General features: G+C 30.8%; 2 protein-coding genes across 2 annotated transcripts; both read left to right on the top strand.

Annotated features, from left to right (window-relative positions):
* Positions 1 to 38,995: 38,995 nt before the first annotated feature.
* On the top strand, positions 38,996 to 44,107 carry LOC114181640 (receptor-like protein EIX2). Its single transcript, XM_028068148.1, has 2 exons — positions 38,996 to 42,033; positions 43,978 to 44,107. The coding sequence occupies exon 1, from the start codon at positions 39,109 to 39,111 to the stop codon at positions 42,016 to 42,018; it is 2,910 nt and encodes a 969-aa protein (XP_027923949.1). The 5' UTR covers positions 38,996 to 39,108; the 3' UTR covers positions 42,019 to 42,033; positions 43,978 to 44,107.
* A 5,043-nt stretch (positions 44,108 to 49,150) lies between these two features.
* Positions 49,151 to 51,272, top strand: LOC114181588 (7-deoxyloganetin glucosyltransferase-like). Its single transcript, XM_028068082.1, has 2 exons — positions 49,151 to 49,785; positions 50,222 to 51,272. Exons 1-2 carry the CDS (start codon positions 49,263 to 49,265, stop codon positions 51,154 to 51,156), a joined length of 1,458 nt encoding a protein of 485 aa, XP_027923883.1. The 5' UTR covers positions 49,151 to 49,262; the 3' UTR covers positions 51,157 to 51,272.
* The last annotated feature ends 20,817 nt before the right edge of the window (positions 51,273 to 72,089 follow it).

The raw sequence follows: 72,089 nt of genomic DNA, 5'->3' as shown, positions 1-72,089 counted from the left end.
CACATTTATTGCTTGGCCTAAAGCATTGATCATGCCATACTTTAGCCCACCAAAGGTATTATGACATCATGTTTTTAGTAGTTCAATCTTACAATTTATAAAACTTTTAACGTCAAACCTTTCTAAATCTTTATTTCAGTCCACTCATCCTGAAAAACAGTCGGTCTGACGTCCACGTGTTATACGTGAAGATGATGAAATGGCAGAAGCAGAAGATGATCCTCTAGGAAAGCTGCTTCTGAAATTACACAAGTTGAAAAGAGGACCAATAGAGCTAGAGTGGGAGTTAAGAGTATTTGGCCTCCATTGTCATGTCCCATTGTACATAAACCTGAATGATGCACTAGAGATCATTACAGGAGACAAGATGTTAAATATTTCAGTCATACAACTATGGTGCATGTAAGATTTTTATTATTATATTTCATATTTAAAGTAAGGAATTGGTACATTTTAATATTATACCTAACTGTCTTCTTGTAGGTACATGGACAAAGTCATTGTGGACCAAGGTCGATCTTCCGTCTATGGATTCATTGAACCTTAAACAATTCAACCTTCGGGAAACTCACCTGACCAAATCAAACTTCATTTGCAAACATGGATGGTTGAGTCAAATAGAGAGATCTACTTTGCACCATACATTGATTCGTAAGTGTTTTTGCTAATAATATTTTGTGAAGTATTATTAATTATTTTGGCTAAGTACTTGTGATTGATGGTAGGTATCATTGGCAACTTTGTCTCATCATTCCAAGACAATGCCTAGTTGTATGGTTTTGTTCATGCCATAGGAAGATTCCACCAGCTTTTAAAAACATGTTACAAGAGTAAGTATTATTTTTTCTCAATCCTAACTTATGTATCTACTTAGTTATAAAAACTTACATATGTTTTATGTTTCCAAAATTTCATTAGAATTGTGGGTAAGCCTATAGGCCAACAACTTAAAGTCATATATCCAAAGGTTAGAACTCATTCATTTTAAAGTTATTAATTTTTGTATGTCAACTTATGACTTTAATGTGTTTATTTTATTTGTAATGTTCAGTGTAACAAGCAAGAAGATTTATGGGAATGTGGATATTATGTCATGTCTTGGATAAGAACAATCATTTGAGTTGCAGTTAAAGATGAATGGATAGAGGTAATTATATATATCTTTCACACATTATAAATCATATCAAACTTTAAAGAATGATATTCATACATAATGAAATTGTATTACTTTTTCAACGATTCAATAATCCATCACCTCTGCCAGATGACATTATCCACATACTAAGACAGGAATGGGCAGCATATCTATTGGAGAGATGGAGTTGATACCACATGAATTAGAACTCCTTTCAAAAACTTTATTGTACAAGAATTTCATGTTGAAATTTTTAGTTTGTTGTTATTTATATTAGTTTAGAATATATGTTGAAACTTAAGTTCTATTATATATAATTGTAACTCCAGAATTGTGCTGAAAGTATTATGAAATTGTTCTGGGAATTTTTTGTTTTTCAGGTGTATGGATGTTGTAAAAATAGTCAAATTTTTTTTTAAAAAATGGAGCAGTTTGACGTCTGGTGTGCCCTGACAGACGTTATTTAACGTCTGACCGTACCAGGGTCGACGTTATTTAACGTCTGACGGGCTCTGACAGACGTTAAACTGCTCAGGTTTTTCTCTTATTTCATCGCGAAAATTGACGTCTGCTGATACTGGTCCCGACGTTGGATAACGTCGGACTCTTAAAAGACCGACGTCAAGTGACGTCTGCTATTTTTCTGACGTTATTTTGACGTCACCCGATACGACGTCGGTGTTTGGACAGACGTCAAAGGTCGAAAATGTCGGACGTTAAAAAGCTTTTTTGTGTTAGTGAATACATTAAAATTATACTAAATTGACACAACTTTAATTAAAATTAAAAAAATAATTACAACAAAAGGAAGTCATACCATGATGTACGACTTCAAAATTACACAATTTTGATAATTTTGAAGTCAAAATTACACCACATTGAAAGCATATAAAAAAGAGTATGAAAAACATGGTAACATGAAACCAACTCATAATTCAAGGTCACACACAAACTCTTCTACATCAAGAATTTAAATTTTAAACTTCAGTCCTTAATTTGATATATATTTTTTAGAACTCCACAATTATATATTTAGAAGATTTATCTTTCAAATAATAACTATCTTTCTTTTAAATTTGATCTTAAAATGTTTGAAAGTTAAATGATAATTTTCTTATGACTTATTTGGAATTAATATGAAACATTAAAACATTTCTACTTCATTTCTATTCCCTTTTATTACAATTGTATTCTACATGTTATAATGCATTTATATTCTCGCCATTTATTCTTTATATTTCGATCCTTATCAATCTTATGTTATTATTTCTTTTTTAATCTTGTGTTGTTTGAATTTACATCAAGCTAAACATAAATTACTTCATGTTTTGAAACATATATAAGATTCAACTTTCTTCCAAAAATTTATGAAAGCTTAAAGGGATATTCATGTGTTCCTTGAAATTTATTTAGGGACAAATGAACCTAGGAGTAGACAATGTAGAATGCACATCTTTTAGGGTTCATAATTGAGAATTGAATGAAGCAGACCTTTGAGTCATAATTCCATTAATTTATCCCATCATATCAATGCATGGAAAACCTACATATATTCGCAATGTGATCTTAAATCAATGAGTTTAATCTGACTTTTAAACTGAGAAGTACTATTCCTCAAAATTATTATGATCCTTCTTTTGTTTTTTTTTTACTGATTTCAAAATTGAAATAAGCTTATTTTTTATATCTTCAAATAAAACTCATTTTTAGTTTTTTAGTTTAAAAATGTTTTGGTCTTGTTACTTAAATGTCGTCATAATCAATATTAAAAAAACATGTAATAATTTGTTTGATGATAAAATTAATTAAAATAAGTTATCAAGTTAACGATTTTCAATCATTACTTTATATATTTACTTGGAATCCCTTTTACCCGTTTTCAATTTAGAATTATATATAATTTTTTTTGTCTTAAAATGATATTATTAGAATTTATTCAATTATTTAAAATTTATTTAAACAATACAAGTTTATTTATTTAGATTGTACCATTTTTGTGAAAAAGGAAACATATTTCAAATCATTATTCCTTTAAAATATATAATTTTAAAATGTATTTCCTCTTTTTTAGGAAAATGATTTATTAAAAATAAATTTAAATATTAGAAATGATATATATTAATTATAGCAATCTTCCTTAATTAAAGTTTACATAGGGAATTGTGAAGTAAAGTGATGATAAAGTTTTGAAATATGATAAATTTTGCTTGAGATGAGGTAAAAATGCAATTATTTTTTATATTTTTTTAATGTTAGAATAGAAACTTTTGCTTGACGTGGACTGATTTAAGTTCAAAAGAAAATATTTATTATAGACTAGGAATAGACCTACTTGGAAGTTTATCCTAAAATACAATTTCACTTTTTTCAAACAACAAGACTCAAATTATATAATTCTTAGATGCCATGCAAGGAAATCATTTAGGATTAAGATCTCACAAATATATCTTTTTTAATTGTTTTTAAACTAGTCACAATTAATTACATGAAATAGATAAATGAATTTAAAATTATTACATGTTATCCTTCTATTAAAAATTTGAGGAATGGGGTAATAAATAATAATAATAATAAAAGTGATAAAATACATAATTAAGTCATAATTGTTTTACAAAAGGTTACAACTTTTGATCATTTGAACTCTAGAAAAACAAATGGGTCGATAAAGTTGTAGTAAAATCACACTTCTGAACTTTTCAAAATTGTTGTGATTATTATAAAAATATGAAAAAGAAAAAAAAAGAAGTGTTACTTAATACGTGCTTAGTGGTGTCAACTCTTTAGTGTGGTCAAACCATGCCGACCATAGACAATTGCCATTAAACCAATATATTAGGTTTGGGTTTTCATCATTACACAAAAGGAATCATAATAAAGAAAAGAGAAGAAAAATCAAATAAAAAGCAAATTTTAAGTATTTGGTGCAAGAAGATTTCACAATCACACACCACTATATAAGCTAAGAAAAGAATTGGCAGGTGTGAAGTCTTAGTTATGATAATCAGTTTTATCAGTTTAATTAGGGTGGGTTTAGCTTCCTAATCCACTTTCCATTTCATAATTTACATTTGATTATGATTCATTTGAATAACTTGGTTTTGCTAATTGAATATTCACCCTTGGTCTCAAAAAATTGACACAACTCGCTTTTCGAACATTCTCGTGAAGCGAAAAACATGCGCACATACAATGCATAGTTTACACATTCCAAACCCTAATCAAACGTGAAAGAACCAAAATGCATACCATTAATTAATTAAGAGACTTTTGCTAATGTTTTTATGTAATTCGGATTAGGTTGGACTCAAAAATAATAATAAAAAGGTTATTTATATTGGGTTTATTGGTCCTTTTAAGCAGTTGGATAGTTAAGTTGACTAATTAAAGGAATAATTTACTTAAACATTTATAAAATAAATAAAAAAACACCAATGTATGTAAATAATTCAAGAAGACCAAATATAAGTAGTTGGGATATTTTTTTCATGGTAGGATTAGATCATTTACACTCTAATACTTTTTTATGTTAAATTAAATTCTATTTACCACTTCTTTTTTTTATGAGTGAAACTAGGGTCAATCTTTTAAATAAAATAAATAATTTTTTGTTATAAATAATGTGAGTAATACTTTACAACTACATATGGTGCTTCACCACTATGTCTCAACATGATAATAAAAAACAAAAGGTATCATTAATATATATATATATATATATATATATATATATATATATATATATATATATATATTGCAATATGTTAAGCCAAGTTGCAGGTGACAATAACCTCTTCTAGTTTCAGAAAATTAAGTTCCAACACTTGGGTGATGATATGTTGACATTCATCAAATAGAAATTATTCACTTAACAATTCAAAATGATAATATTTTAATCAAATTTATTTTTATTTTAATTTAAAATTTCAGTTTACGTTGTTATATTATTTAATTGAATTGTAAATTATGTAAAAGGATTATTTTTCTCAAAATTCGTGAGAAATGACTTTTTATAACTGGAACAGCGATCCATTCCCGTGATGAATGATTGTTCCTTTTCCGTTCTAAAATAGCATGTGACAAAAGTTATTGGTTTAAATGGTTGGAAATTGAACCATATATCAAATAAGGACATTTTATATTAAGTCATTAAAAGTATATTGATTAATTGCAAAGTTGAAATGTACTTGAATTTATCCATTATCTGGGGCTGATTTATAAATTCAAAAATTTCTAGTATTTTTTACCTCAAGTGTGTTTCTGAACTTTTTGCTACTATTTTTAAATTTCTTTTTAAGAATTCAAGAAAAATTGAAGAGAAAAATAAATATTTAAATTGTTATTAACTTTGACTTTAATATAAGGGTTAATTATGTTTTTTATCATTCAAGTTTCAGTGAAATTTAAAATTAGTCTTTTGACCAATTTAGTCATTCATCTTTAAAAATGCGTGAATTTAGTCATTTTAACCAAATTTTATTAAGTTTATCTGACGTTTCAAGCGCATTTCATGATAGTATTTGAATTGTTTATACCGTTTGACACATTTTCGTTTAAATGTTAACTCAAATATTATAATATAATATGTTTAAAATGTCAAATAAACCTAACAAAATTTGGTAAAAAAAGACTAAATTCACGCATTTATAAAAATGAAGGACTAAATTGATATAAAGTTTGAAAAAGAGACTATAATGTTCTCTATTTTTCTTTTAGTTTCATTAAATGAAATCTATTATATTCATATAATGATATTATTAACTATTTTGAAATGGAATATATACTGATATATTTAATGCACGTCACGCCATTAATAAACGATAATAAAATTGGTTTACCTTTTAAAGAATTGATGAGGAGAAAACTAACATTTTTTCAGAGAGTTAAAAAAAAAAAAAAAACTAAATTTTAGAAAGACTTAAAAATGTATTTCATCAAGTGAAATCATAAAAGAAAAGGGTTGGTATGTTGTTAAAATCTTAAAGGGTTCACAAGGAAAAAACTAAACTAAGAAAATAAAACACAGTAGAGATTATTATAACTTTATAAGTTAGCAGTAGTAGATGAAGATGATAAAAGTACTGAAACAATTAATACTGATGTTGTTCCTGGGTTGGGAAATCAACAAAACAATGATAGTAACATGCTACCATACACAATCTTCCAATTAAATGACACAAAATGGTGTCAGAATAAGTTGTGTTGTTTTGACAAAGTGAAGATGATGAACATCACAATTCAGAACTAATGGCAAATTGAAGTCACTCACGTCCTTATTAGAAGTTATAACTAAACAAAGTAAATGGCAAATAGTGCTTTGGGGAAATTGGTCTGCATTATAGAGGAATATGTAGGATTGTGATGTTGACTTTGTTTTGCAATTTCTTACGTGGTTTTGCAATGGAAACCTCACAGGGGTAATAATTTTTTGAGAAGAAAATAACATCGTGGTCCTGTGCTTTGACCTTAATTATAGGATGTTCCATTAACATTCTCATAATTATCCAATAATAATAACAACATTAAGCCTTAAATATATGTTTTTAGGGTTTACAAGATAGGTGTGTGTATGTTTTTCTATATATGAAAAAAGTTTATATAATTTTTTTATTTTCCTAAAATTTAAAGCTACTTTTTTAATTCTTATAAAAGTGGGTTTTTTTTAATTCGTTCAAAATCTGAAATTATTATTTTGATCATTGAAATTTAATTTGAGGTATATATAATATCTATTATGGGATTAAACAATTTAAAAGTATAAAATGTTAGCAATATTGATCCTTTTGTAGGTGTCACTTCAACTTTTCTTTAAATATATAAACAGGTAATGAGGATTCCATATTAATAAAGATAAATAAAATATTAACTTTTTAAAATTTTCTTTTTTAGAATTAAAAGGAAAAATCGCTAACTTATAAAAATTGCTAATTTAAATGTGAAACTAGATATTAATAGATAATTTGATAACATTATGATAGCAGATGATACAATAGGTCTAATAAACCATAAATTTTTTGATTACGGGTAACACAATAAGCTGAACGAATAAAAAATCTTATTAGGATAGATTCTAATCTGTCTCTGATACTATTTTAAAATGTGAATGTTAAACCTAATACAACCTCACAAAATCAACTTATAAAATAAACAAATAAAAGTGTAAACAAGAGGTAAAATCTCTAATTGTATATAATATATTTTTTATAGATATTTTTTATACTATATATATAATATGTTTTTTATGGATACTTTTTGGACAAAAGTTGAAAAAGAGAAGGAAAAGATTTGCTGATAGTGTATGTATGGTTGGTTTCTTGGCGGATAGCAAAATCTGTGTCAATGGAGTTTGGTCCCCACATTGCAATTTGGTAGGATGCAAGATTGAATTGTTCCTTTTCAAAACTTGTTCACTCGTGACACTCCAAACCAATCACACGTCATACGTGGCACAACATTTGTGTTTTGAAAATAATTTATTTTTACTAATACTTATAAAATTTTAATAGAATTAAAAAAATATTAGAATTAATTTTTCTTTAAAATTTTAGTCCAATTTAGTCTCACAACGTTAGAATTGTGTGAATTTTGTTTTTTTAACTCATTTTTTTTAAAAATTTATTTGATGTTTTAAACATGTTTTATGATGCATTTGAGTTGTTTACAACATTTGGTACATTTCCAATTCAATATTAACTGAGAAATGCGTTTAAAATATCAAATAAACTTAGCAAAATTTAGTTAAAATGACTAAATTCACATAGTTCTAAAGTTAAAAGACTAAATTGGACCAAAGTTTCTAAGAATGACTTATTCAAATTTTTTACTGAAAGTCCAAAAACATATATAACTCATCTTAATTAGGGATGTCAAAATAGATCAGTTCGACCTGTTTTGACCTGCCGCACCCTTAGCCCGCCACAACGAAACGGGTTGGATATTGCAACCCGCCCCGCCACTTTGTTTTTTCATTTTCATTTTTTTAAATGTTCTTTTAACTTTTTAAAATTTTTTGTTTATAAATATATATATATATATATATATATATTTATATAATATAAGAATTTATTTATTTTTAATTTTTAAACATAAGAAAGATAAAAAAAAAACGGGTTGACAGGCTAGGGCGGACTGACACACTTTTGACCCACCAGTTTGACGGATTAGGCGGATCAGATCACAACGGATTGACGGATTGAAAACTTCAACTCAACCCGCCATTTTCTTAGCAAGCTGGTGGGTCCGCTTTGACATGTCTAATCTTAATACACATCTTTTTATTACAGATTTTATGAGAAAATGATTGCGAGTTTCCTTTTTATGTTAAATAATATTTTTTAATTTATTTCTTATTTTGTTTTCATTAGTATTATAATTATTTATTTTATTGTGTAAGGATGAGGTGTTGGATATATGATCTCGTGGGAAAAAAATTTCATGAAATGTTTTTCTCTCTTAAATTAATAGTTAATAATTCTACTATTTTTTAATGTATTTATAATTATTTGAAAATGTTGTAATTTATTTTTTCATTTTACTTGTTTTAAAGTAAAAATATATAAGGATACATATGAGTTTTCATGTTTTATCTCTATATGTACACTTTACCTTTGATTTTCTTACTTGAATAATGGATCATGTTCTATAAGTAGACTTCTGTTGAGTGTTCAAATGTAATATTTTATGATTCATCTCTTCGAAGTCTATATAGGTTTCATCTTTCTAACGATTCATCTAAAGGCACTCCATTTTCTACTAAAAATACATATAATGAAAATACTTTTTTATTGTATAATGATTAAAAATAAAAATGACCATTTTCTAAAATAATACATTTTAATATTAAAAACTAATGGTACCACAAATTTATCTTTTTAATTAATTATTAAAACAATTTTTTAATAATAATTAAAATAATTATGGACACATTATTTATAATTGAAATTGGTTTAATTGTAACAAGGCCTATCCTTTTATAAATAGTAATCAAACTGATTATTGTAAAATTTTGGAAAAAAAAATTATCATAATTATTTTACTGTTCTTTGAAAAGATAATTTACACTGTAATTATGTATATTACAATTAAAAAACATACATTATACAAGTATTATATTATTTCCCGTTAAAAATGATAATTTGTAAGATAAATATGTTTTATTCTTTAAAAAGTTACTTTTACCGTTTATGATTTCTCTAATTTTAAAATGAGACACTTTTAATGTTTTAAGTAGTTTTAGGATTTTCAAAGCATTTTACATTACAGATAGACAAAACTTTGAATTGTATTTAAAGAATATATATATATATATATATATATATATATATATATATACACGTAAAAATTGAACAATAAAATAACTTTGTAGTTATAATTTAACTTAAAATAAATTAATTTTTATACAAATTTATATTTTCAATTACAATAATTGATTAGGTTACAAATTAAAATTTTAATATTGATCAAATTAACTATAGTTATTTTTTAATTAAAATTAAATTAATTATGATACCTTTTATCTGTAATTATATTGCAAGTTTGAAAATTAATCCGTATCATGATTGCTCAATTATTAATGAAAAAAATAATTTTTTCATAATCAATTAAATTACAAATAAAAATGATAATATGTAAATAATTTTATTTTCAATTAAAAACAATAAATTGTTGGGTAAAATATGCCTTTGGTTCATATAAAGTTATTTTCTGTATAATGTTATAACAATTTTACTTTTGGCTAACCAAGTACTTAACCTTTCATAGATATTGTTTAAAGGAACAAAATTGGAATATTTTAAAATTAAAAAGAATAAAAATGGATAAAAAAAATCATAAATGGCTAAATTGAATAAAAACATTAGAACTAAAACAATATTTTTATTATAATTTGTATCATAGTTAACTCCATTTCTATTTAAAGTTAATTTTTTTCATTTTAATTTCAATTAAAAAATATCATAATTAAATGTATTGATGTTAAAATATAACCGCTTAGAGGAAAAAATAACTTGTACACAAAATTAATTACACAAGGAAAACATATTTGATTTTTGTAATGTAAACAAATTTATAATAGAAACATATGTAAATTCACACCCTATAACACAACACATATATTTTTATTGAGTATTTTTTACAATATAAAATGTATTTTCATCAAATATATCTTCTGAAAAAGATGTACTTGTTGGAATCTCATTGTCGGTCCAATTAAACTAAATCGTTTGAATAACTATTCTAACTGGACGAGAAAAATAACTCTATTTCAAATTGGAGTGGTTGGGCCCAATTAAGTAAAACATCTATTGTTGATTCTTTTTGCACCCCATGCTTTCCCATGCACCTCTATAAGGTGTCGAAATTTTTATTATAATCCTGTACTCAAATTCCTAGGTTGTATAATTTAAAAATATAAAATATATTTTTAGATTAGACAATTTAAAAATATAAAATGTATTTTTAGATTATGTAATTTAAAATGTATTTTTGAATTACATAACTCAAAATGTTTTCAACTCTTAAATAATTAAGTATTTTTTTATTCTTATATTTTTTTATCAGTAAAATAAATAAATAATACAGGGCACTTAGAGTGTCTTAATCCTTACACAAAAACTTACAAAAACAAGTACATACTAAAAACTCTCAAAGCTAGACATATAGATACAACACAAAATACAAAAACTCTCGCATGTTATCAATAACTACACACTCTAAAATAAATGTCTTCTTTTGATTTGTACCTCCATACCTCCATGAATTCCTTCTTTTCTATACCTATATATATACATGGTGAAAAAAATATGAAGGTGATAAAAGAAATATGTGAAAAAAAATATGAAGGTGATAAAATAAATACCTCCATATGCCGAATCTTAATTTAATACATAAAAGTTATTTATCCAAAATTTTACACAAATGTTAAAGGGAGAAAAAATTAAAATAAATAGTTTTATAAATTAAAACTAATTAAAAAATTGAAATAATATTTAATCACCCAAATAATATTTTTAATTAAAAAAATAATTATAAATACTATTTTAATATACTAAATTTTAAAGTTATAATTAGAAATTAAAATATAATGAATAAATGTTAATAATCATCTTAATATAAATTTAAAAAGAAAAACAACAAACTAGTTTTTGTGCTATTCTAGCAATATATTTTCGCGGTTTTTCCAACAAAGCATTCATCACTCAAGGAAAAGAAGAGAAGAGCATGGAGTTTAACAAAGTAAACGAAGAGAACGCGTCACAATTAGAACGAATGTTAAGCGAAGAGGAAAGGTTGGATGCCCGATTATTTTTAATGTTCTTTAGGGTTATTTTGCCTAAAGAATTTCATGTGCTGTGTAAGGACGCAAGCATAGAGAAATGACCAACACTAATTAAAAGCACTACAAGATTCCAGGATTTTATTGTACTAAGCAAATAAAAACGATAAAAAGGCAGTAGTACATAAACCATGATTTGTACATTTGCTTTTATTTTTGTTTTTGAAGTATATTGTACAATGCAACTATGATTGTTTGCGTTTTAGGATATGACTGTTTCTATTTTAAGATTTTTTTCTACTGTGCCAATGAGATTTCTCGATTTATCTGTTTTTCTTTCTTTTTTCATTTTGATGTTAAAATTAGAAGAAACCTAAGGCCAAAGTCAAAATGCCTATTGGTGTTAGATATGTGTAAATGTTGTTTGTGCTTCTGTTATTTGTTTCATAAATGATATTTTAAAACCAAAATTTGACACACTTTTTACACCGTGTTGTTTTTAAAACACGTTTTTTATTTTTTTAAGTGCTGACGATATGTTTTTTTTTTTTTTTATATGATGACTGTTTTATTTTTGTTTTGTAAATTGAAGACAGGAGAGAAAAAACCTAGCACCGGCACAATTCTCATTCTTCTCTCCTCTTGAATGAAGCAGACCTCCATTCGACTCTTCCATCGATGCAATTCTAATTCATCCCGCTATTGTCAACACAAATAAGGGAGAATACAAAATCACAACTTCTACCAAATTGCAAAGTCCGGATATAAATGAGTAAATGTTGTTTGCATTTTGATGTTTTGAAGTGTACTATATAATGAAACTAAAATATTTTGCGTTTTAAGATTTTTGCTACTTTGCCAATGACATTTCTCGATTTCTCTGTTATTTTTTTATTTTGATGTTAAAATTACCAGACACTTAAGGCCAAAGTCAAAATGCCTCTTGGTGTTGGAAATGTGTAAATGCTGCTTATGCTTTTGTTATTTGTTTCGAGAATGATATTTTAACACTAAAATTTGATATAATTTTGACATTGTGTACGTGTCTTTTTTAAAATCCATTTTTCATTTTTTGTAAGTGCTGACGACGTGTTCACGTCTTTCTACGGTGGCTGTTTCATTTTCATTTCACAGAATTGAAAGAAGTAGAGAAAAAAGCTAGCATTGGCGAAGTTCTCATCCTTCTCTCCTCTTTAAATGAGACAAACCTCCATTCGACACTTCCATTGACACAATTCTAATTTGTCTCGCCATTGTCATGTACGGACTTTGCAATTTTTAGAAGTTGTCATTCTGTCATTCTTCTTTATTTATGTTGATATTGGTAGGATGAATTAGAATTGCGCCAGTGGAAGGGTTGAATGAAGGGCTGCTTCGTTCAAATAGGAGATAAGAATGAGAATTGTGCAAATGATCGGTTTTTTCTATCCTTCCTTAAATTTACAAAATGAAAATGAAATAGCCACCGTGAAAAAAAAATAGACACGTTGTTAATACTTTAAAAAAATGAAAAATAGGTTTTAAAACAAACACATACACATTGTCAAAAATTGTCAAATTTTTGTGTTAAAATATCATTTTCGTTAAGAGAACACAAAATCTTTGTTAATTGTCAAGATTCAAGAAAAGGAAAAAATATGTGTTAGAAAGAAATCTTAGAGCATTCATTTTCTCCTTAGCTAAAAAGCACGTCTCTCGAGCTGCCTGATCATCTACAAATACATAAAGCTGACTTTACAATATTGTTCGCAGCCCCGCATAAGGCGTAAACTTTCTCGACATCCATTAATTTCCACTCCAATTCTTTTTTTAAGTGATAACAATATGTCAATTAGTTTTCATGGTGTCTATTTCATTATCGTTTTGCAAATGGAAAGAAACAAAGAAAAACATATCATTTGCGAAATTTTTGTTCTTGTGTCATTTTATAACGAAACATACCTTAATTCGATCCTTCCATTGGTGCAATTCTAATTTGTCCATCCATTGTCATGTACAAACTATGAAATTTATTAGAAGTTTTCATTATGCAATTCTCCCTTGTTGTGTTGGCAACGCTGTATGCCCCAACCGAAGGGTTTAATGGACGGTTGCTTTGTTCAAAGAGGAGATAAGTATGTGATAGGCGGTAAAGGTTGTAACATCCCTTTTTTTTAATAAACTGTATTATTTATTTTAAATAAAGCAATTAGAAAATCTTATGTTTTTACTAATGTTTCATATTTTATTTAAATGTAGTTTAAACATTAAAAATATATTTTATCATGATGTAGTTTTTACTTATTGAAAATATAAAAAAAAACAACAAAACTAATAGATATACATATATACATACATATATATATATATATATATATATATAAATACTAGGTAAAAATATTTAATTAAATAGGTGTGTGTAAAATATATATATATATATGAATTTTCTAAAAGAGATAAAAATATATATAAAAAAAAAGTAAAAGGAGAAGAAGGGATAAAAAGATAAGAAGAAAAGATAAAAAAAAAAAGGATAAGATGAAGAGATAAACATTATCTCTTCATTAATGTTAGTAATGATGTGTATAGCACATGCTTAGCTTAGCTTATGTACATATATACATATTGAATAATGAAGGTTACGGGAGAAGTGAAAAAAAGTGAGAAAGAAAGAAAGGAGAGAGAAAGAAAAGAGAAAGAGAAAGAAAGAAAGAAGAGAGAGAAAGAGAAAGAGAAAGAAGAGAGGGAAAGAGAAAATAAGAGCAAAGATTCAAAGAGATCCTAGTCCTCTTCAAATATTATTAGTGTGCTCTTCAATCAATAAGCTTTTATATATTAATCTTGATAAGCTCATGGGTTTTTATATTAATCTTTTATTTATTTTGACTCATATATTATTCTATTTACTTTCATTTAACTAATTTTCATTTATTATCCTCTTATATTTATTTTATTTCATCTCCAATTATACACTGATCCTGTTTATTTATTTATTTAATTTAATCTCCAAATATGTATTGATCCTGCTTATTTATTTTATTTAATCTTTAGTTACGCACTGATCCTATTTATTTATTTATTTTATTTTATTTATCTCCAGTTACGCACTGGTCCTATTTATTTTATTTTATTTTATTTTATTTATCTCCAGTTACGCACTGGTCCTATTTATTTATTTTATTTTATTTACCTCTAGTTATGTACTAGTCCTATTTATTTATTTTATTTTATTTATCTTCAGTTACGCACTGATCCTATTTATTTATTTATTTTATTTATCTCCAGTTACGCACTGGTCCTATTTATTTATTTGATTAGATTTATCCCCAGTTACGCACTGGTCCTATTTATTTATTTTATTTTATTTACCTCCAGTTATGCACTGGTCCTATCTATTTATTTTATTTTATTTATCTCCAGTTATGCACTGATCCTATTTATTTATTTTATTTTATTTATCTCCAGTTGCGCACTGATCCTGTTTATTTATTTTATTTTATCTCCAGTTATGCACTGGTCCCATTTATTTATTTCAATTAATATATCTCCAGTTACGCACTGGTCTCGTTTAATTTATATTTTTGTTATTTTATTTATTTATAATGTTATAATCCTTATCTAATTATTTATTTAAAGTTCTTGCTTTGATTCTTATTTTATCATTATTTTATGATTAAAAAAAATGTGAAGTGAAAGTAAATATTATTTTATTCAGTGAGCTTGAATATAAAAAAATTACATGTACATTTTATTTTATTTTATGTTCTTTGTGTATAGTTTATACAATGACATGATTTGATAGTCATCACATTTTATGACCCTTGAAAATATCCAAGAGTATGTCAGTTGAGTGAGAGTTAAGTTGGTTTCAATAAGTTGAGATTAAACCAGTGTCAAAGTGTTTGTATTTGGGAAGTCACAGTTTGGTACACTGCGGGATGAAAGGCAGGGACCATGGTGGGGTCTAAGGAAGTTTTACCAAGTAGGTAAATATCTGGATAGTTCATAATAGCGCACTGGACTAGGATATTCATAGGCCAAACTTGGGACTATCCGATACCTGCTCGGCATCGCCAAGGTTAGGTAGTGAGTATATATCTCTTTTGTGAGCTGATGAATGGCTAATATTCTCGAGAAAGAAATAATTATGATTGTACCAATATTTTATGAGAAATACTCAACTACCTAATCACTTCCCAAAGTAACTTTTGATGTTCATATTGGATCATCAGAAGTGGAATATGGATCTATATGTCTGGTAAAACAAGATCAAGTTTTGTGGTTGTAGGTCCAAATCTAGGCCCCCGGTGTCTGTATTGTTTGTTGAGTTTATTAAGATTGATATTTAAGGCTTATAAAGACCTCACTCCTTTCATATTTTTCTTTCATATGTACCTACTGCATGAACAGAAGATGAACCTGCTCAGTGAGAGTTATTCGGGATATTGTTGGTGGATCTTCTGAAGATTAACTCATGGATAATTTCTATTAATATCTTTAGGAGATATTAAAAATATAGATAAATCTTCTATTTTGATGTAAGACTCTTAATATTATACAAATATATATTTTTGTAATATTTCATGAACAATTACAGAGATGTAAACCATATATATGAATATGATGTTATGTTATTATTAATGTTCTCTCAAGGATAATCTTATAAACAAAAATTAATTCCATATCTTTTTATTAGATAATAATTATTTAGTATAATAGTCGGGGTGTCACATTTAGTGGTATCAGAGCAGTTCCTTCTGTCAAGACCTTGGGTATGGTGTCTTCCATGTTTGTAGTCTCTACTAGTAAGAAGAGGTGCAAGTTGTTTGTTCTTACATTTTTCTTGTAAAGGAGAAATGCAAGATAAGTAGACTAATAAAAGTAAGTAATAACAACAATTAATACTTGTAGTAAGGATAAATTTTAACAATAGTTAAAAAAAAAAATCTAAAGAAAACTAAGGAAATTGTTCATTCTTTCAGGAAAAGATGGATAACGGACCAAACATTACCAATGAGTTGTTGGAAAGAATGACAATTGTCCTGGAAAATATGAGCCAAAAACAAAATGTTGAACCCATGGAAAATCAAGGATTAGAAACCTTTTGCAGGAATAATCCACAAAAATTTAAAGGGGGATTTAATCCTGAAGGTGCTCAGTCATGGATAGCAGAAATTGAGAAAATTTTCATCGCAATGACGTGTGCAGATGCAAATAGAGTCACATTTGCTACATTTATGCTCGTTGAAGAAGCTGAAAACTAGTAGAGATTTACAAAACAACAATTGGAGGATGAAGGGAGACAAATTACTTGGGAAGCCTTCAAACAAAAGTTTCTGGAAAAATATTTTCCAGAGGATCTTCGGAGGAGGAAAGAAGTTGAATTCCTTAATCTTCGTCAAGGAATCATGTCTGTAGGAGAATATGCAGCAAAGTTTGACGAGTTGTCAAAGTTTTGTCCTTACTTTCATGATAAAGTTGATGAACGTTCCCGTTGTTCCAAGTTTGAAAGTGGACTAAGACCTGATATTAAACAAGCAGTTGGTTATTTAGAGATTTCTTCCTTTCCCACTCTTGTAAACCGTTGTAGGATTTATGAGGATGATACTAAGGCAAGACAAACTCAATGGAGGCAAGGAGGGCCTTTGAGGCACAAAAGAAATGATTTTAATAATAAGAAACCCTACCAACGTCCATCTCATACTTCGTGGAATTCTTCAGGAAAAAGACATTCCGCTGCTGCCAATAATTCAGGCATAACCAACCTTATCAAATGTTTCCACTGTGGAGGACCTCATCTGTCAAGAAATTGCACCACAAGGACTATAACTTTCAATTGTGGGAAGTTGGGTCATTATCGTAATGAATGCAAAGAGTTAATTAAGGAGCAAGGAAGTGGGGGAAGCAACAACAAAGGAAATAATCAACTTGGAAGACCAAAGACAACTGGAGAGTCTTCACGATGAATGGTACTGAAGTTGTTCAATCTGAAGATCTAATCTAAGGTAAATGCATCATAAATGGTCACCTCGTTAATGTACTATATGATTCAGGTGCTACTCATTCTTTCATATCACATGAATGTGTCAAACATTTAAAGTTACCTGTCTCTTTATTACCATATGATTTAACTGTGTCTACTCCTACCAATGTTCCAGTCACGACTTCACTTGCATGTACAAATTGCAATATTTCTATAGGGAATAGAAAATTTTCTGTAAATCTTATATGTCTACCCTTGTCTCATTTGGATATTGTTCTTGGAATGGACTGGTTATCTTCCAACCATGTTCTCCTAAACTGTCACGATAAGACTTTAATTTTTGAATCACACATAGGTGAAGTTTTTGACTTAAAAGAATTAAAAGAGAGTACTACCAACCACAATGAAATCCCAAAAGGATCTCAAGTATACATGATCTTAACTTCTTTAAAAGTCAAGGAAATTTCAGACATTATTAAGTTTCCTGTTGTTTGTGAGTATCTTGATGTTTTCCCTGAGGATGTTCCTGGGTTACCTCCACAAAGAGAAATAGAATTCACTATAAACTTGGTACCAGGATCAAGACCTGTGTCTATAGCCCCTTATAGGATGTCACCTCTAGAGTTAGCAGAGTTGAAAAAACAAATAGAAGAATTGTTGGATAAACAATTCATCAGACCTAGTGTTTCTCCCTGGGGTGCGCCAGTATTGTTAGTTAAGAAAAGGGATGACACTATGAGGTTGTGTGTGGATTATCGTCAGCTTAACAAAATCACCATTAAGAACAAATACCCTTTACCAAGGATTGATGATTTGATGGATCAATTGAGAGGTGATGTGGTATATTCCAAAATTGACTTAAAATCTGGTTATCATTAGATTCGAGTCAAGGCGGAAGATATTCAAAAGACAACTTTTAGGACAAGATACGGTCATTATGAGTACTTGGTAATGCCTTTTGGTGTGACCAATGCTCCTGCCATTTTTATGGATTATATGAACCGTATTTTTCATGAATTTTTGGATAAATTTGTGGTTGTTTTCATTGACGACATTTTAATTTATTCCAAAAATCATGAAGAACATGAGAGGCATTTGAGGATTGTGTTACAAATTCTAAGAGAGAGACAATTGTATGGAAAATGGTCAAAATGTGAATTCTGGTTGAGAGAAGTTCAATTTTTAGGTCATGTGATATCACAAAATGGCATTGCAGTTGACCCCTCAAAGGTTCAAGCGGTATTGCTTTGGGAACAACCAAAGAATATCACAGAAATATGTAATTTCTTAGGATTAGCAGGCTACTATAGAAAATTCATTGAAGGATTTTCTAAATTAGCATTGCCTTTGACTAAGTTAACACGTAAGGGAAAACCTTTCGAATGGAATGAAGCATGTGAGTTTAGTTTTCAAGAATTGAAGAAAAAATTAACATCTGCACCTGTTTTAATCCTTCCTGACCCTAAAAAAAATTGAGGTATATTGTGATGCATGTGGACAAGGATTAGGATGTGTGTTGATGCAAGAAAGAAAAGTTGCAGCTTATGCTTCACGGCAACTCAAGCAACATGAGCTTAATTATCCTACACATGATTTGGAATTAGCTGCAGTGGTGCTTGCATTGAAAGTATGGAGACATTACTTGTATGGAGCAAGGTTTGAAGTTTTCAGTGACCATAAAAGTTTAAAATACCTTTTTGATCAGAAAGAACTAAATATGAGACAACGTAGATGGATGGAATTTCTTAAGGATTATGACTTTGAGCTGCAATATCACTCTGGGAAAGCAAATGTTGTTGCTGATGCTTTGAGTCGAAAGTCTATACATGCATCCATGATGATGGTGAAGGAATTGGATTTGATAGAATCATTCAGAGACTTGAACTTAGCTGTAAAACTTAGACCCAATAGCATATGCTTAGGAATGTTAAAAATATCAAGTGAATTCTTAGAAGAAATAAAGAGAGCTCAAGAAAGAGATCGATTTTTGCAAGAAAAGTTGATAGCAAAAGTTGAAGGAAAGGAATCTGAATTCCACAAGGATTCAAATGGAATCATCAAGTTTAGAGATAGAATTTGCATACCTGCAAAAGAAGAGTTGAGAAAGTTGATAATGGAGGAAGCTCATAAGAGTAGCTTAAGTATTCATCCGGGTACTACAAAGATGTATCAAGACTTGAAGAAAATGTTTTGGTGGTCTGGGATGAAGAAAGAAGTGGTGGAGTTTGTTGCACGTTGTCTAGTGTGTCAGAAAACAAAAGTTGAACATAGAAAGCCTTATGGGGAACTACAGTCCTTAAATGTCCCAGAACGGAAATGGGAAAGCATATCCATGGATTTTGTGACAGGTTTACCAAAGACTGTGTCAGGTCATGATGCAATTTGGGTCATTGTGGATAGGTTAACAAAATCTGCTCACTTTCTACCTATTAATATTAGATTTTCTTTAGAAAAGTTAACTCATTTGTACATAAAAGAAATTATCAAGCTACATGGAGTACCTTCTAGTATAATTTCTGATAGAAATGTCCCAGAACGGAAATGGGAAAGCATATCCATGGATTTTGTGACAGGTTTACCAAAGACTGTGTCAGGTCATGATGCAATTTGGGTCATTGTGGATAGGTTAACAAAATCTGCTCACTTTCTACCTATTAATATTAGATTTTCTTTAGAAAAGTTAACTCATTTGTACATAAAAGAAATTATCAAGCTACATGGAGTACCTTCTAGTATAATTTCTGATAGAGACCCTCGTTTCACATCTAGATTTTGGGATAGCTTACAAAAAGCTTTGGAAACAAAAGTTAGGCTTAGTTCAGCTTATCACCCTCAAACTGATGGACAATCAGAAAGGACTTTCCAATCTTTAGAAGACTTGTTGAGAGCCTGTGTTTTAGAACAAACTGAAAGTTGGGAGAAATTTCTACCACTTATAGAGTTCACTTATAACAACAGTTTCCACTCAAGCATAGGAATGGCCCCATATGAGGCTTTATATGGGAGAAGATGTAGAACCCCGTTGTGTTGGTATGAGAATGGAAATTCCTTAGTTTTGGGTCCAGAGGTAATTCAACAAGCAACTGAGAAGATTAAAATGATCAGGGAAAAGATAAAAACTTCTCAAGATAGGCAGAAAAGTTACTATGACAAACGAAGAAAACCCCTTGAGTTTGAAGAAGGAGATCATGTTTTCTTGAAAGTTACACCTGTAACTGGGGTTGGTAGAGCTCTCAAATCTAGAAAACTTACACCCAAATTCATAGGTCCTTATCAAATTCTTAAAAGAATTGGTTCTGTCGCATACCAAATTGCTTTACCTCCAAACCTTTCAAAACTTCACAATGTTTTTCATGTGTCTCAACTTCGTAAAATATATTCATGACCCTTTTCATGTGATAGAACCTGATGTAGTACAAATACGAGAAAACCTTACTTATGATATGCTTCCTGTAAGGATTGGAGATCGAAGGATTAAACAACTTCGGGGAAAGGACATACCTTTGGTAAAGGTATTGTGGAGTCAACAAGATGAAGGTGATGCAACTTGGGAATTAGAAAGTAATATGAGAGAGATGTATCCCCATCTTTTTGCAACCACGTGAATTTCGGGGACGAAATTCCTAAAAGGAGGGGAGGAATGTAACATCCCTTTTTTTTAATAAACTATATTATTTATTTTAAATAAAGCAATTAGAAAATCTTATATTTTTACTAATGTTTCATATTTTATCTAAATGTAGTTTAAACATTAAAAATATATTTTATCATGATGTAGTTTTTACTTATTGAAAATATAAAAAAAACAAAACTAATAATATATATATATATATATATATATATATATATATATATATATATATGAATTTTCTAAAAGAGATAAAAATATATATAAAAAAAAAGTAAAAGGAGAAGAAGGGATAAGAAGATAAGAAGAAAAGAAGAAAAGATAAAAAAAAGGATAAGATGAAGAGATAAACATTATCTCTTCATTAATGTTAGTAATGATGTGTATAGCACATGCTTAGCTTAGCTTATGTATATATATATACATATGGAATAATGAAGGTTACGGGAGAAGTGAGAAAAAAGTGAGAAAGAAAGAAAGGAGAGAGAAAGAAAAGAGAAAGAGAAAGAAAGAAAGAAGAGAGAGAAAGAGAAAGAGAAAGAAGAGAGGGAAAGAGAAAATAAGAACAAAGATTCAAAGAGATCCTAGTCCTCTTCAAATATTATTAGTGTGCTCTTTAATCAATAAGGTAAGGGGAGTGAGGTTAAATTTTTATATATAAATCTTGATAAGCTCATGGGTTTTATATTAATCTTTTATTTATTTTGACTCATATATTATTCTATTTACTTTCATTTAACTTATTTTTATTTATTATCCTCTTATATTTATTTTATTTCATCTCCAATTATACACTGATCCTGTTTATTTGTTTATTTTATTTAATCTCCAAATATGTATTGATCCTGTTTATTTATTTTATTTAATCTTTAGTTATGCATTGATCCTATTTATTTATTTATTTTATTTTATTTATCTCCAGTTACGCACTGGTTCTATTTATTTATTTTATTTTATTTATCTCCAGTTACGCACTGGTCCTATTCATTTATTTTATTTTATTTACCTCCAATTATGTACTGGTCCTATTTATTTATTTTATTTTATTTATCTCCAGTTACGCACTGATCCTATTTATTTATTTATTTTATTTATCTCCAGTTACGCACTGGTCCTATTTATTTATTTGATTTGATTTATCTCCAGTTACGCACTGGTCCTATTTATTCATTTTATTTTATTTATCTCCAGTTACGCACTGATCCTATTTATTTATTTTATTTTATTTACCTCCAGTTATGCACTGGTCCTATTTATTTATTTTATTTTATTTATCTCCAGTTATGCACTGATCCTATTTATTTATTTTATTTTATTTATCTCCAGTTGCACACTGATCCTGTTTATTTATTTTTATTTTATCTCCAGTTATGCACTGGTCCCATTTATTTATTTCAATTAATATATCTCCAGTTACGCACTGGTCCCGTTTAATTTATATTTTTGTTATTTTATTTATTTATAATGTTATAATCCTTATCTAATTATTTATTTAAAGTTCTTGCTTTGATTCTTATTTTATCATTATTTTATGATTAAAAAAAATGTGAAGTGAAAGTAAATATTATTTTATTCAGTGAGCTTGAATATAAGAAAATTACATGTACATATGTTCTTTGTGTATAGTTTATACAATGACATGATTTGATAGTCATCACATTTTATGACCCTTGAAAATATCCAAGAGTATGTCAGTTGAGTGAGAGTTAAGTTGGTTTCAATAAGTTGAGATTAAACTGATGGGAAAACAATAACAAACAATATACCAGAGAATGCAGCGGATATAATTTCCCCTAACTTGCAAGAATCTATGAGGAGCAATAATCAAAGAGCAGCAATAATAAACCACCAAAAGCACAAATAAAGGCACCAAGATTTTTAACGTGGAAAACCCCTCAAATCAAGGGTAAAAACCACGAGTCGTCCAGACCAAAGAAATAGCTTCACTATGATCAACAAGAGTACAAAAGAGTCTTAATCAATAGCACAAATTAGTGCCAACACCCAACCAAATAACAAAGCAACAAAGCTTTCAAATAGAGAAGAACAAGAGAGGAAAACCTCTACAAATCACTGCTGCAGTGCGAAATTAATATCTCCCAACTCAGACCTCGTATCAAAGATCCGACCGGTCAGAATGAAGAGCAATGAGTTCCGAACCTGCTGTAAAAATTTCAGCCCGATCCAACGGTGAACGAATCCGCAGCGCCGAATTTACTGCGACAGCTCTATGAAAAACGTGAACAAAATTTTCCCTCTACCTCTCCCTCTATGTGTTAGGGCTTTCAGTGTATTCTTACTCTATTGTTCTGCCTCTCTCTTTATTTTATAGCCTCCTCTCCACTAGGTTTAAGTGAGACATGAGCTTCTCAAATTTTGGGCCTTTTCTCCACATAGGAAGGGAGCCCAATACCCAACAAATCTCCCCCTCACAACTATGTGGAGATAACCGCCAAACCGGCGATCTCACAACAAACTTCAAACTTTCCTCTTGGCAATGCTTTAGTCATCATATCAGCACCATTATCATCTGTATGAACTTTTTCCAACTCCAACAACCTAGCATCCAAAGCATCACGTATCCAATGATACCTCACATCAATATGTTTGGATCTAGAATGAAAAGTTGGATTCTTACCAAGATGGATAGCACTTTGGCTATCAACAAACAATGAATAGTTATCTTGCCTAAAACCAAGCTCCTGCAAGAATTTCTTCAACCATAACACCTCCTTGCATGCTTCAGTAATAGCAATGAACTCTGCTTCTGTAGTAGACAACGCTACACACCTTTGTAGTCTTGATTGCCAAGCCACAGCTCCCCCTGCAAACTTTATCAAATAGCCCGAAGTGGACTTTCTGGAATCAATATCCCCAGCCATATCTGAGTCTGAGTAACCCATCAAAGTAGGTTTATCACCTCCAAAACAAAGCTTCATATCAACTGTACCATGAAGATACCTCAAAATCCATTTCACAGCATTCCAATGCTCTCTACCTGGGTTTGACAAAAATCGACTAACTGTACCAACAGCATGTGCAATATCTGGTCTTGTACACACCATCGCATACATCAAACTGCCCACCGCAGATGCATAAGGAACTCTACTCATATTGGTCTTCTCAACTTCATTTGAAGGACTCTGTTTAACACTCAGTTTAAAATGAGTAGCAAGAGGAGTACTCACAGCTTTAGCATTTTCCATCTGGAATCTCTGCAACACCTTCCTAATGTATTGCTCTTGTGATAGATAAATCTTCTTTTCTCTCCTATCACGTGAGATATGTATGCCAAGAATCCTTTTAGCAGCTCCCAAGTCTTTCATGGCAAAAAACTCGCCAAGTGTCTTCTTTAACCTGTCAATTCTGGAAATATCTTTCCCAACAATAAGCATGTCATCAACATATAATAACAGGATAATAAAGTCATCATTAGAAAACCTTTTAACAAAGACACAATGATCAGAAGTAGTCTTCATGTAGCCCTGCTCACACATAAAAGACTCAAACTTCTTATACCACTGCCTTGGAGCCTGCTTCAAACCGTATAGACTCTTCCTTAGTCTACACACGTAATCTTCCTTGCCTTTAACAAGAAAACCATCAGGTTGCTTCATGTATATCTCTTCCTCCAAATTACCATGAAGGAAAGCTGTCTTCACATCCATCTGCTCAACCTCCAAATCAAGAGTAGCAGCTAAACTTAGCACAGTTCTGATGGATGACATTTTCACCACAGGTGAGAAAATCTCATTGAAATCAACACCCTTTTTCTGTCTGAAACCTTTCACCACTAATCTGGCCTTGTACCTTGGAAGTGTAGAATTTGAATCTTGTTTCACCCTGAAAATCCACCTAGTTTCCAATGCCCTTTTGCCCTTAGGCAATTTCACCAAGTCGTAAGTGTGATTATCATGCAAAGATTTCATCTCATCTTGCATTGCATCCAGCCACTGTTTCTTCTCTTCACTATCCAAAGCCTCTTCAAAACACTCAGGTTCTCCACCGTCAGTCAAGGTTATGTACTCATCACAGGAATACCTTGTAGAAGGTTGTTTTTGTCTATTAGACCTCCTGAGTTGGACTTGAGGTGATTCAGGTATATCACCAAGATCGTCATCATCATCATGTTCCTCTTGAGCATCATCAATTGGAACCTCTACTCCACTTCCAAACTGTTGATCATCAACATCACCATGTTGCTCATTGTCTTGAGCTTCCGTTTCAACATTCTCCAAATTGTGAGCGGGCAACCTCATCGGATTACCATCAGTGAGATTACTGTCTTTCTCGGGTGTGGTCTTCTTCACCTTATCAATGTCTTCAATGGTCTGATCTTCCATGAATTGTACATCACGGCTTCTAACAAGCTTCTTCTCAACAGGATCATAAAACCTGTAGCCAAATTCATCCTCACCATAGCCAATAAAGATACATTGCCTTGTCTTTTTATCTAACTTGGATCTTTCATCCTTAGGAACATGAACAAATGCCCTGCAACCAAAGACACGCAAATGATCATAGCTAACATTCTTACCAAACCAAATTTTGTCTGGCACCTCAGTATTCAAAGCAACTGCGGGACTGAGATTAATAACATGCACAGCTGCAAGCAATGCCTCTCCCCAAAAGTGCTTAGGCAACTTTGCTTCTGAAAGCATACATGTAACCCTTTCAGCCAAGGTCCTGTTCATCCTCTCCGCTAGACCATTCAACTGAGGAGTTTTAGGAGGAGTCTTCTCGTGTCTAATACCATGCTGCCTGCAATAAACATCAAAAGGTCCACGGTACTCACCACCATTATCACTACGGATGCATTTCAGCTTCTTACCTGATTGCCTCTCAACCATAACATGAAATTCCTTGAACTTTTCAAGTACTTGACCTTTCCGCTGAAGAGCATAGACCCATAGCTTCCTGGAACAATCATCAATAAAAGTAACAAAGTAAAGTGCACCACTAAATGACTTTACCTTTAATGGGCCACAAACGTCAGAATGCACCAATTCAAGCAATTCTGACTTCCTTGAGGGAGGATGCTTCTTAAAAGATACTCTGGTTTGTTTACCAGCCATGCAATGAGAACATTTCTCCAATTCTGCATTTCTCAATCCCATAAGCACATCCTTTTTAGCTAAGCAGTTAAGCCCTTTCTCACTTATATGACCAAGCCTCCGGTGCCACAAAGATGCCTCCATATACATAGCATTCACACTGTCTTTAGCAACCAAAGCTTTAGTCCAATACAATTTAGATTGTCTCTCCCCTCTGGCCATAACCAAGTTACCTTTAGTGAGCTTCCATTTACTAGAACCAAAGTGATTGTCATAACCACAATCATCAAGCAACTGCACAGAGATTAAATTAAAACGAACATCTGGAGCATGTTTGACTCCTTTAAGCAACAACTGCACTCCCATGTTGGTTTGCAGGCAAACATCACCAACACCAATCACTTTAGACTCACCATCATTACCCATCTTCAACACTCCAAAATCACCAGAAGTGTAAGATGTGAAGAACTCCTTCCTAGGTGTAACATGCAGTGTAGCACCACTATCAATAATCCACATGCTCTCATCAGATACAAGATTAACAGACTCAAAGTTACGAAGAAGAACAAGATCACCATCTGTAGCAGTAGTGACACGATCATCATCATCATGATCATTCTCTCTCTGTTTGCCCTTCTTGTCTTTGTTCTCCTTTTTCCACTTAAAACAATATTTCTGAATGTGCCCAGTTTTATGACAAAAATGACACTCTAAATTCTTGTATCTTGACTTGGACTTGCTCCTACTCTTCTCTCTACCACCTTTATGTTCCTTTTTCTGACTTCTCCCCCTAGCTTCTGTAACAAGCATCTCAGACTGAGATGAAGAACCATGTGCCTTCCTTCTCATCTCTTCATTAAGAGCACCGCTCTTTGCCATCTGAAAAGAAACAACACCATTCGAGGCAGAGTTTGTAATTGAAACCCGAAATACCTCCCAAGACTCTGGTAGAGTATTAAGCAACCATAATCCCATAACTTCGTCATCAAACTTTATGCTCATTCCTGACAATTGATCTAGGAGCCCTTGAAACTCATTTAAGTGATCAGAAATAGAAGAATTCTCCATGTACCTCAAATTCATCAAGCAATTTAACAAATACAATTTATTATTGCCCGACTTAGAAGCATACAAAGACTCAATCTTCTCCCACAAAGCTCTGGCATGTGTCTCATTAGCAATATGATTATAAACATTATCTTCAACATATTGCCGAATAAAACCACATACCTGTTGGTGCTCAAAGTCCCATTCTTCTTCAGACATAGAATCTGGCTTCTGTGTAGCAAAGACCGGAAGATGCAATTTCTTGACAAATAATAAATCTTTCATCTTGCCCTTCCACAAATGATAATTTGTACCATTCAAAGTAATCATCTTTGCATTTGCCTCCATCATTCAAGCAAGTAAATATAGCCCAACCAAGAGCTCTGATGCCACTCTGATGGGAAAACAATAACAAACAATATACCAGAGAATGCAGCGGATATAATTTCCCCTAACTTGCAAGAATCTATGAGGAGCAATAATCAAAGAGCAGCAATAATAAACCACCAAAAGCACAAATAAAGGCACCAAGATTTTTAACGTGGAAAACCCCTCAAATCAAGGGTAAAAACCACGAGTCGTCCAGACCAAAGAAATAGCTTCACTATGATCAACAAGAGTACAAAAGAGTCTTAATCAATAGCACAAATTAGTGCCAACACCCAACCAAATAACAAAGCAACAAAGCTTTCAAATAGAGAAGAACAAGAGAGGAAAACCTCTACAAATCACTGCTGCAGTGCGAAATTAATATCTCCCAACTCAGACCTCGTATCAAAGATCCGACCGGTCAGAATGAAGAGCAATGAGTTCCGAACCTGCTGTAAAAATTTCAGCCCGATCCAACGGTGAACGAATCCGCAGCGCCGAATTTACTGCGACAGCTCTATGAAAAACGTGAACAAAATTTTCCCTCTACCTCTCCCTCTATGTGTTAGGGCTTTCAGTGTATTCTTACTCTATTGTTCTGCCTCTCTCTTTATTTTATAGCCTCCTCTCCACTAGGTTTAAGTGAGACATGGGCTTCTCAAATTTTGGGCCTTTTCTCCACATAGGAAGGGAGCCCAATACCCAACATAAACCAGTGTCAAAGTGTTTGTATTTGGGAAGTCACAGTTTGGTACACTGCGGGATGAAAGGCAGGGACCATGGTGGGGTCTAAGGAAGTTTTACCAAGTAGGTGAATATCTGGATAGTTCATAATAGCGCACTGGACTAGGATATTCATAGGCCAAACTTGGGACTATCCGATACCTGCTCGGCATCGCCAAGGTTAGGTAGTGAGTATATATCTCTTTTGTGAGCTGATGAATGGCTAATATTCTCGAGAAAGAAATAATTATGATTGTACCAATATTTTATGAGAAATACTCAACTACCTAATCACTTCCCAAAGTAACTTTTGATGTTCATATTGGATCATCAGAAGTGGAATATGGATCCATATGTCTGGTAAAACAAGATCAAGTTTTGTGGTTGTAGGTCCAAATCTAGGCCCCCGGTGTCTGTATTGTTTGTTGAGTTTATTAAGATTGATATTTAAGGCTTATAAAGACCTCACTCCTTTCATATTTTTCTTTCATATGTACCTGTTGCATTAACAGAAGATGAACCTGCTCAGTGAGAGTTATTCGGGATATTGTTGGTGGATCTTCTGAAGATTAACTCATGGATAATTTCTATTAATATCTTTAGGAGATATTAAAAATATAGATAAATCTTCTATTTTAATGTAAGACACTTAATATTATACAAATATATATTTTTGTAATATTTCATGAACAATTACAGAGATGTAAACCATATATATGAATATGATGTTATGTTATTATTAATGTTCTCTCAAGGATAATTTTATAAAAAAAAAATTAATTCCATATCTTTTTATCAGATAATAATTATTTAGTATAATAGTCGAGGTGTCACAAAGGTAGGTTCCTTAACTCATTCCTTATACTTAAAAAATGATAATGAACCTGGTACTATGAAAAAAAGTACACTTTGATAGCACTTAAAAAAATGAAAAATAAATTTCCGAAGACACTCTAAAGAGAAATTGGCAAATGTGATGAGTGTTTACTACCTATGCAGAGCTACCTTCACATGGAGTGGAAATATTCCATTAAGGCATCAACTACGGAAGAAGCTATGCACTATTATGGAAAGTCAGACGCGACTGTTGTTCCTTAGTACACTAGCATTGGAGACATTGGAAAAAAGCTAACAAATTCTGCTCAACAAGTTGGAGACAACGATTTGCACGTAATAGAAATGCATTGGAAACTTATGGATCTCGCGAAAGTAATCGAAGCTTTGACACAAGCTCTACACAATGTTATAAAGTCGATACGAATGGAACAGCCTCCTCCTATTCCTCCTTCTTTTACTTCCACTACAAAAAATGTCTCATTAGTAACCAATTTTAGTACCAAAAGTTGTTAGTTACTATAGTGACTAACTTAGATACCAATTTACAAAGTAAAAAATTATTGGTTACTAAAATAGTTACTAATATATAAATAAAAAATTATAATTGGTCACTAAATTGGTTATTAAAATTAGTTACCATGGTTTTGGCTACCAAAGAAAATTGGTCACTAAATGTTAGCTATCTAGGTTTTGGCTACCAAAATGGCTTAGTTACTAAATTGGTCTCGTCTCTAATTAATTAATGACCAATTTAGTGACCAATTATAATTTTTTATTTATAATAGTGACTATTTTAGTAACCAATAATTTTTATTTTTTTAAATTGATATCTAAATTAGTTGTAATAGTGGCTAACAACTTTTAGTCACTAAAATTGATTACTAAAAATGCATTTTCTTGTAGTGTTCAACTGCCTCTCCCCCTTATTTCCTTGTCGTGGAATTACTCACCAAAGAGAACATAGAGTTCATAGTTAGAGACAGGGAGTTCCTCCCTACAAACATGTTGTTGGTAGTCACCAAAGATATGGAGTTCCTTTCAGAGACATGAAGAGAATTGTCAACTTAATGACTCGAAGACACAAACTGGTTTGTTAATGACATTATTTTTTTTTCATTATTATCAATATTTAGTTTAAATTCTTGGTGTACTACCTGTATCTGCACATGATCAGGATGCTACCGAGGATCCAGAGAAATGCTTTTCTAATAAGGAGAAACTTAATTTACTTTAATTTTTTCCAAAATGGAAGTCATATTTAAACACCAAAATTTAACACCATTTTGACATTATTTACGTGTATTTGTCAAATGCCATTTTTAATTTTTTTAAGTGCTAGCAATATGTCCATTTGTTTTCACGGTCTCCAATTCATTTTCGTTTTATAAATTAAAAGAACCAAAGAAAAAACTTATCATTTTCAAAATTTTCATTCTTCTCTTGTTTTAAAATGAAGCAAACCTTCATTCGACCCTCCCTTGCTGCACTTCTAATTTGTCTCACCATTGTCATATACTGACTTTGCAATTTGGTAGAAGTTGTCATTCTGTCATTCTCCCTTGTTTATGTTGGGAACGGTGGATGAATTAGAAATGCGCCAAATAAAGGGCTAAATGGAGGGTTGCTTCGTTGAAAGAGAAGATAAGAATGAGATTTGCGGCAATGGTAGGTTTTTTCACTCCTTTTTGTACTTTTAAAAAAATATAATGAAACCGCCATCGTGAAAAAATGGACACATTAGCACTTAAAAAAATGAAAAATAGGTTTTCAAAGAGACACTTACAAATTATCCAGAGTTGTCAAATTTTTGCGTTGAAATATCATTTCCGTTAAAAGAATGCCAACTCAAGAAAAAGCAAAAATAGTTGTCAAAAAGAAAACTTGGAGAATTCAGTTTCTCCTTGTCTCAAAAACACGATTCTAGAGTTTCTTGATCATCCACATATGCAAAAAGTATAATAAGAATTTACACTAAATATGATGTATAAATATTTATTGACCATGAAACCACATGCTAAATCCCTTAGCTTGGTTTTTTAAGCTTTATTCTTAATTTCTATTTAACATTTTACAAATAACATGTTTTGGTTTGAATGCTTTTAATTATTCGTTAAATAAACTTAATCTTATGTTTTATTTCCTAATCTTTTCTTTTTCTAGTGTTTTTTTAATAAATTATGGATATATGTTGTCTCATATTCGACCCTTATTTTGAAAAATGTGACCCCTGTATTGTTTCATTGCAAGGAAGTGGTAAATTATTTTTATTTTTATTTTGTAGGATAAAAGAGTCAACTTATAGTTTTCTTAAAAAAAATGATAATACAAATTTCAATTCATGATGGACAACGACTTGGACTCGTGTGAAAAAGATCGAATGGGAAATTGATGGATGTTACGAGAGTTTACTCCCTACGCGGAGCTGCTTTTGCATGGAGAGGAAATATTGTGGGAATGTAAGAAGCTATGCAAGAAGCTCTTAACGATATTGTAAAGTCGAATGCAATGGTGGTTCCTTAGTTCCCCAACACCGAAGACATCAGAGTAGAGTTAGAAATGGGGGTTGCTCCTGCTCTGCAAGAAGTTATCTACAATATTGTAATAGCGTTCTTTTTTATGACAAATTGTAGCATTAATTTTAATATTAATACAAGTATCACAAAGAATCAAGGAAGGATTTTTTTCATTGCAAAAAAAAGTTATGATATCAAGAGAAAAAAACAAGTTCCAAATTAGCTAGCAAAGGACTTAAAACAAAAAGAGAAAAAGAAAAGGGTTTTATGGGCTTAATTGGAAGAGGAGTGAGGCAAAATAAAAATAATGGTCAATTAGGGTTTCTATTCACACTAAAAAGTTTACTACTCATTTTAGAAAGTAAGAAGAAAATTACTGTATTTAGTTTGATTTTTTCTAAAATAGAAATAATATTTAAACACTAAAATTTGAGACCATTTTGACATTATATGTGTGTCTTTATTAAATCTCATTTTTTATTTGTTTTAATTGTAGACGATGTGTCGCATCTCTTTCTACTGTTGTTGTTTCATTTTTCGTTTCATAAATTGAAATAAGTAAAGAAAACATTGAGTATTGATGAAGTTCTCATTTTTCTCTCATCTTTAAGTAAAGTAGATCTCCATTCGACTCTTCCATTGGTGCAGTTCCAAATTGTCCTGCCATTGTCATATGCAGACTTTGCAATTTGATAGATGTTGTCATTCTGTCATTGTCTCTTATTTGTGTTTACATTTTCGGATGAATTAGATTTGCACTAATGAAAGAATTGAATGGAGGGCTGCTTTGTTCAGAGAGAAGATAAGAATGAGAGTTGCACCAATGCTAGGTTTTTACTCTGCTTCATTCAATTTTGAAAATTAAAATGAAACTGCTACCATGAAAAAAATTGACATGTAAAATTGACAAATGGGTAAAAAAGACACGTATACAGTGTCAAAAGTGTCAAATTTTGGTATTAAAATATCATATTTTTAAGTTTGTCAAAAACAATATTCTTTAGTTCAATAACTTGGAGTTGTCACTTCCTTTGATAAATGTTTTATCATTTTATTTTGTTAGTGAAGCCAAGTTATTCAACAAGCTCATCTCGCATAAATATATATATTTTTTTAAATGTCCATGTGTCAGAGTTAATGTTTTATATTGAATTTTATTCATATATTTATTATTTTTGTTTAATTTAGTCTTAATTTTCTTAAAATTGAGGAATTTTGTTCATCTCCAAATTGAGACCAAATTTAATTTTTATATAAATGTTATAATGTTTTTTTATTAAAATTCATATTTTTATTAAATATTTTTTGTTTAGGATTACAATAAATTTAAAATTAAAACGAAAATTTGAAGGTTGAGAAATAATATCTTTGATCATAAATTTTAAACTAATTGTAACCATAAACCAAAAATATTTAATAAAAATTTAAATTTTAATAATATATATTACTTGCTCAATTTAATTATTAATACAACTATTTGTTATGTTTCATTTGTGAGAATTGTTGATTGTTTTCAGCATTTGATGTCTTTTTGATCCACATTTGACAAGAAATAAGTATGAATCTTTGGAATCGCAAATAAATTAATAAATCGCAATCAGATTCTTTCAAAAAGAAAGACATGTGGTTGTAGAGTTAACAATAATACAACATACATGATAACTGTGGTTTGCTGGCAGTTGTTTGTGATACTATGTAGCTGTGAGAGGTTTTTAATTTGAGACTTTTATAGTAACAAGTAGGATTAAAGTTTTGATATCGCGTTAGCCTTCCAAGCCTCTGGTTTTGTTCATATAATAATAATATTCATATAAGGTAGGACATGTTTATTGGTGTTCATGTTAATTCCATTTTTGCATGGATATTTGATACTGAATTATGATTGCAAAAAACTAGCTGCAAAGTTTTTTAAAACTAAAAAGTTTAATTAAGTTAGCTTTTTATATGGTAAGTAATTTTGGTATATTTGGATTATATATATATATATATATAAAAGTTAAAGTAGCTGGAAAATATAAAATGCTGTAAATAAATATATTGATTTTAAATTTTTGTAATTTTTATTCACGAATATAGTATATATTTTTATTTTTTTAATAGTAAAAATACATGTGTTATGTCCATTTGTGATCATATTTTTTATGGTAAAAAAATAAAGATTATTATTATTGTCATTATTATGTTTTGTAATATGAATTATAAAATGATATTTTAATTTGTGTATATATTCATTAAATAATAATAATTATTATTAAATTATAATATCAATATATACTTAGAATTTTACAATAAAAATGTAAATTTTTTTATTTAAAACATTAAAAATAATTAATGTTATTATTACATTTAAGTTGTGTAAAAATATTTAACAAAAAAAAATACTAAAATATAAGACTAATTTATTCAACTTAAAAGAATGAAATTGAAAGTTTATATTTGTATTAAGATAAACATTAATATTTTTATCTTGTGTTTTTCAATGTATATATAATATTGAAGTCATGGATTATTTCGGTAAATTTTTGTTTTGTTCGTACAATTCAACCTTATCTTCTTATCCTTAACGTTGTATACTTACATAAAAAAATTTGTTTTCTATATCATGTATGTGACATTAATGTCAATTTTTATTTTTACTTAAACTGAAGACAACTATTTGATTTATAATTTAAAGAGGATGTTACTGGTTGATTTCTGTTATTTCTACAATTTGCACAGTCTAATACTGGAATATCCTTGTAAATTTAATTGAATAAAAGAAAATGTATACTGAACAACCATTGTTCTAAAATTACATTACAATATTTATAAATAAAATCTTAACCATTAAAACTTTTCAAGATAACAAGAGTCACCGGAAGGTTTAAGAAAGTGATATTTTATTATAATTTTATTTAAAATTTTTTTTTTTTTAGTTTTTGAAGTTTATTTTTCGAAACTTAAAGTAATTAGCATAAAAAAAATATTTTAGATTTTTTGTTCATGAAAGTTTAAAGTAATGACATTATCTGTTAGGAAGACAAAATTGAAATTTTAGAAGAACAAACATTAGTTAAATGTTTACTTCTTAAACTTCTCATTGCATAAAATATATTATAGTTTCATACTTTTTTTAAAGATAGATTATTTCGATAAATAAAAATATGAAATAAAATGTTTAGAAAACGTCCAAAGATAAATGAAATAGATTTTCTTTAAAAAGACAATCAATGAATCCTTTCTGCGATTTAAAAATAATGAGATTCATGATGATGAGAAATCGATTTTCCACCTTCAAACTATATATCTTACTTTTGAAAAATAATTCAAAAGTAGGTTATATTCAGTAAATAAAAATAAAAATTTTATTGGATCTAGATTTTAACTCGATCTACATGTTATATATTTTATGAATTAAATATTCATTTTCTAAATCTATATTTTCAAATATTGATAATCAAAAAAATTTAATCTAAATTTTGAATTTAAATTTTTAGTTGGGTAACGTTGAAGTCAAGATGAACTAACCCAAGTTTAGTTGTATTCGATTGATTCAATGCGGCCCAAATTTGGTTGTATTTAGCGTAGTCGACCCTGTACAAAATTTGATCGTATTCGACCAAATTTATTTGAGTCAGTTTCAATCAAAATTTGGCCAAGTTGGCCCTATACCAAATTTGATCGTATTCGGCTGAGTCGACCCCGACCCAAATTTGGCTACATTGGGCTGAGTCGGCCCCAAATGAAATTTAGTCGTACTCGGCTATGACCAAAATTTGGTCATGTTCAACCTAGTCAACCCCGATTGAAATTCAGCCGAATTTAGTCGAGTCGGTCCCGATCGAAATTTGGCCGAGTCAACCCTATCCCAAATTTGGCTGTATTCTACCGAGTTGGCTGCAAACGAAATTTAGTCGTATTCATCCACATCAGCCTCGGTCAAAATTCAATTGAGTTGGCCCCGGATGAAATTCGATTGAATTTGGTCGAGTCAACCCTAGCCAAATATTGGTCGAATTCGACCAATTCGACCTCGACCAAAATTCGGTTGAGTCGGTCCTGATCAAAATTCTGCCAAATTCGATCTGTCGGCTCTAAAGACACAAATTTTAGAAAATTCAATTTAATTTTTTTTATAAAATATGAAATATGAATTTTGAACCCGACCCAAATATTTAGATCTGGATTTAAATCTTTATCTAAATATTTGGATCAGATTTAAAAAAAAAATCCAAACTAATTATGTTGAAAAAATGAATTTTGATAAAAAATCTAATCCAATTATTTGGATCTAAAATGAATGTAGATCGGATAAATTCAATCCATGATCACCACTAATTAAAATGCAAGAGTGGTAGCTTCACTGAATATGTTGAGCAGATTGATAGCATAGAGAAGCAGGTGATTGAGTTTGAAGCTGTGGTATCTATGCTTGATAAGTATGTTGCTTTGTTGGAATCAAGAGTGGAGTATGTGTACCTTCCCAAAATCTATCTTCCTAATCAACAATAGTGTACAACTTTTACTTCTCATTATTAACATTTACATTATTTCCTTGTCTCAGGTGAATGAATTGCTAGATTTACATATGTTCTACTTTGTCACAACAAAAAGTTTTGAAAGGCCTACAATGGTTTATGTATTCAATAATCTTTGCTTTCTTAAACTCATTCAAGATCCAAGCACTAGCATCTAACAAGTATATAATTAAATTCTTCAAGAAAATCATGTTTAAATATCAATCTTACTTTTTATATGTAAATCACCTGAATAAAATTGTACCATGGTTAATCAAACCATGATTTTCATCTTTTTTCTTCCTCCACTAGTGATCATCCTTGCAAAAACAGTCAAACACTTAGATGATGAATAAACTAAACATATGTACATTTGAAAAAAAAAAAGAAATTCATATCACATTAATAAATCTCTTACTTTATAGTGGACACACCAATATTTGTAAACTTTTGATTCAAAACTTTGTTGTGAACTTTTGTAATGTAAGATTGATCCCATTTTGAACCTTTTTTTTTTTTTTTTTTATAAAGCTACTAAAATTTATAATGAAAATATAGCTCAAGATAAATTCAAAATGAGGAGACAACTTTTTACAATATATATAATATAAAAGAAAAACATCAAAAGGAGTCTTAGGCAAGGGCCCTAGGCTTGACTTTCGGAATAATGATGCCAATAACTTTGTAATTGTAGTCAATATCATTAGAAAGAATGTTGACTGAATTATTATTTTTTTATCTCACATTGATTATATATAATCAAATTATAATGTTACAAAAGTGAATCCAATCGATACCCTACAAGTTGGTTGGTGTAATTAAATTAGATTAAAGTTTACTTTCTAGATAATAGTGAACTCTATATGCTGATTTACTAGTAAATTTTTATGAATTTATGATTGAGGAAAACATTAATAATACACAACAACAAAAATTATGGTGAGTAACGCCAAATTTATGAACTTGGAGCAAATACTGCACATTATTGCAGATTTTCATAATTACCCCATCTTCCTGTTATTTGTAGCAAGCCTAGCATAAGCAGAAGTAACAAGGAATTGCCTTAAAGCACTTTATCCGTTTTTTCAAAGGAAAAAAACAAGACACACTTTTGTAGTGGAGGCCATAATCATATGTTTTACAGAATATAGCACTAAAGTCTTGCCCCTCAGCCCAAGTTTAGACGACTATACTAATTAATTAGACTTTGGAAAATATAATTTTTGTTAGGAGAATTAGGATAATATTTGCACGAGAGATGTGTTGAAGATTCCACATCGACTAGAGATAAAACTAAATTATAGTATATACGTTAGGTTAAACCTTGTGTATTTGGCCTAGAGATATTTGGTGCTTACCACAATGACTAGTATATAGTCCGAAAATATTTTATGTAACTTATCTTGTTTTAGAAAGTAAAATTTAACTTGGCAAAATAGATTTAATAAAGTGAAATTTACACTCATTTATATATTATTATTTAGTCATATCTCTAGAGAGAAAAGATCTCCAACATACATAGAGAGGAACTTGATAGCAAGTTGTAAATCTAATCTTGCTATGATAGACTCTTGATAAACTATGGTACCATCTTAGATTTAAGTTTAAGTTAATTTCACAAAATTATCTTAGTAACATGAAATTTGCATCCACCAAAGTAAATAAATAAATATATATATATATATATATAATGATATATATATATATATATATATATATATATATATATATATATATATAATGTTAATGATAGATGTTGTAGGATCATTAAGAGGTAGACATAAGTAACTTCATATATTTTCTATATGAAAGAAGTGACAATAATGCCTTTTACAATTAAAAAAAAAAACATAACCCAATTTAAAATGAATTAATATAAAACTAAATATTCATCATGTTTATTTATGCCAGATTACATTTATTCTTGTGCAATTCATCATAATATCATATTGATGCCATATTTGATCTTGTAAGTGATTTCTGAAATAAGAACAAAATAAAATAAAATTGAAGGTACTCTGTAACACTTTTAATACTCAATATTGTAAGAAAACTAGAACAGAGAGCATGAAAGTCATATAGGATTCACAGAAACAAATGTGAAAAGAAAAAACAAGACAAAATAAAGCGAAAATTTTGATTTCTTGCACATTTTCTTAACAAATTTTAAAAAAGTTCTCATATAATATTAAAATTTTTAGCATTGAACAAAACTAAAACAGAGAACATGAAAGTCATATGGGATCCACGAAACAAATGGGAAAGGAAAAAAGCGAAAATTTTGATTTCTTTAGAATATTTTTGTGCGGACGTGAGGTTCTTTTAATTGCTCTGTCTATGTAAATGGTTCTAACTACCTTAATTAAATTTTGTTTTAAAAAGAAATCATGCATTTAAAAAATTTCTGACTGGGTAGTGAATAAATAAAATGATTTGATATACAAAATTATCAAGATAAAAAAAAATGGTAACCAAAAGAACTAACTTCAATTGAAGGTGCGATCTTTTTCCGATTGTTTTCGTTGAAGGACCTTATGATAGGATATTATTTCATGATATATAGTTCCTCTATTCCTTTCAATGTTATTTATTTTAGAGAAAATAAAAATAAATGCAGTTTTTTCTTATTATATTTTAAAACGAGGATTAAAACTTTTACAACAATATATAATATAAAAAGAAAAGTGGTATGAAACATCTGATCAATAATAGACGATGCAATGTGGATTTTATTGTCACCTATCTCAGAAAAGTGGCATAAAAGTCTTGACCCTCAACACAAGTTTAGAAGACTATAGTAATGAAGAAGACTTGGAAAATACTAGGAATAGGGAGAACTTAAGCAAGGCACGATGTTCATCGGTCTAAATAAAAAATCTTCAATTTAATAACTATTAACTACAGGCTATAAACTGTTATGTAAATGAACATTTTTCACGGACTTCATCTTAGCATCTTCTGTCTTTAAATAAATGTCTTGTCCTCGCTAGTTTTCACTTCGCTTCACTCATCCTTACATTCTTCATATTCAATATTCAAAAACATTTTCAGAAAAGTTAGAGTTGATCACCATCATGTTTAGCAGCAGACTCCATCAGCTTTGTGTGGTCACCTTTTTATGCATCTTTTTATATCATGGAAGTTTGCATGCAGAGATGTGTGTGGAGACAGAGAAGCAAGCTCTTCTCAAGTTAAAGGAAGGTTTTATTCATGGAATGGAACTTCTATCTTCCTGGAACGGTGATGATTGTTGCAAGTGGAAAGGAGTTTCATGTAATAATTTAACAGGTCATGTAACCTCACTTCATCTCAAATTTTCAAATTTTACAGCAGTTGAAGATTTAAACTATCTTGTAGACGAAATGCCAGAGATGGAATTTTTCACTCGCTCTACAAATTTGGCAGGTAAGATAGATTCTTCAATATGTGAGCTGCAACATCTCACTTTCTTAGATCTCAGTCATAATTACTTACGGGGAGAAATCCCAGAATGCATTGGTTCACTTGGTCAATTGAAACAGTTAAAACTTGCATGGAATGATCTTAATTCCCTTCCTTATGCTCTGTCAAATCTTTCCAATTTGGAATATCTTGACCTTAGCAAAAATGATTTTGTTGAAAGTGACCTCGATTGGCTTTCTCACCTTTCAACTTTGAGATACCTTGATCTTTCCAAAAACAATCTTGTTGCAGTTATTGACTGGACATCATCAATAAGTAAAATCCCTTTTCTATCTGAACTCCATTTAGATGATTGTGGACTCCCTCAAGTCAATCCTGAATCAATCTCCCACATCAATTCTTCAACTTCACTCCAAATCCTCAGTCTATCAAGAAATCACTTTGACTATTCAATTATGTCATGGGTGTTGAATGTTAGCAAAGTCCTCACAATTCTTGATCTCTCACATAATGAACTTGATGGTGGCATAATAAAGTCCTTTAACACTTTGTGTCACCTTAAGAAGTTGTACTTGGGTCACAATAAATTATCTGATAAACTCAGTGATTATTTACCAGAATTGTGTTCTGCAAAGGATTTAGAGGTGTTGAATCTCGACCACAACCCATTTCGTAATGGGTCGTTTCCTGATTTTTCATTGTTTTCATCCTTGGAGAGACTATCACTTCAAAGTACTAGTATTGTTGGGCCATTATCATTTGCTCACTTGCCTTGTCTTAAAGCTCTGGATCTTAGTTCAAACAATTTGAATGGATCATTGCCTGTATTCGAGGTCACTAAATTTGCCTCATTGCACTTTTTGGATCTTTCACACAACAAATTGAGTGGGAGACTTCCATATAGTATTGGACAACTTTCTAATCTCTGGTTTTTGTCCATCTCTTCAAATGAGTTGAATGGGGGTATTAGTGAGCAACATGTATTCAACCTATCTGGATTGAAGATATTTGATGTGAGTAAAAATTCTCTTTCATTTAACTTGAATCCAGATTGGGTTCCACCTTTCCAATTGGTAGCATTATATGCAACATCGTGCAATTTGGGGCCTCAATTTCCAAAGTGGCTTAAACAGCAAAGGAAACTTCAGGTGCTGCAAATCTCTAATACCTACATTATGGATTCATTTCCTGAATGGTTTGGGGACATATCATCAAGTTTGTTATACATAAATGTTTCTCATAATAAACTTAGTGGAATCTTACCAAAATCATTATCAGGTGTTAAAACAGGACTTATTAGTACATGGGATTTTAGTTTCAACAATTTGTATGGCACATTGCCTCCATTTCCTCCAAAAGTATTTGAACTCTTTCTTTCAAATAATATGTTCTCAGGGTTTGAATCTTCCTTTTGTGAAACATTTCCAGTGTCTGTTACATACCTTGACCTATCTAGTAACGCACTCACAGGCCCCCTCCCAAATTGTTGGCAGAACTTTCAAAATTTGGAAGTTCTAAATTTGGCAAATAACAGTTTATCAGGGGGAGTGCCAGAGTCATTTGGCAATTTACGAAGTATTTTGTCAATGCATCTAAATAACAATAACTTCTCTGGTGATATACCATCTCTGGCTCTTTGTAAAGGAAGCTTAAGATTCATTGATTTTGGGGATAATAATCTTGAAGGAACATTACAAACATGGTTAGAGTTTGAGCATTTGATTGTATTGCGTCTACGAGGTAACAAGATCCAAGGAAGCATACCCCAAAGTCTATGTAATATGTTATCTCTTAAAGTATTGGATCTCTCATCAAACAACATTACAGGGAAAATACCACAATGCATTGGTCTCATAAGTGCGATGTCAGATATGGAATTTCGAGGAGAAATAATTTTCTATAGAACCTCTGCACCTTTAATATTTCATGACAGTGGAATTGGATTTTTTGAAGATGAAATATCTTTGACATGGAAAGGAGGAAACTACGAAATGGGGAAAATTCTTGGATATTTTATAGCCATTGATATTTCTAACAACAACTTAGTCGGAGAGATACCGGAAAGCATAACATCATTGGTGGGTTTAATAAGCTTAAATCTTTCAAGAAATAATCTTACAGGATTCATCCCCGACAACATTGGTCATTTGAAAAACTTGGAATCACTTGACTTGTCAAGAAACCATCTTCATGGTAGAATGCCAACAAGCTTTTCAAATTTGAATTTTCTCAATTACATGAACTTGTCTTTCAACAACTTATCAGGAATGATTCCACTAAGCACCCAACTACAAAGCTTTCTTGCCTCTTCTTATGCTGGGAACATGCTTTGTGGCTCACCACTCCAAAACCAATGCCTAGATGTGAGACCAAGAGTTCAAAACAATAAAGATCAACTCTTAAGCTTTGTGTTTTATCTCAGCCCAGCGTTGGGATTTTGTGTTGGCTTTTGGAGTGTTTGTGGAACTTTAATCGTAAAAAGTTCTTGGAGACGTGCATATTTTCAGCTGTTCATCAACATAATCGATTGGATGTATGTCACGGTTGTTGTCTTTATAGCTAGAATGAAAAGAAGATTCTGAATTCAAAAGCTAAAGGTAAAGTTTTTGGCTTCTCTTATTTTGTTATGATACCATACCAATTATTAATTTCTTATTGCCCATGATGCTTGTTTAGAATTTGAAATGTTGACTTTTAATTTGTTTTAAATATTTGGTAGGGAAACATACATGAGAGACATATTATGCAAAGTTTTGGTTAATTTGAAGAAGTACATCGAATTTCATTTCATGTTTATTTAGCTAATACATAAAATTTTAGTTGTGGGTATTGTGGCAAATCGTTTCATTGTTTAGAGACAATATATATATATATATGTACGTATATTTTTCCTCTTTTATTATTGTTCTGGTAAAGGTGTGGATGAATTAGTCGCAAATCTACCGATAATATTTGTGCGTGTGAAAATTTTGGTTAAATTACTTTTTTTTGTTCATAAATATCAAATTGGTCCTCTAGTGTTTTTGAGTCTTAATTTGGTTTCAATTTTTTTAAAAATATATGCGATTTGATTTTTTCTTTCATTAAATTTATTGAAACGAAGGAAGAATTTTTCATCAAAATTGAAACTAAAATTATATCAATTAGACAAAAAAAATCAAACTATCCTAATTCACAACTTTAATTTTGATGTAATGACCATGGCCTGAGTCAATAAATTTAACGAAAAAAATGATATAATTGCATATTTTTTTCAAAAATCAAGATCAAATTAAGATTATAAAAACTAGAGGACCAACTTCATAATTTTGAAAGAAAATAAAAACAAAAAGATTAATTAAAAAAAAATTATATAATTGGTAAAAACATTATATTTACTTTTTCTTATGATAATAAAAAATAATAAAATTATAATTATTGTTAATATTATAATTATAAAATTAAATATAAGTAATTTTTATTTTACTATAATTAATTTTTATTTATAATGATTAAGTTTAAAAAAGTAATCAAATAAAAAAATAATTAAATTAAACAAATAATCATTTAAAAGATAATATTAATAAATTAATTAATTTTATTTAAAAAATATTTTAAAGGTAAAATTAAAAAATAAATGTAGAAAAAAATACTTTTCCGCATACATAAATATAAATGTATAAAAATTTATTAGAATATCAAATATAGAAAATATATTAAAAATATTAAATTTTAAAAAAAATGTATTTAAAATCATATACTAAATTATATAAATATAAAAAAAAAATGGGGGATCATGCCCCCCTTAGTCCATTCCAAGATTCGTCCCTGAGATGAACCTTAAACCGAAGACAAAAGATAAAGAAGTATCTCAACCTTAGCAAATAACACACAGATCAAAATAGTTTTGTCCCTTGGCGATGGAATAACATTTTTATTTATAGGTAAATCGGTTATAATTTTAATAGATAAACATGATCATATCTTTCCTAAATAATCTAGCTAACAGATAATTAACATTAAATAATGATAAAATCCCCTAATCTAGTTTATATTTACCAAATATTGAAGAGATAATATTTTATTGATTAAATTATGTCTTTGGTCTCCATTTCAATACCAATCAGCAGTCTCACAGTCGCATATTGCTTGTGTACGTAGTTTGCATGCAGAGATCCCAAAATCCATTGGTTCACTTGGTCAATTGACAATTAAAACTTGCATGGAATGGTCTCAATTTCGTTCCTTATGCTCTCAAACATGGCATAGTAAAGTCCTTTTCCACTTTGTGTCAACTTAGGAAGTTGTACCTAGGTTTCAATAAATTATCTTATCAACTCAGTAATCACTTACTACAATTTTGTTCTTCAAAGGATAATGAGGTGTTGAATCTTGACCACAACCCATTTAGCAATGGGTTGCTTCCTGATTTTTCACTGTTTTCATCCTTGCAAAGATCATCACTTCAAAATACCAGTATTGTTGGACCATTATTATTTGGTTACTTTCCTCGTCTTAAAGCTTTAGATCTTAGTTTAAACAATTTGAATGGATCATTGCAGGTCACTAAATTTGCCTCGTTGCATTTTTTGGATCTTTCACACAACAAATTGAGTGGGAGACTTCTATATAGTAGTGGACAACTTTCTAATCTCTAGTTTTTGTCCATCTCCTCAAATGAGTTGAATGTATTCAACCTATCTGTATTGAAGATATTTTGATGTTACTAAAAATTATCTTTCATTTAACTTGAATCAAAAATTGGGTTTCACCTTTCCAATTGGTGGCATTATATGCTAACATCATGCATTTTGGGGTCTCAATTTCCAAAGTTACTTAAACAACAAAGAAAACTTCAGGTGGTGCAAATCTCTAATACCTACATTATGGATTCATTTCCTGAATGGTTTGGGGACATATCATCAAGTTTGTTACACATAAATGGCTCGCATAATAAATTTGGTGGAGTCTTATCAAGATCATTATCAGATATTAAAACAGGACGTATTGGTACATGGTATTTTAGTTTAACAAATTGTATGGCACATACATCCTTTTCCTCCAAAAGTATTTAAACTCTTTCTTTCAAATAATATGTTCTCAGGGTTTGTATCTTCTTTTTAATTTGTCCTCTCTTGATTATTATATATTTCTTTCGTTAAAACGTTTTTAATTTGGTATTAAAGAAAAAATATCGACTATTTTAATATTGAATTCATGATAATATATTTATTTGGAAATAATTTTTTTAATATTGAATATATATATATATATATATATATATATATAATATTAAAAATTGGAACTAAATTGAATAAAAATAACGAATATTGAGATTAAATTGAACAAAAGGAAATAATACAACCACAAACTGAGACGTGACACTAGCATTGACATGTGGCACAATTGTGACTTGACACGTGAACATTTTTTTTTTGAAATTAAAAAAGTTTAAAAAAATTTAAAAAAATTAAAAAGATATAAAAAAAAACACCAGGAGCTGACACTGGCATGTACTGTTAAAAAACGTTAACTATTTAAACACCCTTAGTGAAAAGGACCAAATTGACCACAATTTAATGAAAATAAAGACCTAATTGAACACAAAACGAGCCAACCCAGCTCACCACGGGGTTGGGTTGAAATTTTTTTACAAATTTCAATTCGAGTTGATTTTTTACCCGGCTCATTTAGAACCTGGCTCATCCGGGTTAAACCCGTGTTGAGTCGGATTGGCTCACCAACCCGCAAATAAAGGATCACACAAGTGTTTTTATTTTTTTTATTAAATTGAGCTTTACATTTGGGTCATGTTAAGTTATTTTTTTATCCAACACATAAATAATTTGTATTTTTTTTATTTTGGTTTGTCTTTGGATTATATTAAAGTTTATTTAGATTTTAATTAAAATTACAATTTAGTTTTGACTGAAAAAAAAATAAAAAAATAATTTTTTTTTAATTAAGTGAACATGTGAGTCAACCCGTTTAACCCGCCAACCCGTGGTAGACTGGACCGGGTTCAATTTGTTGGCTCGCTAAAAAGTGAGTCGGGTTGAGTTGACTCACTAAATCATCAACCTGTAATGGATCGAGTCGGATCAGACCGAATTACCCGTTTTGACAATTCTAGAAAATAAAGACAAAATTGAATAAAAATAACAAAAATAGAGAGCAAATATATATTTAAATTTTTTTTTATAAAAAAAAAAACACCGATTAAAACACTTTTCAAAATTTGAAATATAACTAAAATATTTTAAAAATAGAGATCAAAAAATTAACGTATCCCACTGATAGGACCATCCATAAACTTATCATTTCAATCATGATAAAACATTAGCTACCCATAGGCCACGCCATTCTCATGCATTTGTCAAATTTTATATGGAAAAAAAAAAAATAGATGTCTCGTCATGCATTTCTATTCAGATGGTAGTTTTGTCATTGCATATAAATGACCCTGCAAGTATTCTGTAAAAGTTGGATTTGTACCACGATTTGCATGTCTTGTTGCAAAATGCATTAATTTCAATGTGAAAGGAAAGACCTCACACAGGTCATACAATTAACTTTACAAGCTAGATCACTATCTTATCCAATGAAATCCAATGAATAAACACTCGATCCATGCGTTAATAATATGCAAAATCAATCCTTACACTGCCACACCAATAAAGAGCATCACACGTATCTTCATGGCGAAAACGCAGCAAACGTTTAATCCCACTACACGGAGGTATAAAAAAAAAATTAAATTGATTTACCATAGGGGTCGGTTAAATTGCATATATGGGCAGAATTAAAAAATATATTTTAAAAAATGTATAAAAAATAATTTTCAAATTAAGATATAATGCAAATATTTGTTTATGAAAATTCTTAAAATTTTAATTAAGTTTCTTTTTAAAATTATAATACATCAATTTATCAAAATTATATAAAGAATAAAAATTAAACTAATAACAATATAATTTTAACAATTTTTTTATTTTTTAAATTTCAATATATATTGGATGATGTAAAAATATTAATGACAATTGTATTAAATAAAATTTATTTATACAATTATAGTGATAAAATTATACATATGATAATGAGTTAAACAAATAAAAATAATTGTATAAAAATATTAAAATAATATTCTACATTATAAAAATAAACAACAAATAAAAATACTAAAAAAATCAAATGTGTATCTTAGAAACAATTTGAGAGACCATTGAATGAAATCGTATAAAGAAAAATAAATGTATAATTACCAAGGATGTGATAAGATGAATAATACCTTACAGATCTAATAAAATCTTTCAAATATAAACAGTAGATGATTGAGAGATAACAAAAATTGTTTTAACGAAACAAAAAAATTCTTGAAATGAAATAAAAATTAACAATAATAAAATAAAGAAGATAAACTTTTTATATTACCTATTACATAAAATGTTTATGTTATTGAGCCCTTAAATTGAGGGTGTTTAACATGACATGAAAAAATATTTATAAAAAAATATTAAAGAAGGTAGAAATAGTCAAATGTGAAACATAAAAAAGGTTATTGTCATATATCATTTGAACATAATTGAATAAAGATAATGATAAGACGAAAAATATCTTAGAAATTATTCATGATAAGCCAAACAATTATAAGAAATAAATAATACAATGTATGTAGTGTATATATATATATATATATATATATATATATATATATATATATATATATATATATATATATATATATATATATATGAGGTTACTTTTAATAATTTAAATGGGGACGGGACGAATATGTACATCCCTATAACTATCCTCATACCTAATTAAAAAAATAAAATCAGGTATTCCCCATACCCAATCAATACAAGGATTCTCCGTCATACGGAAAAGAGTTCGAACAATATCCATAAGGACGAATTTATTTGTCATCCCTAACTATAAGATGTTATTGGTTATAAGATTTATTGTAAAAATATATATTAATAATAATTTATTAATAAAAGAAGGAATATGTTGTTGGGTTGAGTTGAGTGATACCTACGGTTAAGTCAAACTAAGTTGAGTCCACATTAGATTAAGTAGAGTCAGACACATATTGAATCAAGTCAAATCCACATTGAATTGAGTGGAGTTAGGTCAAACTCATATCAAGTAGAATCAAATCGAACTTACATAAAGTTAAGTTAATTCGAGTTATCTCATGTTTAGGTTATTTCGATCCACCAGTTAACTCAAATTAGATCAAATTAAATTGAGTCGATATTAATCGAGTCAACCCTTTGAAAATCAATTGCATATTAACATAATGTTTTCATTAAATCATGACAATTATTAAATACAAAATAGATGTTCAATTATATTAATTATTAAAGAAATTCTAACAAAATAAAAGTTTTGTACCAAAGCTCTAAATTTTTTTATTATAAAAAGAAACATAACAATTTTGAACCGATTATTTATGTTATATTTATTTATGAAAAATGATTATTTGACAATCCCTTTTTCTTTTATCTCATTTCAATTTTATAATTCATTTTAATAGTAAAATATTATATTTAACTAATAAAAAAAATATAAAGATAATAATATCGAGGATTAATTATGTTTTTGCACCTTCAACTTTGAGTGAAGATTGAAATTGGTCCTTCTTGAAAATCTTGAACCAATTTAGTTCGTTATCTTTATAAATATGTGAATTTAGTCATTTAAACAAAAAGTTTTTAAGTTTATTTGACATTTTAAACGCATTTCTTAGTTAACATTGAAGCATACATGTGCCAAATAGTGTAAACAAATTAAAATACTATAATGAAATGTACTTTAAACATCAAATAAACTTAATAAAATTTGGTTAAAAAGACTAAATTCATACATGTACAGAGTTGAACGACTAAATTAGTTTAAAATTTTAAAAAAACACTAATTCTAATTTTTACTACTACAAATTGAAGGATAACAACATTATTTAACACTAATATTTATGATTGTTAAATGAGAGTATAAAAAAATGATAGTATATCGTAGTCCATTTGTTTATTATACGTGGATTCACTCCAACCAATAACAAAAACACATGCTATGAAAATGACTTTCATTTGCATATCAGAAAAGAAATCCACGGAACAATGAGGTTTTTTGTTTCAGTGACTTTTGGATCCACGAGATTTGGCATATGGGAGAGAGAACATAATTGTCACAAACAAAGTAGTCTGATACTGATTCTGTTATGTGAATTTTGGTAGCATCACGGTTATGTATCCGGAGTTTGTTTTCATCACAGAAGCTATACCCAAGTAAATACAAATTTTCTTTCTACATAATAGCACGTGAAGAATTGAGGATATCTTTAGAAGATATATTTGGTCTTGTAATAACTACAGAAGTTATGTTGGCACCATAATAAATCTAACGAAATTGTTTCATATTAACATGACTTTTTTCTTGTCTCATGCCAACAAGAGACGCACATTTTATTTATTTATTTATATTTAAATTATACCATTTTGTAATTTAAGAAACAGATTACCCTACATTGTCACAAAACCATTTAAGAGTGTCGGAGTAATGTTGATCTAATAAAGAGGTTCAGGTGCTGAACATAAATACGTAGAACTTATGTTTATCTTTTTCTCATTTATAGATCTTTATCTTTATATAATGTTTAACTTTTTCTCATTTCTAATCGACGTAGAACTTAAACACGTACTTAAATTCCTAACAGTTTCCATTAAAACCACAAGCTCCTTACCCATATCTAACACTTTCCATTAAAACCACAAGCTCCTTACCCATACAGTATCTCATTCTCCAAAACACTATCTTCACACTAGAAGAGAAAAGAGTGAAGATGAGTAACCCTTCAGAGAGAAGGCCACACGCAGTGTTGATCCCATATCCAGTTCAAGGCCATATCAACCCTTTGTTCAGACTAGCAAAGTTACTTCATCTTAGAGGCTTTCACATTACCTTTGTCCACACTGAATACAACTACAAACGCTTGCTCAATTCAAGGGCTCTTAAGGCCCTTCAAAATCTTCCACATTTTCATTTTGAGACTATCCCAGATGGTCTTCCCCTCACAGATCATGCTGTTAATGTCACTCAAGACACACTCTCCCTCTGTAAATCTGTGAGAGACAACTTTCTCCCACCCTTCCGTCAACTTCTTGCTACACTCAATCATTCTGCCATTGCTGGCCTTACACCTCCACTCACAGCCTTGGTTTCTGATTTTTCCTTGACTTTTACTACACAAGCTGCTCAAGAACTAGCACTCCCTATTCTTCTGTTTTCACCTGCCAGTGCCACCTCCTTATTGTCTATTATGAACTTACGTACTCTTTCTGATAAAGCTATAATACCACTCAAAGGTATGCATCGAAACTCTTTCTTGTGAAAGTGCAAGAACAACATTAGTAATTCGTAACAAATAATGTTTGTGCTGAGATATCAGTTGTTGGTTTTCCCTGATAGACTGAACTGATATTGTTACTTTACTTTACCTTTTCTTTCTTCAGAGAAGTTTTACGCCACAGTTATGGCATCCATTAGGTGGAAACCTTGTTTTCGAACGAGTTCATGTATTACTATAAATTTTGACATTATTATAAGCTTTTTACATTTCACCTCACACTTTTAGACTGAACTGATATTCATGTTAGACATTAGACATCACTGCGAACACTACTTTTACATCTGAACTAATATGTATTGCTTGTTTTTTCTGATATTTTTAACATGCTAGTGAAGAAAATGTTTATCTGTAATGGGAGCTTGTAACTATTGGCTTTGTAATCATGATTGCAGATGAGGGTTATCTGACAAATGGGTATTTGGACACCAAACTGGACTGGATTCCAGGTTTGAAAAACTTCAGACTGAAGGACCTCCCTGGTTACATAAGGACAACAGATCCAAATAACTTTATGTTAAAATACTTGATTGATTTGGCAGATAATATGCTCAAAGCCTCTGCTATTGTTATAAACACTTCTGATGAACTTGAGAGTGAAGCATTGAAGGCTCTCTCTTCTATGCTCCCTTCTGTTCACCCCATTGGCCCTTTCCCTTCATTTTTGAATCAAAGTCCACAGAGTGACTTGGAATCTTTAGGTTCCAATCTTTGGAAGGAGGACACTGAGTGCCTTGAATGGCTTAACAAATCCAAGGAACCTAATTCTGTTGTTTATGTGAATTTTGGTAGCATCACTGTTATGTCTGCAGAGAAACTTTTGGAGTTTGCATGGGGTTTGGCCAACAGCAAGAGACCCTTTTTATGGATCATTAGGCCTGACCTTGTCATTGGTGGCTCAGTGATATTGTCATCTGAGTTTGTGAATGAAATATCAGATAGAGGCCTAATTGCAAGCTGGTGCCCACAAGAGGAAGTGCTGAATCACCCTTCAATTGGTGGATTCTTGACCCATTGTGGATGGAACTCAACTGTTGAAAGCATTTGTGCTGGTGTGCCAATGTTGTGTTGGCCATTTTTTGCTGATCAGCCAACAAACTGCAGAAGCATTTGCAGTGAATGGGGAATTGGGATTGAAATTGACACTGATGTGAAGAGAGAAGAGGTGGAGAAAAATGTGATTGAATTGATGTTAGGAGAGAAGGGAAAGCAGATGAGGCAAAAGGTCATGCAGTTGAAGAAGAAGGTGGAGGAGGATACTAGATCTGGTGGTCTTTCATACATGAACTTGGATAAAGTGATTAGTGAAGTCTTGCCCAAACAAAATTAGATTTGTACTGTGATTAGTGATTGATCTTGTCTTGAATTTGTTGCTTTGTGAAGCAAAAATAATGCCTCAGGCTATATCTTTTACTTAAGTTTAAAACATGTTGAAACTATATCTTTTACTTTGGGTGTTGCATTCTATGATATTTTATTTGTGTCGTTATTAAAGTGCTTTCATTGCAACTTGTGAAATGGAAAAATTGCTTAAGGACAAGGTTGTTTCATGTCTATTCAGGAATTTAAAACAAATTGAACGTCAGCAAGATATTCTTTAATACTCCTTTTTCACATGTTAACAAGTACATATACTTATCCAATTTATCTAACTAAAATATATTAGCATCTTTATTTAGTTTGGTATGATATTACATCAATTCTTTAACATATTAAGATATATTTTTACACAATATAAATCATTGTATATATTATAATAATTTAAATTTGATTATATTGCAAATATTCAAAATAAAATAACTTATATATATATAAAAGTTTTTTTAAGTAAATATTTGTAAGAAATTTTAGTTTTAGAGAAGATCTTATGTTTTTCAAAAAAAAAAAAAACTGATCACAAATTGATTGTTGAAAGTAGGATTTTTGTGGTTTGTATTCTTGGAATTTTTTATTTATTTTTTTCTATTTTATCTTGTGCTCTTTTTTCAAGCTTGATCTCCATCATACCCTAAATGAATCACATTTAGCATTATAGTCACGTAAATGAAAACTATCTACTAATAAACAGAAGTGTGACAGAATGGTGTTAACCTTCTTAAAAAATATATTTGAATATATTTAGTCTATTTTGTGTTGTTTGTCGTATTAGGTGTTACATTAATAAAGGGTTCTTCTGCTCAAGGTTTAGAAGATGCAATAAAATGAACTCAAGGAAGAAGATTTAATAATTATATTTAGTAGTTTTAAATGGATTGATATAAAATATCTTTTTAAAATTATGACCACAATCATAACTACAACCCCTGTGACCATGAAAATATGAATAAGATTATGACCAATAAAATATGAATAAGACATATTGTGATCATAAAAATATGAATAAGATTATGACCAATAAAATATGAATAAGACATATTACTGCATTCACTATGGAACCAATTGGACGATAATCAATTGGATGAATGTCATAATTTTTTATCAAAAGCTCATTATTTTGTTCAACTACAACAAGGTGTGAAATAAATTCAAAATATTTGTGAAATCACTTTTCATGATATTATTGTTATATGAGCAAAATAATTGCTCATATACTTAGTATTTTAATGACATTATTAAGACTTGTTCATTGCATCTAGATGTACTTCAGTATCTAATATCATAAGTAATTCTTCCTCGAAATATCAAATGTTACAAATTCAAATTTTGCAAAATTAGACATATTTAGAACTAGCATACAAAATAATAATAATAATGACAATGATAATGATAACGATAATGATAACACATAGATGAAAATTGATAAAATCAAATAATTCTTATCACAAAACTAACAATATAAGATAAAATTATAAATGAAGACAATATTAAAAAGAGTTTTAATTGAGACACGTAAAGTGCTATCTCATAGAGAAAATGCTCTCACTAGCACTTAAACATCGTTGATTGGAGCATAGTATTGATAATGTATTATGAAATAAAATTAACAATAGAGGAAAGAAGAAAAAGAGTAAGAGAGAATGGAGAAATTTTTTTATATGTTGCTTTGTGTATAATTGTGAAGAGAAAAATAACTCCTTATTCATATATATATATATATATATATATATATATATATATATATATATATATATAAAGACAATAAAAAATATACAATTCAGTTGTTACTATATTTATCCAGTAATTTCATAAGAATTAGTTCAACATGGTTTATTTGTTTTTTTGGAATTCTACTCAATAAATCATAGATTCAATAGTTAATAAATTGATATAACGATATTTTATTTTTTAATTTATTTTATAATTTACGGTCAAAATAGATTGACTCATTTTATTTTGTTATAATAATACCATCAAAGTCTTAAATTATTTTACCAAAAAATATTATAACTGATAATAGTTACACATTTAAACTATTAATATACTATTGAATTGAATTTTTTTCAATCCAAAACCGTTGGAATCCGTAATAAGTGGGATTAATCCACAGTTTCAAACCCCTACTTATCTTCGGTGCTTTTACCTAACTATATTTCCTATTTTATTTCATTTATTTTTTAAATAATTTCAAATTAACGAGTAACTTTTTGTTCAGATTATCCCTTGATAAAATTACCGATAACCCAACATAAAATTCAAATTCATTGATGTTGGTGGAGTCCGCTGCCTCAATTTAATTTAATATTTAATATATATTTTTGTATAATTATGATGAGATCTCGGTGGATGGTCACTTATTTATTGTGAATAATCAAGTCAGTATGGTACACAAAGGTCCTTAGTAGTTTGATGCAGCGTGAAAATAATATTTGATAAATAAAAAATATATATCTGCAAACAATTAATTTCTAATTTTTAATTTTATAACATTGCGCTAAATAAATAATTATGGAATTTGAGTCAGCATGGAAATGAATGAGATCCTTTCAAATGAAAAGTTGCTAAATATGATGAGTCATTTCAAAATTAAATTGTGATGTTTCACTTATTATACAAATTTTAAGTGATAGAGCTTCTGATATTCTTTTGAATACCTTTGATCAAGTTGAAAGTGCTGCATTGAATGCTTCAGTTTGAAAAGGTTATCATTTTATGAGTTGTCATCTAATGATTCTTTTATTTATTTAATAAAAAATGGTTGTTTCTCAAAAAGAATGCAAGGAAATACATAATTTACTCTTATTATACTACCATATTACCTTTTAATTAGTAAATGTGGTTATTTACTATAATTAATACCTTTTACTCATGTACAAACATAATTTTGCAGGTCTAAAATAAATTTGGGATTCATTTGTAAAAAGTTAAAATTTTTTAGATTACAAAACAAGCTTTTGTGATAATATACAAAAATGTCCTGACTGTTTTTAGAAATTAATTAAAAACAATTAATATGTATTAAATTTTACAAAAAATTATAATTAAATTGTGATGCTAAATAAAATCGATCTAATAATTATTGATATAACTTTATTTTATTTAAAGGATAAAAATATACACAAATATTATACAATTTTATTAATATTTTATTTAATATTCATTAGATAAAATTTAAAAAATAATTAAATAATAAAATAAATATATTTTAATATCATTAAAAATTAAAAAATAATTAAATATAAAAAATTTAAATTAACAGAAATAAAAAATAAAAAATAAAAAATAAATTAAAACATCAATTTGTGATTTATTAATTTTTCAAAATACTTATTTTATATTATAGAATTATTATTTAAAAATTTTGAAAGAAATTTATATTTATATTTATATTATTTTAATTAATATAATTAATTCTTTCGGTTTTTAATATAAAAATAATGAAATGAATTTACATTAATTTTCTTAACCGGTACTTGTCAGTATTCTTCCCTACAAAAATAAATTTTATTCCATAGTTGTCTTGTGTGTATCCAATTATAATTTATTTTGCATTTAATGTGATAATTCTATGTTTAGATAGAATGATTATGGACCCCTTCCCAATAAATACATCAACTGCTCATATCAATTGATGATAGTGAAATATTATTCTGCCTTAAAAACACCAAAGTGATAAATATATCTCTTTATCTTTCTTATTTATTTATAATAACGACTCAAAGACCTTCCTCACAAAATATCCTCATGAATGTCACTTTAGAATGCATAACTCCACACAAAATATCCTCATGAAACCCTCTTACTTTAGTTCATTTGAGAGTTAAAAAAGTACTTTTAACCTTTTTCTTAATTATAATAAATATTTATGGACAAATTTATCTTGAGGTTGTCAATGGAACATTGGAAAGAGAAGGCTGTTTCTTTTGGATCCCGGTATTTGACACTATGTTTTTATCATACTTTCAATTTGACACTTATAAATAATATTATTTTATTTCAAAAATTCATTTATATTTACTTTTATATATTAAACAAAATAAAGCCGGCGTCAAATGGCAGTAAGAGAAAAGTTGCTGTCATACTACAATTTTTCATATCTTTTTGTACTTTTATTTTGGCACCACATAACATTTAATAATTCAATTTTACCTCTTATTAAAATTAAATACTTAAATTCTAATTAGTTTTCTTCTTACACGAGAAAGAGTATTTTGGACTCGATAGAAGAACTTCAACACAAGTAGTAAGAAGAGTGAGAATTAGAGTGTTTTGCATATTATAAGAAATTTTATCTTTTTTTTTTCTAGAATAAAGTATAAAGGTTTGCATTATCGCTTTATTCGAGAAATAGTAGAGGATGAGAATATGGATAGACATAATATTCGCACCAATGAATACCTGACAGATATTATAACAAATTCGATTATTGACAAATTTATGTGAATTTAATCCTTTGTGACATATTGGAAGAATAAGCAATATGACAACAAAGAACATGGTATAAAAATTTGATAAATTTCATCAAAATTTTCAAGTAGGAGAATGTGAAAAAGAGAAATACCAAATTTGTGGAAACTTACCTTGAAAAGTCTTACTTGGTTGGCACTTACCTTGAGAAGTTCCACACAAATGGAAACTTACTTGAGACTTACTTTCCATGTGATAAAAGGAGTCCAATGTTTCCTTAGGAACACGTCTAAAAAGTCTCTTCCTTTTCATTCCTCTTGCATATTTGTGGTTAGCATTGACAAATGTGGTTTTATCCAACATTGCAAAAAAGACTATAGCGAGGGAGATTAATGATACTCTAATCAAATTGTGCGAGGTTAAGTAACTTCACACGAGAATATTCTTGAAGTAAAAACTTTATATTCTTCGAATGAGTGAGTCAACAATTTGAATATATTGTTTGTCCAACTTTCAGTAGCAGATTTCAACATAGTTGAAAATGAACTTGTAGAGCTTCTGCTATAAAGTTTACATGATTTGCATGATCAACTTATCATCAACATTATAAATTACAACATTGATGGACACTTACACTTTGAGGATGTTGTTGGAGGTATTCTTGAAGAAGATTCCAAGCAGAAGAACATCGTAGATATGGAAAAAAGTTCAAAGCAAGTAGAGGATTTGACAATGATTAGAGATAGATCAATAGAATGTGGATCTAGTGGGAGTCAAACTCATGATAGATCAAAGCCTGAAAGTAAGAAGTATCTCAAATGCTACCATTGTAGCAAGATGGGGCATGCCAAAAAAGATTATTGGCATAGGAAGAATGGAGGAAAGAACTCAATCTCACAAGGTTATGTTGCAAGTACCTTAAAGGACAAAGATATTCTGGTACAGAAGTAATAAATAACTCTAATGGTGGAAAACAACTATATGATAGGTGGATAGTGGATTTGAGAGAAACTTGGTACCTAACCTCAAACCGGGATTGGTTTTACACTTATAAACATATTTTAAGTGGATTTGTGTTCATAGGAAATGATTATGCCAAGCGAATGAAGTGGGTCAGTTGAACCTTGGGTATAACCATTAGCATTGAGGTAAATCACCACACCACCTCTATCATACGACATTACATGACGCGAGAGTGCATGGTCAACACAATTGTCCAAGCTTGAGATAGATTTTATAATATGCTTAACACAACACATGCAATTCGAACGAAGTTTTCTCGGAATGAAAGTCACTCCGTTGGAATGCCCGCTAGTCCCATGCATCCTTCCTTTCTGTTGGTTAACAACCAACCATATATCACTCACTACTCCTACATGAAGGGACTCTCTTTCTTTTTGGAGAGAATCATTCTTTCTTAATCAATCATGCCTCAACTAGATAAATTCACTTATTTTACACAATTCTTCTGGTCATGCCTTTTCCTCTTCTTGCTTTCTATTTTCTTCCACTACTTTTTTCCTTTAGGTATACAAGTGCGTCTCTTTTGCTTCTATCTAACAAGGCCCAAGTTACAACGGGCTCTTTCTATTATGAAATGGTTCATCTTTTTCTGTTTATTGGTTAGTTTAGTATATAGGATTTATAACTTCTTTGATTTGATCTTTATGTATGCCCCGTACTTCCCCTTTCGTCCGGTGGATCCCACTCGGAAGCTTCTAACCTATCGAGGAGGAAAGATTGACTACTACAAGGGCTTGTGCCAACCAACAAGAAGGGGGACGAAGCAAAGACATCTATTGGCCAGAACCAGACATTGCCCTTTACCATCCCACCACTAGGAGACTTAGAATAGATCCAAGATCGCCAGCCCAAGCCATGCTATCCAGAATGAACTCTTATTTCATCCAAGATGGAGAAACTTGCACATAAGCAACAAGAGCTTGTTGTATATTGTCACAGTTTGAGTGCATTGTACATTGCAGGGAATCCTGTCTTTCATTCTAGAACAAAACACATAGGTTTGTATTATCACTTTGTTCGAGAAGTAGTAGAGGAGGGGAGCGTAGATATGCAAAAGATTCATACCAATGAAAACCTAACAGATGTTATGATAAATCCAGTTATTGATAAGTTTACGTGGATTCGATCCTACTACGTCCTATAAGAAGAATAAGCAACATAATAGTAAAGAATAAAGCATGATGCAAAGATTTGATCAATTTCATCAAAATCTTCAAGTGGAAGAATGTGAGAAAGATAAGTCCCACATTGGTAGGAACTTAGCTTGATTGGAAAAGACTTACCTTGGACGTTACTTTTCATGTTATGAAAGAAGCTCAATGTTTTCTAAAGAACACATCCCAAAACTCTCAACCTTTTTATTTCTTTTTTTAATAAAATTACATTATTTGTCTATTATCTTTTTTTTCATCTTTTATTTTCAGTTGTGAATACTAGTGTTATTGTAACGTCCTAGTCGGAAATTACTTATTAAAATAAATAAGGATTTAAATAAAATAACAACCTCATTTATTAAATCATCAATTCCCAAAAACACGGGAAAATTTAAATTTAGATAACTAACGCGCCATTATAATTAATAAAAATATGAGTCGCATCATTCATATTACTATCAAAAGTGTCTAAAAATTATTACACGTAAATCCTTGGACAACATAGTGACTAGAAATAAAATCCCAGAGATATCCCCACTCCGTCTCTAAGCATTTGCCTGCTCACCTGCATCAACTGGGTTGTGCGATATGCGTCGCTTGGCGGGTCATCCCTCGACCGCCAGACGATTCATGGTGAAATCCAGAAAATGAACAAATAAGCATGTGTTCTATATAAGCGCCGTCTATATTTTATTTCTTTATTTTTTTTAATTTTAATAAATCAAAAGAGAGCGCTCATAAAAATAAGTGCAATGTATTGAGATACAAATATAGAGCATGTAATTGAACAAGCGTTATCTATTGTTCTGATCCTTTTATTAATTAAAAGAAAATTCACGCCCTCACATTTCCTCCTTTTCTAGTGCCTACTCATTTCAACACCACTCTTTCTTTCCTTCCGTTTGTGATTTGCGACGCCCTCGCAGTACCTTCTTTGTCAGCGCGTCTTTGTTTCTGCGGTGCCCTCCCTTCTTCATTAGTGCCATTGTATTTCTGTTGTGCCCATTCATTTTCATCTGCGTTCGTTTTGTGTGTGGTGCTCTCCCTTCTTCATCAATGCCTTCGTTCGTTTCGCGACACCCTCGCAGTAACTTCTTCATCAGCGCGTCTTCGTTTCTGCGGTGCCCATCCTTCTTCATCAGTGCCATTGTATTTCTGCTGTGCCCATTCAGTTTCGTCTGTGTTCGTTTTGTGTGCGATGCTCTCCCTTCTTCATCAACGCCTTCGTTCGTTTCCACCGCAGTCGTGCTTTTCAACGTCAACAGTCTTGCACTTTGTGTGCGGTGCGTTTCATCAACGCTTCTGTGCGGTGCCCTCTGCAGTATTAGATCAGGAATTTTCTTTTTTATTATTATGTTGTATCTTAGCATCTCTATATAGCTAATATTAGTAACTAACATGATAGATCAAGAAAATATGGACCGAAAATGGATGTTTGCCAGTCGATTATCAAAAGAATACAAGGATGGGGTGAAAGAGTTTCAAAGATTTGCAGTTGAGCATGCAAAAAACCCTAATAGAATCATTTGTCCTTGCTTGAAGTGTTGTCATTCAAGGGTAGTCAACGCAGATGAGTTGGAAGAGCATTTAGTATGCAACGGAATTGATAAAAGTTATTTATGTTGGAGCAAACATGGTGAAAATAGAAAAAAATGATATAGATCATGATTTCCATGGTAGTATAAGTGATGCACCAAAAGAGACTGAGACAACAAATGGGTTAGACCAAGTTGAGGAGATTTCAAATGTTATCGAAGAGGATATGCAAGATTATCCAAGAAGAATACAATTTTGGTAAGAAATGGTAGACAAAGTTAGAAATAAATTATCTAATTGGAAAGGTAGGTTGGTCTCCTTCACTGGTCGTGTACACCTAATCAAATTTGTAATTTCACCACTTCCTTTATTATATTTAGCCTTCTTCAAAGCTTCCAAAAGTGTATGTAAGAGCTTAAAAAGGTACAAAGGAACTTTCTCTGGGGCTGAGGGACTGAGGATAGAAAGATAGCTTAGATTAAATGGGAAACTCTATGCAAATAAAAGGAAGGAGGGGGTATGGTATAAAAGATATAGAGAACTTTAACAAATCCCTTCTAGTAGAATGGAAATGGATACTAGGTGTGGACAACCAAGGTGTGTGGAAAAAGGTGTTAGAGTCTAAGTATGGAATCCTGGAGGTTAAGCAACTCATGTATTGCGATCTTTCATCTTTTTTCTTCCTCCACCAGTGATATTTTTTGAAAAAATAATTAAACTCTTAGATGATGAATAAATTAACTATGTAGATTTGCAAATAAAAAAATAAATTCATGTCACATTTATAAATCTTTTACATTATAATGAACAAACCACTATTTGTAAATTTTGATTCAAAACTTTGTGGTGAACTTATGTAATGTAAGATAGATCTCATTTTGAACCTTTGTTTTCGATCATATTTATTTATGGCAGATGTATATTTTTTCTCCGGCAATTCATCATATTTATGGCATATTTGATCAAGCTTGCAAATGATTTCTGAAATAAGAACAAAATAAAATAATATTCAAGGTACTAAGCAACACTTTTAATACTCAATATTATAACAAAACCAGAACAGAGAGCATGAAAGTCATGATAACATAATTTAAGACATGTACATTCAAGGGATTTAACATAGTAATTGTTTCAAAATATGAACCGTATAAAATAATATTTAAGATGCTATATAAAAAATATATATAACAGAAATAAAAATAAATAAAGCAATTATGAATACACAGCTCAAAAATGTTTCATATAGATCAGAAAAAAAATAGAAACTAGAGTATTTCACAAACTAAGACTTTAGAAAATATAAGTTCAAAGAAACTTAGTATTTGAGCCACAACATATAGGATTTACAAAACAAATTTGAAAAAAAAAACACAAAATAAAACGACAGATTTAATTTCTTTAAAATACTTGTGCCAAATAGAAATCAAGATTGATGTAACACGGAAAGTTCTCCAAAAGCTACGAACAACCGAATGTAAAGTTGAGGATTGTTCCTGGTCCTATCCCTCCTCCTCCCCTCCCCTCTCTCCGTTTCTCGCAATCGGAGAAACAGAAAGTCCACACCCTGTGCGGGGCTACTTTTGCACGGAGGGGAGATAGTGTGGTGGCACGGAAAGCCTTGCATGAAGCTAGGATCAATATTTTAAAGTCGATGGTTAGTGCCCATCTCCTTTCCTCTTCCCCTCCCCCTCAGTCCCCCGCTGTCGGAGATATCGAAAGAGTTGTAGGAACCTTGGAGGAAGAAGTGGGAGACGATGACTTACGCGAAAAAGAATTAGAGTCGAAATTGATGGATCTCGGGAGGGTCTACGCCCTACGCGGGGCTTCTTTTGCACGAAGAGGAAATGTTGCGGCGGCACTGGAAGCCTTGCATGAAGCTAGGAACAATATCTTAAAGTCAGATATTTTAAAGTCGGTTGTTAGTGCCCCACTCCTCCCGCCTCCTTCTCAATTCCTCGCGAAAGAGCGGTGTGAAGAGACTAAAGACGATGACTTGCGCAGGAGAGGATTAGAGTCGAAATTGATAGATCTCGTGAGGGTTTACACTCTACGCGTGGCTTCTTTTTCACGGAGAGGAAATGTTATGACGGCACTGAAAGCCCTAGGTGAAGCTAGGAACAATATTTTAAAGTCGATGGTTAGTGTCCCTCTCCTCCCGCCTCCCCCTCAGTTCCTTGAGAAAGAAGCTGAAGACGATGACATGCGCAGAAGAGAATTAATGTCGAAATTGATGGATCTCGTAAAGGTTTACGCCATACGCGCGATTGCTTTTTCACGGAGAGGAGATGCTATGGCAACACTGGAAGCCCTATGTGAAGCTACGAAAAATATTATAAAGTGAGTTATTTTAAAGTGCCCCGGGTAAAGCTACGAAGAGTATTTTAAAGTGGCTCGTCCCCTCCCCTCCATCAAAGATATTGAAAGAGGTATAAAGAAGGATAATGACACAATGCCCCAGTTATTTGACCCCAATCTTACTCGCCTACGTGGCATCCATTATTTTAATAATTTTAAATGAAACGGTAATTGGAGGCAGCGTCCCAAGTGAGTTTGCGTCATGTGCACGCGCGGTGAATTGGAGAAACATTTTAAAAAAACACAGTGCATTGATTTGTTTTCCCTCGTTTCTTCCCCACAAGTTTCTTCTTTCTTCTTCGAGCAGGTCACACAAGCGTAGAGGCATTTGTATTGCAAGAGTTTTTTCTTCCCCAAAAGGCTATCCTTCCATAAAGGTTGGTGTTGTGGGTCGCATGGAAGCGGATAGCGAATTCCGCGGAAAGTGGTGGGTATCGTTCGGTGCATTACTTGGGCGCACTCTTGTTGGCGTAGTTGTTGGTTGATTAAAGGCCATTCACACAACGAAGATTTGGCCGATAGGTTATTGGTTGAATGTCCAACGCGATAAAATTATTCAGCACTACGATCTACTGTTGAAGAAATAATTGTTGTAAATGTAGAAGTTAGAATGCCATAACAGGATTTTTGAGATAATTTTAGATAGGGATAGTTAGATTGAGGTAGACGAAGGATAATGAATGTAGTCATTGTATATGTATTTTGGAAACTTGGATGAAATAGGAACTGATACATTGGAATATGTTATTTAACTTGTAATGTGTTATGCAGTGTTAGAAGTAAAAGTGTGATTGAAAAAGTCACTTATGTTGGCACAATTGTATATATTGTTGAATCATTTGTTAGAGTTAATATGTAGTTTGTACATTGACAGATATATTCATGATTTGATGGTAATCTAACCATCAATATACTTAATTTTGGGAAGGCAATTGTGCTACTTTTGATTGTATTAGTAAACTTCAAAAGGTGTTCCAGTACTGCCTGTACAAAATGTTGAGTATAAAAAGACAATTATGGAATTAGAAAAGTAGACTTCATTATCGTACCAGAAAAATTGGTTTTTATTTTCAATCTTCAGTTCCAATAACTTGTTTAAGTTGTGTGGTGATGATTGATGGTTATGAAATTATTTGGATGGCCTTTGGATTGTATCCAAACCATAAATTATGTAATAATACACTCGAAAAAAACTTCCAGTACTGCCTGTACAAAAAGTACAATGTAAAAAGACACTTATGGAATTAGAAAAGGACACTTGATTATCGAACCAGAAAAGTTGGTTTTTAATTCAATCTTCAATTGCAATTAGTTATTTAAGTTGTGTGGTGATGATTCATGGTAATGGAATTATTTGGATGGCCTTTGGATTGTATCTAAAACACAAATTATGTAATAATACACTTGAAAAGTAGTTGCAGTAGTGCCTGTACAAAAAGTTCAATGTAAAAAGACACTTATGGAATCATAAAAGGACACTTGATTCTGGAACCAGAAAAGTTGGTTTTTAATTTAATTTTCAATTCCAATTAGTTATTTAAGTTGTTTGGTGATGATTCATGGAGATTGAATTATTTGGATGCCCTTTGGATTGTGTCCAAACCAGATTTCATGCAAAAATACCCTTGAAAAGCAATTCCAGTAGTGCCTGTGCAAAAAGTTGAGTGTAAAAAGACACTTATGGAATCGGAAAAGGACACTTTATTCTTGTATCAGAAAAGTTGGTTTTTAATTCAATCTTCAATTCCAATTAGTTATTTCAGTTGTTTGGTGATGATTCATGGAGATGGAATTATTTGGATGGCCTTTTGATTGTGTCCAAATCAGATTTCATGCAAAAATACCCTTGAAAAGTAGTTCCGGTAGTGCTTGTGCAAAAAGTTGAGTGTAAAAAGACACTTATGGAATCAAAAAAAGACACTTTATTCTTGTATCAGAAAAGTTGGTTTTTAATTCAATCTTCAGTTCCAATTAGTTATTTCAGTTGTTTGGTGATGATTCATGGAGATGGAATTATTTGGATGCCCTTTGGATTGTGTCCAAACCAAATTTCATGCAAAAATACCCTTGAAAAGCAGTTCCAGTAGTGCCTGTGCAAAAACTTGAGTGTAAAAAGACACTTATGGAATCAGAAAAAGACATTTTATTCTTGTATCAAAAAAGTTGGTTTTTAATTCAATCTTCAGTTCCAATTAGTTATTTAAGTTGTTTGGTGATGATTCATGGAGATGGAATAATTTGGATGCCCTTTGGATTGTGTCCAAACCAAATTTCATGCAAAAATGCCTTTGAAAAGCAGTTCCAGTAGTGTCTGTGCAAAAAGTTGAGTGTAAAAAGACCCTTATGGAATCAGAAAAGGACACTTTATTCTTGTACCAAAAAAGTTGGTTTTATATTCAATCTTCAATTCCAATTAGTTATTTAAGTTGTTTGGTGATGATTCATGGAGATGGAATTATTTGGATGGCCTTTTGTTTGTGTCCAAACCAGATTTCATGTGAAAATACACGTGAAAAACAGTTACAGTACTGCTTGTACAAAAAGTTCAATGTAAAAAGACACTTATGGAATCATAAAAGGACACTTGATTCTCGAACCAGAAATGTTGGTTTATATTTCAATGTTCAATTCCAATGACTTGTTTGAGATGTGTGGTGATGATTCATAGTGATCGAAATATTTGTATGGCCTTTGGATTGTGTCCAAACCAGAAATTATGTAATAATACACTTGAAAAGCAGTTACAGTACTGTCTGTACAAAAAGTTCAGCGTAAAAAGACACTTATGGAATTACAGAAGGACACTTCATTCTCGAACCAGAAAAGAAGTTGGTTTTTAATTCAATCTTCAATTCCAATTAGTTCCAATTAAGTTCAGAAATGTTAGAAGTTCATTGTTCCTAGTAATGAGTATGGTAAAATTGGAATATCCTATTTTGCACTAACATCTCTTAAAAAATTGTTCATAAACAACACACTTTTGCAAGCCAATAACTTCAAAAAATGCACAATATGCCTTTCTGCACTAAGATGTTTTCTGTTCAAAAAATGTTGATGAACAACACAAATATTGAATCCAAGAAATGCAATTCTTGCACCAAATACATAATTCTGGTTTTTTGTTCATTGCAAAAAACATCAAATGTCATTGACAAACAACAACCACAAAGCTTAGAATGTGTTTGTCAATGTCATCGGACTTCAATGTGGAGAGTGTCTTATCCACCAAAAAATGTTATATCCATTAAACTTACAACCTGCAAAAAGAAATATATTTTGCAGAAGAAGAACACTAAAATTAGGGCTTCCAATTGTCCACGAAGCTATAACAGCGATCCACCTCTGTTATTCTTTCCCAAAAGAGCACTGTCGCTTTTCCCTAAACCGCACTCTCGTCTTTAGTTTAAACCTCAACATTCACTCGAGCTTCTCTCACGCGTCACTGCTCTTCTTTCATTTAAAAATATTAAAATAATGGATGTCACGTAAACAGGTAAGATTGGGATCAAATAACTGAGACATTGTATCGTTATCCTATAAAGAATGCGACTCAAAGAAATAGAATAATTTGTCAGTAACTTTATTTCTTTTATTTATTATTATCAATATTCAGTTTAAATTTTTATTAGACTTGATGTGTCTGCCGATTATCAGGCAGCTATAGTGTCTCTGAGCTCAGGATTCTCCGGGGTTTCTTTATGAGGATTTTTGTCTGATACATATTTATGCTTTTTCTTGGATCTTGACATTAGTTCGTGTCTTCTTGATAATGTAAAAAACAATATTCATTAGTTCAATAACTTGGAGCTGTCACTTTCTTTCAATGTTTTATCATTTTATTCATTTGATTCTGGCAGTGAAGTCAAGTTATTCAAGAAGCTCATTTCGCATAAACATTTTGATTTTATTATATCTTTGATTTATGGCGCGGACGGGACTTAAGACATTAAAGATAAGATGAATTTAGTGCTATTTTAATAAAATATATTATATTATATGATTCAGAATTCATATAATATAGAGATTGTGTAAGCATAGTAAGTTTAATTGTTATTGTGGTTCATCATTCATACATGGTGGCTCCTCCTTGGATAGTTTTTATTCATTATTATTGACGTTTTTAATTTGAGACTTTTATAAGTAAGGATGATTAAAGTTTTTATGCCTGGAGCACATTTTACTATAATCAATTTTCATTTTTTTTTTCTGATCGAAATGATTTCTGCTATATGCTCATTCGGATATCATCGTTATTGGAAATGAATTTCTCTTAGTTTGATTAATTGGGTCGGAAGCTATGAAGTTTGGACAAGTCTCGTGTCCATATCGGAAAACGACACTCATGAACAATCATACTAGACATATTAATAAAGTGTTCAATTAGAAAAATACTATGACTTTAATATAATTTTGAAACGATTCTAATAGTTAATAATTACAAATTTAATAATTTTTAAAAAGAATTTTTAAACTTGTAAATTTATTACATAAATTTTTATTATGATTATAAAAATAAGAAAAAAATAATATATGATCACTACTTTTCACTTTTTTAGATATTAGATAGATAAATTAGATTTATTTTTGTACTAGTTGAAAGTTTGAAAATAATATATACATATGTGATGTCTCGTATCCTATATTTTTCAATTTAATCGTATCTTTGTGTTCGTGTCATATTCGTATTTGTATTTGTATGCAGGCTTCATAGGCAGGCTTCATAGGTTGGAAGTGAAGCTTTTGTGGCTAACTTATTTGATTCCAAAGATATGTTTCTAAAACAATTTTAATGGAATCCCTTCCTCTTCTCTCCATGCATCCCTCACTCTGGCTCCGCCATGACAGGCCTGCCGGCGACCTTCCCTCGCCACCATGGCCAATTCCCCATATCAAATTTGGGTTTTTATTGGTTTTCCAATTTGGGTTCCTCTTCCGCACTTTTTTGATCCTCGTTGTACTGATTAAATTATTTTATTATTTACCTTTAGTGTGTATCTGGGTTCCAATAAATTATCTTATCAACTTAGTGATCACTTACTACAATTTTGTTCTGCAAAGGATTGTGAGGTGTTGAATCTTAATCACAACCCATTTAGCAATGGGTCGCTTCCTGATTTTTCACTGTTTTCATCCTTAGAAAGATCATCACTTCAAAATACTAGTATTGTTGGACCATTATTATTTGGTTACTTGCCTCGTCTTAAAGCTTTAGATCTTAGTTTAAACAATTTGAAGGGATCATTGCAGGTCACTAAATTTGTCTCGTTGCATTTTTTGGATCTTTCACACAACAAATTGAGTGGGAGACTTCCAAATACTATTGGATAACTTTCTAACCTCTTATTTTTGTCCATCTCTTCAAATGAGTTGATCGGGGACATTAGTGAAGGGCATGTATTAAGGATAATGACTTAGGTTTTTATACCCACTTTTTACCCAGTGAAGTGGTATCATGCGTGTACTTCTCATAATGTTTTCTAATTTCTTTTCATTGGTGTACGCTGGATATAGGAAACTAAAAGGCGCTTGAAACATTTGAATGTTTAACCTAGTTTTCACTTTCACAAATACCCCTCTCCTGTGAACCTCTCTTCCGATTTGTTCTGTTTTTCTTTTTTTTTTCCTTTTCATGTTATTCAAAGGTTTTTCTTCTTCTTCGTTTGTTTGAGGGGTTTGATTTGAGTAAACCTTAGGAGTTAGGACTTAGGGCTTAGGGTATCATTATACTCTATCCTTAGAGTTCACTTTTGTTCTTCCAACTCTATTTTACCTCTTCAAGAAGAAAAGTATGAAGGTATGTTTAATCGAAAAATCTCTAATTTAGGATCTTGACTTTTGTTTAAAACTTTGTAATCGGAGAACCGAGGTTAACATGTTAACATGATGTTGTGCCTTTCCACTCGTTCACTTTCCCAGAGTCCCTAAAATCCCTAGTCAATGAAATGCCTACTTCAAATTTACGTGTACTTCTTAACATTCATGAACAGTCATCGGAGTCGAGCTGCCTTAAACATGGCTAAAACAGATTTTAACTTAGAAGATCAGATTAAACCCCACCTTCCTCCAAAAGTGTTTAGGATTTGTGTGGCATGTGGTTGTTATTTGCTACTTCCGATTGAATACATGGAACTTCTCTGCTTTGCTCTAACCATGCTTTTATAGGAATACATAAGTACTTGCTCCTTTGCTTTATGTTCCTCAAGTTCATTTGTAGTGTCTCTTAGAAATTCACTCACTCAGAAGTTCAGAAACTTTATGAAGGTCACACTATATTGATAGATTTGATGTATATTTTTTATATATTTACATTGATATAAAATAAAAACTTTCAATATTTTATATTTTGTTAGATATTTACATTGATGTCATAGTGAATGAATGTATCTTACAATTTTAAATCATCAATGAAGATCATGAAGACCGTGAAAACAATATTGTAGAATAATTAAACAATTCTAGATATGTTGTCTTTTAACTTTGTAGCTTTAACTTTGATTAGGGGTAGGCAAAAAATCTAATTTTCTTGATTCAATCTACTTTTGCTCCCATCCAATCCATTTATAATCCATTTTATTAAAAATCCAATCCATTTAAAATCCATTTAATGGATCTGTATTTCAATCTAATCTACATTTTATATATTTTATGGATTGGATATCCATTTTATAAATCAAGATTTTTAAATATGGATAATCCAACAAATCCAATCCAAATTTTCAATTTAAATTTTTAGTTGGGTTAGACTAAAGGTTGAGATAGACTGTGCTAAATTCAGACTTGGACGAGCTTTGCTCGACGACCTATACGGATTGGGCAGGCTTGATGACCATAAGAGGTTGGGCGGGCCTAAAGATATGAACGAGCTAGGCGGGCCCGACAAACTAAATGAGTCGATCGGGCCCAACAATCCCGAAAATTCGCGTGAGCTCGATGACCCGAACGGGGCAGGCGGGCCCAATGACCTAACGAGTCAGGTGGGCCCGAAGAGCTGAACGGGTCAGGCAGGTTCAAAGAGCCGAACGGGCCAAGCGGGTTCGAAGACCCGAACGGGTCAAGCAGGCCCGATGACCCGAATGGGTCAAGCAGGCTCGAAGAACCGAACGGGTCAGGTAAGCCCGAAGACCCGAATGGGTCAAGCGGGCCCGGTGACCCGAACGAGTTAGGCGGGCTCGAAGAATCGAACGGGTAAGGTGGGCTCGAAGACTCGAATGAGTTAGGCGGACCCGAAGACACGAACGAACCAGGCAGAACCAATGACGAAAACAGGTCAAGCAGCCCAAAGACCCGAACAGGTCAAGTAGGCCCAAAGACCCGGACGGGTCCGACTACCCGAACGGGCCGAAAGACTAGGATGGGGCGTACGACATAGACGGGCCCGACAACCCGGACGGACCCGACAACCCGGACGGACCCGACCACCTGGACAGGCCCGGCCACTCGGACGAGCCTGACGACCTACACGGGCATTACGATCAGAATGGGCATGACGACACGAACGAGCTGGACGTCCCTGGTGGGCGCGACGATCCGGATGGACTTGATGACTCAGACGACCCGGACGCGCCGAAGACCCGGACAAGCCTGACGACCTACAAGGGCCTTACGACCTGCATGGCACGACGACACGGACGTGCCCTATGACCCAGACGGGCCTTATGACCTGAACGAGCTTGACGATCTGGACATGCTTGACGACCCAGGCAGACTCAACGACCTGGACAGGCCTAACGACCTTGACATACCCTACGACCTAGACAGGCCCCACAACTCGAGTGTGCCCGACTGTTTGGACGGGTCCGTCCGGGTCGTCTGCCATGTCTGGGTCGTCGAGCCCGTTCGGGTCGTTGGGTGCATCTGGGTCATCCAGGTCGTCGGGCCCGTCCGGGTCGTCTGGCCCATCCGGGTTATCCAGGCCTTAATGACAAAGTTTAAAAAAATTCAATTTAAATTTCTTTTATAAAAAATAGATTCTGGATTTTGAACTTGATCCAAATATTTGGATTGGATTTAAATCTTGATCCAAACATTTGGATCTGAATTTTAAAAAAATTCAAACTACTTTTGCTAAAATAATGGATTTGGATCAAAAATTTAATACAATTATTTGGATCTAAAATGGATATGGAGTGGATCATTAAAAATCTAATCCTTGCCCACCCCTAACTTTGATATCACGATCTTCACTAAGGACTTTATAGTTTGAAACTATGGATGTTTTATCCAGGAATATTGTTTGAAGTGTTGATTGCATTTAATGTAGTGTGACATTTAATTTAGTGCTTCAAACATAGTAAATATGGTGTGCAAAAGGTCTCAAACATAGACAAAGAGTAAAAAACAACGGCTTTTTGTTTCAGACTTTTGTTTGGACACCCGTAATGATTTTCTGCTAACATGAAATGTGATTTGGTTATTTAGTTCACTATCTTATAAATTTGATGCACATTGATCAATCACATAATGCCAAAAACTTACTTGGCATTACCTTCCGCAGTAACACCAATCATGGTTATCTGCAACATAGAATGTTAATCGGTTATTCAGTTTAGTAAGATCTAATAAATTCCCCATTATCATAACGATTTTATTCGCAAAATATATGTAGGAACGGATTTTTTTTCTTTCTCATCGCTAAACACAGGTGGACGGTGTGAGTGAAGCCCTTGCTTTGCGTATTTATAAGCAACAATATTTCGTTAGAGGGATGACTGTTATCAATTTAAAAACTTAAGATGTTTAGTTTGTTAGGTTTTTTTCTTAAATATTTAGCATAATTTTAAAAAATGAAAAAAAAAATTCCTATTATTAGTCCTATTTTTATGGATCGTTAATTTTGTAGATAAATGTTTGTAGATGAATTCTTTTTAACTTCATCATTTTAATTTTATTTTAATTTGGTTTATTTATATTTATTATTTAATTTTAATTATATTTTTTTATTATTTATTAGTTTTTTTTTCAATCTTCTATATTATATATCTTTTAAAATATTGAGAGAGATCTTCTGCTATACTTGATTTATCTAACTGGATAGTTGTATCATAAGAGAAGAATGCACATTGTTCTTTTTGCAATGAGGGCATTTTCTTTTAAGGATAGCGTTACAACTTAGTTTCTTTTTAATCTTTCCTTCGTTTAAAATGTTATCCTATAATGATATTGTTTGTTATAAAAATTGTTTGTCTTAATCAATTTTTTTTATCCACATGCCCATTTTATTGTTTTTATTATTTTTTATTTTTTAAGCAAAAAAAGTTTTTTTTCTTTATTTTTTAATACTCCTATGATTGTAAAAGTCAGGGATAATATCTTCATGGATATTATCAAGTTACTCTCTCAAGTAAGCTTGAATGAAAAATGTACGGATGCATTTTTTTTTCTATTGGGAAAAAAAATTGACTCAATAAAATAAGCTTAATTTTTGTGATATTTAAAGTTATTGATTCTTTTATTATATTAAGTTATGCTTCAACATCTTCTCCTTCTAAATATGATGTTTTTATCAATATGTTTTTATGTCATGATGATAATTTAATTGTTTTGTTTGATAACATTTATTACATATTTTTTCCTGCTAAAACTGCTCTTAAGTTTATGACATAAATTAAAACATATTGTTTATGACTTAGGCTGAAGTTCGAGATAGACCAATCCAAATTGGGTCAAAGGTTAAGATAAGTCGACCGAGTCAAAAGTCGAATGAGTTGGTAATACCTGAAGACTGGAATGAGCCAACTCGTGTCAAAGGTCGAGACAAGTCGTCAAAGAGTAAAGGTCTACACAAGTCATCTGATGTCGAAGATAGAGATAAATCACCACATTCTGAAGGTCGTGACAAAATAATCCAAGATGGGTTGGCCTAGACCAAAGATAGATACTAGCCAATTACAACTAAACGTTGAGTCAAGTTGACCCTAGTTGCAAGTCGTGATGGATCGACTTAGGTAGAAGTTTGGGTGGAGGTCTAATGTCATGGAAGGAGAGATTATTGTGTTTAAAAATTGTTATTACTTAGGTAGAATTTCTTAAAAAATTTCTATATGGTTTACCATTATTTAAATAAGCCTATATAGGCATTCTGATAGCCAAGTTGTTATACCTAAAGTTTCTAGAAAAAAAATTAAAGAAAAAAAAAAGACATTTGAAATTGAAACCCAAATCTATTAGAAACTTAATTATCCATAGTATTTTTTTTCTATTAACTTGGTTAGGTTAGAAAGAAATATTGCATATTCGCTTATTAAAGGGTTAATGCATCAACAAGTACTTAAGTCATCGAGGAGAATGAGACTAAAACCCATAAATTAGTTGCAACAATCGACATCAATTTTCACATGAATGGTGATCACATAGAATGAGTTTGATGGATAATATATCAAAGTTGTTAGTGAGTGTGATGGTGGGGTCACCA

This window comes from Vigna unguiculata, chromosome 4 (assembly GCF_004118075.2).
Source record: "Vigna unguiculata cultivar IT97K-499-35 chromosome 4, ASM411807v1, whole genome shotgun sequence".
Classification (NCBI taxonomy): Eukaryota; Viridiplantae; Streptophyta; class Magnoliopsida; order Fabales; family Fabaceae; genus Vigna; species Vigna unguiculata.
Note: the sequence above shows the minus strand (reverse complement) of the source record. Positions and strands in the feature narration are given on the sequence as shown.

Excerpts from the sequence above, each read along its gene's own strand:
- LOC114181640 (XM_028068148.1), top strand. The coding sequence starts at position 39,109 with ATGTTTAGCAGCAGACTCCATCAGCTTTGTGTGGTCACCTTTTTATGC.
- LOC114181588 (XM_028068082.1), top strand. The coding sequence starts at position 49,263 with ATGAGTAACCCTTCAGAGAGAAGGCCACACGCAGTGTTGATCCCATAT. Across the intron at positions 49,786-50,221 it reads AGCTATAATACCACTCAAAG|ATGAGGGTTATCTGACAAAT; the intron begins GTATGCATCGAA and ends TCATGATTGCAG.